At 37.0% G+C, this 72089-nt stretch overlaps 3 protein-coding genes across 4 annotated transcripts; 2 read left to right on the top strand and 1 right to left on the bottom strand.

The window, feature by feature from the left end:
* Positions 1-23928: 23928 nt before the first annotated feature.
* LOC149846933 (gamma-tubulin complex component 3-like) lies at positions 23929-27561 on the top strand. Its single transcript, XM_089998215.1, has 3 exons — positions 23929-26344; positions 26477-26931; positions 27304-27561. The coding sequence occupies exons 1-2, from the start codon at positions 23985-23987 to the stop codon at positions 26757-26759; spliced, it is 2643 nt and encodes an 880-aa protein (XP_089854341.1). The 5' UTR covers positions 23929-23984; the 3' UTR covers positions 26760-26931; positions 27304-27561.
* Positions 27562-51225: 23664 nt separating this feature from the next.
* ATG10 (autophagocytosis-associated family protein) lies at positions 51226-60093 on the bottom strand. 2 transcript variants are annotated; one of them, XM_089998217.1, is made up of 9 exons: positions 59777-60093; positions 59413-59665; positions 58498-58740; positions 58176-58363; positions 58015-58068; positions 57836-57892; positions 53283-53382; positions 52919-53016; positions 51226-51500 (listed from the first exon to the last, which is right to left on the bottom strand). In XM_089998217.1, the coding sequence occupies exons 4-9, from the start codon at positions 58326-58328 to the stop codon at positions 51300-51302; spliced, it is 663 nt and encodes a 220-aa protein (XP_089854343.1). In that variant the 5' UTR covers positions 58329-58363; positions 58498-58740; positions 59413-59665; positions 59777-60093; the 3' UTR covers positions 51226-51299. The 2 variants fall into 2 exon arrangements, with proteins under 2 accessions (XP_089854343.1, XP_089854342.1); XM_089998216.1 differs by lacking the exon at positions 58498-58740.
* Positions 60094-64412: 4319 nt separating this feature from the next.
* LOC149846935 (uncharacterized) lies at positions 64413-66404 on the top strand. Its single transcript, XM_089996669.1, has 3 exons — positions 64413-65367; positions 65472-65551; positions 66077-66404. Exons 1-3 carry the CDS (start codon positions 64504-64506, stop codon positions 66168-66170), a joined length of 1038 nt encoding a protein of 345 aa, XP_089852795.1. The 5' UTR covers positions 64413-64503; the 3' UTR covers positions 66171-66404.
* The last annotated feature ends 5685 nt before the right edge of the window (positions 66405-72089 follow it).

A 72089-nucleotide genomic window follows, 5' to 3' on the forward strand; every position in this document is an offset into this window, starting at 1 on the left:
GAACAATTTATTGTTTAAAACTTGTAAATAAGTTTTATATGTTTCCCAATTAATTTAATTAATTTCATGGATGTTGTTCTGATATCGGATTCCTATGTTAAAATTGAATCATGAGTTGAAGTTGGAGTTGGATCCAAGTCCAATATGAGAATTGGATCTAGACCCATGTTGAATTGTCTTATTTATAATCTGCTCAAAATTTATAACCAAAAACAAATAATTGTCTTTCGCTGTGTATTAAAAAAAACTCATATTTTTTGAGTTCAAATTTTTGGGTGTTACAATATATACATGTAATTTTGCATGCTAAAACATAATCTTGCATTGCTTAAAAACGACAATATGCAAAAGTCTGTGAATTCTGCAAACTTTTCATGAATTCTGCATCGAAAGTAGACTTTTGCAACAACTTACGTGAAACTCTAGACTAAATTTGCACTTTAATCGCCTATATATACACATAAATTTGTACACTAAAACAGAACTTTGCATGCAAAATTTCATGAATTCCATAAAAGATGAATTTTGCATCGACAGGCAGACTTTCACAACCATCAATGTGAAACTCTAAACAAAATTCACATGGGATGTTTATAAGTGTCACAATTTCGTACTATTTATGCAAAATACGTGATTTCTGCAAAAATATTATGCAAATTTTGTTTTACTGAGATTTAGCAAGATCGGGAGAGCGTTGCGATGTAACACACCAAAATTAGGGAGTTCTACAAGTGCTAAGGGTTAAAAGGTTCTAAAAAGTCGAGAACCTGTGAAATTGATCCTCGGGAGGATTTTGGCAAATTATGAGGTTTTTGGGAAACATATCAAATTTGTCATACAGTACAATCATTTTCTATAAAAATACATATATTCCATGTATACATAACATGGAATGTTCTTACACAAGCCAGCTCGTGTTCAGCTCATCTCAATCAAAGATGAGTTGAGATTGAGCTTGGCTTGACTAAACACTAGCACAAGCCAAGTCATGCGCTAAATCTACTAGTTAATGAGTTGAGCCCAAACATGCCTTGTTTTGTTTGTTCGGCTTGCTTACCAGCCCTAATGTTGATTGTAACCTTATTTTAGTGCCCATGATGTAGACCTCTACAAGTACTCTCTCTACCCACTAGAGATATTTTCTTATTGGCTTTATCCTAAAACAAAAGATGTGTGCCCCAAGTATTGAACTCTCCCTATCTTTCAACTTGAATGCCATAAAAAGGCCCACCTAGTCAGGTGAACAAAGCCCTTGTGAGCAAGTCACTTTAGTGAAGATATTCATAAAAACAAAAAGAGCATAGTCATAGAGAGATTGCAAAAAGTCTTCATCATAAACCGTATTTTAGGCCCTAATGGAGTTTGGCATAGTGGGATACAGCCTAGGCCGCTAGTCAGGCAATTTAGGTTTAAATCCCATGGGCATCACCCCTTATGCAAGCTAAAGCTTGGTGACTCCTTGGGGGCACGGGGTAAGCCCACGAAGTTTTACGCTCCTAAAACAATGATCGTAAGTACGGTAGGCAGAGCCACCGCAACTAGGTCTCTGATATTGGGGGTGGTTTCTTTGTGTAAATATTTAAAAAAATATTATAGATTTGCATATAAAATTATTAGCTTACTATATTTTATTGAGACGGTCATGGTTCATTATGATGTTGGCATTGGTTACTTTCTCTCTAGTTGCACAACCCTCCTCTCAAAACTATAGGTAGAGGGTAGAGGGTGTCAGAAACAAAAGTTGATGTATGTTTTTGACACAAGCTAATTGGCGGTGTTACACTAAGAAAACCTAGCAATGTCCCAGACTCTAAGGACTATGCAACTACAAAGGTGGGGTGACCCTCTAGAAGAATAAGTAGAAATACTGCAACTATTATATTTAATTTTTTTATTAGCACCAAATCCTTTGTGGCTGTCCCGAATATGTGTTGTGAGAAGAACACCCTTGATCATGCATCGACCTCTGTGGAAGGTCTGTGTATGTGCTAAGAACCAGTGGAAGGACACCATTCTGGGTTGGCCAGCCCCCATGCCGAAGCTATCAGATTTGGTATCCTTTTCCCATTTTTTTTTTTTCTTGATTGAATGTTACACACTGTCTTAATCATATTTGTGTGTAAAAGTGGGCTGACTTATATGTTTTGAATGATATGAATACCTGTTGAGTGAATATATTCTCTATATTGTGTTGCAATTTTAAACAGGTTTTATAAAGAGGATAGCGTGATTTGAGTTAGATCCTCAGACGTCAAACTGAACTTCCCAAATTTCGTTTGATGTCCTCTTGCTGAGAAAGGTCAAATCTTTTGTAATTTGTTCTGAATCATATTTTATCTATTGAAATTTGTTGAAATGATCTGCAAAATGAAATATATTATGTTGTTCCTGTTTGAGATTAAGTCGATCAAGGTTATAATAGAGAGAGGGAGGGGCTTCACCATGCTCTTAGGGTTTTCTTCTTCTTCTTTTCTCAAAAACAAAACTTGCTTTCCTTTTGGTTTAGGGTTTCCTTTTGAGGAGACCCTAATATTTCTCAAGGGAGAGGGGGTCTAGGGTTGCCGCCCTTAGACCCAATGGGTAGGATCCACCGTCCATTCACCTAATAGCAGGACACTAGACCCAGCCACCTCCATTTTGGGTCAATGTGTCTCCTTGGTTCCCAACGACCACATTTGAGAACCCAAAGAGATTCAGATTTTTAAATTTAAAAGCTTCAAACCTAAATTTAAAGGATCTGGACCCAAAAAACTCCTTACACCCTCTAATAGCCCTAAAGAGATCCTAACGGGCTATCAAATCTAGATCCAGATCAGATTATTTAATTAGATTAGAAAAATCCTAAAAAATAAAAATAATTCTTACATTCTAATGAATCACATTTCCTGATAAAAAATAATACAAAAGAAAATTGGAAGCTCAAAAATACCAAAATTATCCATGTGAGATATGAGATGGATGGCGTGTTCGGGTTCGATGAAATATTTTTTTTTCAAACACATCCTCTAGATGTGTTGCATCAGTGTTGCTTCAAATTAATAAGTTTCAAGACAGTTTTAAATTTATTATCATGTTTGTCATTTGAATTGGCATAGAAAACAATTGATCGTCATTTGTCAATTGATTGCCTAAAATGATCCATCAGAAAGTATTTGAAAAATCTAGGCATGAAAAATGGAGATTATTAAAATTAAATTGTTTTTAAAATAATTGAAAATATTTGTCAACATGATGTTATAATTTGTCACAAAACAATGCTTCTAACTGTAAAGTTGCATGAATGTTGATAGAGATGAACATTCTCATGTGTGCAACCTATGGAATCCATTTGGTTCAAAAGATCATGTTAAATTTGTAGATGAAAAGGATTCCATATGTATTTTGAGCCAACCATGTAGCTCATGCAAATGCCATTAAAACACTGCAAACAAGAAAAATGAGTATAAGTAGCAAGAATTGGAAAATCCATTCACCCATTTCCTCTCCTCTTAAGAAAAACATTATTTTTCTTTTTATTGCCAACAAACACATTAAGCTTGAATAACTTGGTTTGACAATTTTTAGGATCAAGAAAAGGCATTGACTTTAAGAATGGTATCAATATTAGCTTTGGAAAATATCCAAACTTTATATAAATTGATCTAGTTAAGTTTCCCTTTCTCCATCTATGGCTGCAAACAAATCTAATACATGCCAAATCCAGCTTGATCTGAATCTAAATCCAAAATCTGTATAGTGGATCCAGATCTGATGATGTAAGGTAGATTTGGATCCAAAAATATGTGGAATAAAGATGTGTGACATAGAAAGAGGTAAGTTTAAAATAGGTCAACTCGGGTAGACACAATGGTTTGGTTCAAATAGGGTACGGGGGAAAAATGATTCTTGCAATTGGTACAACAAAAAAAAACCAAATTTAGTGGGATGGTTTCAAACACCTTAAAATTTCAAGGTCAAAGGACACAAGAATAGGGAGTGATAGTTTTTTAAAGTTGCTAAAAAGTTTAGGATAGGACAGGGGCAAGTAGGTTAAGATTGAGGCAGTCCATATTGTAAAATTTGGTTCTCGATAATGAAAAATTAATAAATCTTAAAACTTGGAGGGTTGACTAAGGATATTATGAAGCACTTTAGGTCCAAAAATTAGAGCTAGACTCTCTGCGGTTTGGTCTAGAAGATTTTTTAAAGCCTGGTGGGTTTTATAGGGACTGCAGGGTTTTGGTAGGCTGAATTTGGTTATCATGGCTTTAGACTAGGTTTGGGGGATTAGAGAAGGGGAGTCAGACTTATACAAACCATTGTGAAGGGTTTTCTAAAAGGTTTGAACCATTGAAAGGGGTCCACAACACGAGAAAAGACTTGAGATGCCTAGAACACACTTGCATTATGAACTTAGGGTGCACGGACTTGGCTCAACCTTGGATATCACCCGAAGACTAACACAAAGCTGCAAATGGCCTACAAGTGGTCAAGTAAACAGAGAGAAAGAAGAGGAGGGTGAGACTTAGAGAGAAAGAGGAAGACATGAGATTGAGAGAGAGAAATTTTCATTTCATGCTCAACAAGGGAAATACAAGTTATTTTTATAGGCATAGAAGGCCCTCATTAAACCCATACACAAATTCTATAAAATATTAAAAATAACCTAATTTTGGTTAAACCTCCTTTGACTCCAAGTTGACTAGGCTATTTATGAAATCCTGACCGCCAAAAATAGCTTAGCCTCATATCCTTTCATTCTCATTCTTAGCACCCGCTTAATCATACCTTCAAGAGGTCTTGATGCCCATCAAGTATCACCAAAAATAGGGTAAGTTACCCCCTAGGTAGGCCCCAACAAGCTCAGTTGCTCAGCTTACTGGGTTTCTGGACCAGAGTCAACCCAATTCATTTCATCCCCTCTCCTTTGAGCTTTCAATAGTCCACTAGTTAAGAATCTGGAATAATGCTTTTGGAGGTTATAGTCAAACTCCCAAGTTGGTGCTATCTCATTATCCCATTCCACAAGGTACTTCTTGACTCTCCACTCATTGATTCACAACTTCCTTGTTTTGAGGACTTTAATTGTCTTCTTGGGTTTCACCTTGTTTGGGGGAGCCGCTACTCCTTCAGAAAGGTTCTCATGATATGCCTTGAGCCTTGATACATAGAACACGTGATGGATTGGGATGGATGGTGATAACTTAAGTTTATATGCAACTGGTCCAATCTGCTCCAGGATTTGGTACAGGTCATAGTAATGGGAAGTAAGCTTGTGAATGGCATGTTCTTGCTTCGGTACTTGCCTTTAAGATCTTCTTTCTAACCAAACCCAATCATCAGTTTGAAATTCTCTATTAGGTTGGTTCTTGTCATGAATTTGTGGCATCCAATTTTGTGCCTTTGCCAAGCTATCCTTGAGATCTCATAGAAGTTCATCTCTTGTCCTCAGTTATCGATCCACTTTAAGGGATTTAACACTTTTCTCCTCATAGGTCAAGGTTTTAAGTGGAGGTTGGTCATAAATAGCTTTATAGGAGGTCATTTGGGTAGAGAAATGGAAGGAGTTGTTGTAGGACCATTCGACCTATGGTAGATAGTCCGTTCAGAACATTTTTTTGCTGGCAAAGCAATGAAGGTAGGTTTCTATGGTTTGGTTGACAACTTTGCTTTGACCATCAATTTAGGAGTGGTATGTTGTTCTATACTTCATCTTAATTCCTAAAAAATTGAGGTATTCTTTTCAAAATCGGTTGGTGAAAAGAGAATCTCAGTCACACACTATAGCTTTTGGAATTCCATAGAGTTTTTTTACATTTTGATAGAAAGCTTTAACAACGATTTGAGTTGAGTATTTTTTGGGTAAGGCCATGAAGTAAAAAAATTTGGTGCGCCTGTCAACTATGACATATATGACTTATTTTTTATTGGAGAGAGGTAGGCCTTCAATAAAATCTATGAAAATATCAGACCAAGCTTGATCCAGTACGGTCAAGGGGTGGAGGTAGCTAGCAAGCTTGATAGCCTCATATTTATCGGCTTGGCAAGCAATGCACTCTTTAATGAACTTATTCATGTGCTCTTTCATTTTGGGCTAGTAGAACTCGCCCTTGATCATTTGTTTGGTTTTAAAGACCTCTTCATGATCACTTAAAGGGGACGGGTAGTAATGAAGGAAGAGATCAAGAATGATCTCGGTATCATTGGGAAGTAAGAACCTTCTCTTGTAGAAGACCTCTTCACCCTTCACTTGGTAGTGGGGTGGCTACTTAGATCCTCCTCGATGGTCCTCTTCAACTTCTGCATTTTTTTCACTATCCTTTTATATCTTACATGCCTTCCTCTATATTTTACAAGCTAAAATAGAAAGAACATTCAATCATGTCTCCTTCAATTGCCTAGATAAGGCATCGATGGCATGATTCTTCAGACCCTCTATATATTAGAGTTCAAAATTGTACTTTGTTTGACCCTTTGCCTTGATCGTGCAAAGGAAGGTCTCTTGAGTAGCTCTATAAATTTTAAGAGCTTCGTTCGAGCCATTTTCATCTCCTGCCTTAGGTCTATGGTCCTTTAGACATATCATTTTTTCATTCTTGTCAAAACACATCTTTATTTTTGCAAAAATTTCACTTAACATTTCCATGGTACCAGATTTCACTCATTCCTAGCACCACATCATTGCCTTTCATGGCAACACATAAAGATCCATTTTAAATTTGGATCCATGAAGATCCAACTCCACACCAGGGCACATGCTATCTCATTTGAAATGGCTATCATCCCCAACCATAACATCAAAGAGTGGTTGCTCCATAGCTTGCACGAGATCTTCCTGTACAAAGTTATGGGTTGACCCGGTGCCTACGAGCACTTCCACTTGTTGTTTATGTAAACGCCCTTTAACCCTCATGGAGACGGAGACACCAGCAAGGGCAATGTAAGATATTTCATGTCCTTGTTTGTCTTCCTTGTATGTTTCACCATTGTTAGACTCTTATTCCTCTTCGCTCTCTTCCTTGCTTTCACACATCACATACATTCTTAGTAATTTATATTTGTGCTCAGGAGCTCATTTTTTTGTCACAATGAAAGTATAGACCCTTGTTGCACCTATTTGTCATTTGGATCTTATGAATTTGGTCTTCACCTTGGAACCAAATTTCATTTTGGTTTTGCCTTCCTTGTTATGTTTGTGGTTTTCTGGCCCATCAGGTGGTCGACTAGGTCTTTTTACAATGGATGACTTCTTTAATTATTCTTCCACCACCCTAGCCTTTATGAAATATTCATCTAGGGTCTTGGGGTCTAGAGTCATAAGCTCAACCTGTATGTCTTTCCATGAATGCTCCTATCAAGGTGGCTTCAAACCAATTCTCTCGCATAGTACATATGTCCTCAAATTTCACTTGATATTATTGGACAAACCCTTTTTGCGTGATGTTTTTCATTTCTATATCATAGTTCACATAGGGCAAAGGTGCAAAGCTCCTTAGAAGTTCTTTTCAAACTCGAACAAGGTAAGTATCCTATGGTGTTGCTCACGCCACCAGAACCACATTAAAGCTTCACCATCGAGGTGAGCTATGGTACAACCTAATTGTTATTTGAGGGGCACGGTTTGGCTTACAAAATATCGTTTGGCCTTATATATCTAGTCCTATGGGTTCTTTTCTGTGAAAGTGGAAAATGAAATTTTTATCGGCCGCAAAAGGGAAACGCCAAAATTTTGCATTATAGGGACCACTTTTCGCACTCGGAGGTGCGGTCCAAGAATGGATTCTTTGTGCATCCTCTTCTTCTGATTCGACATTCTCCACGTAAAAACCTACTCCATAATTATCGGATATGAATTGCTGATGCACGACTTGGAAGCTTCCTTGGAGTTGTTGTAATAATTGTAATTTTTAAATGTTAAATAAATTCATTATATGAAATTGAACCCTATGAATTTTGAACTGGATTTGGACATAACCGAAGTCTAGAAGCTCGATCCAAATAATATTCAAATCTGAATCTTTTATCAGATATGGATATTGATCCAAACTCATATCCAAAAATAAAATAGATCTTTTAACAAATCTAGATATTATCCAAATAGATAATTTTAACAGATCTAAATATTATCTAAATGGATAATTTAACAGATCTGGATATTATTTAAATAGATATTTTTTAGCAAATCTGAATATTTATCTAACTCCATATTTTAGAGGAATACTTGTAAATATTTAAATTGACCATAGGTAAAATGGTAAATTTTTATATGCTTAATATGAAATACTAAAAAATATAAAGTTAACTTTCGAAAATTGTATAAAGAAATAATAAAAAATAAAAAATAGCATGCATTAATCAATGCCTGACAACCTCCACTTAACCTCCTTATATGGAGGTGACACCCAGTGGGAGGCGACACCCCTGGGCCTATAAATACCCCCCCCCCCCCCACAAGGGTTGTTTCTCTCACTTTAACTTATCCTCCCTTAGAGCTTTTCTCCTCTTTCTTTATCAGGTTTTAATACACCAACCATGTTCCCTTTCCTATTTCTCCATCTATTTGACTTCAGAAGCCAACCTGCCTACCTAGGATACCTGCTAACCATGAAAAATTTGATCATTTATGGATCGACAGTGGAAGCGTTGTCTTTTTCAAGGCAAATTTAAGACCCTACCACAAAAGCGCTGCCAAAATCTTCGCTCACCATCGAAGGTTTTGAGAAAGCATAGCCTGCCAAAATTGCCACATTCAAAGGCAAACTTTAGAATGCATTGTGCAAGCATTGAATTATGTTGATACAAATGTTGCATTATTTTTATAATCATTTATGTTTAAATGATTTAAAATGCATATTGTGATGCATAAATGTGTGATAAAGTAAATGTATACGTCAATTATAAATTCATGTTATTCATATTACAAACATGGTTATTTTTTAAAATGCATATTGATGCATATTTCATAGCATGAAAATTTTATAGTTATTGACCCAAAAAAGTTCAACTTATTGTAAATTTTGGGCATGTTGCATTTATTATAAAAATGGCATGCATTGACAAAATATTCTCAGAAAGATAAGAAAAGTTGCACTAATGATTTGGATCTTATCACAATTAAAAAATTATGGATGAGCGAGTCGGTCAAATGTGAACGGGCATCAACACCAATCCCATGGATTTTTTTGTAATCCATGTGAGGATGAACATCCAAGATCAAGATTTCTGTTGAAGATAAAAATCTAAGATCAAGAAATCTAAAGAACAATGAATATTTTTTATCAACCACGATGGATTAAGGGGATTTTTTATCTCAAATGAAAGAACTGGTAGTCCAACTACAACTGTGTGTTTAGCAGTTGCATTGTGATCATAGCCAGTCGTGGGAATCCTTGATGAAGATTCATTGACATTGGTGTCGGCATCTCTACTAGCTAGAGGTAAAATTTAAAATGAAACATGTGAATGAACACCCCCTAAAGGTACGAACGCTCACAGCATACTGAGTTAGTAGTGCCTCAGCTATTGAATCAGGATAGTCATTTAATTTTGTGAAATGTTTGCTAGCATAACATTGAAATCAAAAGCAATTTTATTTGAAAGATAATAATATGGTTCATGCATATAAGATAAGCAAGCAAATACATAATTATCTGTTTAATTAATTATTTAGATTAAATTATTTTGGTTATAAACATAAATCATAAGGGATTGTGACATGCAAGCAATTTCTTATGATCATTCAATTAATCATAAATAATTAGATTTAGTTCAATTAAAGATATTGCGATATGAAATTAAATAAGAATATGTATTCAATTGTGATTGTGGAAAAACACATAAAGGAGATGTATCTTATGCATGTATATTGTCACATATAAGAGGTATGATATATTTTTTGTACATAATTTTGTACACACTAGAGACCCGATAAAGGTCTACTAGTATATACTTTGACATTAAGTTGTCTCACTTGTTTTATTTAAACAATTTCAGGTTTACAGAGACAAACTGATGGATGCTACAATACACGAGGATTCAACTGAAATTTTGGTATAGACTAGGTTGATTTGAATTGTCTTTGTGTTTTTGGCTTGTATAAAATCTGATATTCATTCAATAGAATGAAATATATTTTAAAATAAGTATTGTGTTTTAATTCTTGTTACTTTTTAACCTGTGACAAACCTGAACACCAGGGCAGATTTCTATTTTAAAATGACTTTCATTGTATTTTAGAAAAATATTTTATAAAAATTTTAGGTCTGAATTGTTTGGGTGTTATAGAATTGGTATCAGAGCAAGTCGAATTTAGTTCAAATTTTGTTCATATAGTAAAAGAGTCTAAGAAATCATGTTTCTGTAGGCATACCATATAATATGAAATTAAGTTCATACAAAATTTAAAAACTTTTGATGTTTTATATACAAATATAGTGTATGATTCTGTACTCCTCGTTTTGCTTGGTAGTATGCAGCATGCACATAGAAAAGTGGATGTTTGAAATAGGAATAGTGCCTTATTTTGTGATTCTAGCATGACTATGAAAATCTGTGAATTCCTACATAAATATGAGGTTGTAGCATGTTAAACCATGTTTAGATTATTTTGACCTTCTTGATTATGGCTTGTTTTGAATGAGTTCATGTTTAGATATCTGAGTACAATATGTTTATAATTGTTCTATGCTTAGAATTTACATTGGTTCGAGTGATGGCATGTGATAGATGAATGTATGCTTTGATATTTTGGTTTTTAGCATGATCTTTTATGTTATGAAGTTATATGTGATGTTGAATCCATGAAAATTTGGAAAACTTTATGTAGATTAGTTTGGGATACCCCTAAAAATGTTGGGGAGGATTTTTGGATGCTTTGGACGAGTAGTTTTCTCATATTTTGGTCTTTAAGAGGTGGAAAAAACTGGATTCTGTGTTATGAGGAATCAACTCCTGGGATTCAAGAGTCGACCCCTGCAAGTTGCTAGTCTACTCCCATTTGAGAGAGTTGACACCTGCAGGTGGTAGGTCAACCTTTGCAGTGGTTGAATTAACTCCTGCTAAGTGTGGGTTGACTCTTGAAGTGGGTAAGTTGACATCTATTTTACTGGGGTTGACTCCTGTAGAGTGAAGGTTAAATCTGTAGGGGGGGGGGGGCAACTCCTAGGCTCAGAAGGGTCGACTCTTGAATAGTCTGTGTGTGTTTCTATAGTGATTTTGGTTCGGATATGGACTGTTAATCAAGAGATCCGATAGAACTAGCTTAGGAAAGAGGTGTGGATGAACAATGAGATCAATCATTGCTGAGATATGTGGTTTTCGAGCTAAGTGGAACTAAATTGAGATATGTTGGAACAAGAGGAACTCGGTTTGTGCAAGAGAGCACTATCTACATAATACATGAAAGATTATTAGTATTGATAATTATGAGCTCATTTTGTTGGGTGTTGACCCGTATATATATGATCTATGTTGGATGTTGATATGTGGTACTAAGCGGGTATCTTGAATTGGCCATTCTGTTGATTGTTATTATGTGTGTCGCGTCTTGGCCCAGACCCAAGTACCAAGATAAAACTTTGTAATGTTTGTTGTCCATACTTGAGCGTATATGGACGTGTTGTTCTTGTGGCTCATACCAGAGGAGTACTATGAGCTTTGGCCTTGGGTGTCAATACCTAAATGGTACAATGTTCTATTGGTTGTATGTCATTTTCGTGATAGTAGTTGTGTCTTGGCCAAGATACGGGTACCATGATGGTATGATACATGAAACATTAACTTGGGTTGCCCTAACCATAAGAATATGATGTATGGATACATGTTATGCTACAATTGTGAGCTTATGGTGATTAAATTACACCATCAGATATAATGAGCCTTTGTGAGTTTATTTTTTCCTAGATTGGTATGAGTTGTACTCGCCTTTATGGCTTGAGTTCAGAAGTTTGAGGTATTTTTTATAATAAAAGCCTTAAATATGTATTCTCTCAAAAAGAGTTAAATTTGAGGTAGAGAAGATTTTTGAAATTTTTTAAAGATTAAGATTTCTCTATCACGTCATCTAGGAAAAGCAAACATTGTTGCATATGCTTTAAGTACAAAAACTCTAGTCTTATGTTTAATTGGTCAACATTGAAAATTATTGGAGGATTTTATAGCATGGCAACCATCCTTGAAGGAATCAAGGTGAATTCTATGCACAAGCATGAGTGCACGATCCAAATTTTTTTATAAAATCACTGTGATCATCGCAAAATTTTTCCTCTCTTGTAGTTTCTCTCTCTTCCTTCTCTTTTCCTTTTCTAACCTCTATTTTCCTCCTTTTTGAAGGGAGTAAAATAAAAAAAAAGAAAAGAAAGAGAGAAGAGAAAAGAAAGAAAGAGAAAGAGAAGAGGAACTATTTTGCGCGGTCTCACTTGACCTTGATTTGAAAAATATTTAGAAATTTAACTCGCCTCCGTTTTGAAGATTTGAGGGAAAAATGGAGAGACGGGGTTCGCTCGTCGGTACGAGGTTCGACCGTTCCTGGCGCCTTTACCAGGGGTAATCGAACCAAGAATCGAATCTATGCCTTTTGCTTTGCCTAAATATAATCTAAGAATTTATTCTAACTCTAAATGCACAAAGAATCATACTTGTACAATGATGTATGCTTCTTTTGAAAAAAGAATATTTTGAAAATTTCCAAGTATTCTGAGATGAACTTGGTAAGAGAGTGAACAAATGTTTGAATCTAACTTTAGAACTTGAGATAGATCAGAGAAGTTCTAAGTCCTCGGAGTAAATCAGGATTGGAAGAATAAATCTTGATTTTGAGAATGACTTGAAGCTTTTGAAAATGAAAGGAAATGAAATTTCAAAGTTGGAAATGAACTTTGAATTTGAACTTGAATTTAAGAAAGGAAATGAATACTTGAGATGGAATTGAATTTAGATTTTTGAAATCGGAAATCTTAAATTTAGAATGGATTTGAGAAATCTAAATGGTGTAGAAATGAATTTAAGAAATTCAGATATGATCTGTAAGTGGATTTAGATTTGGAATCTGGAAATGAAATGGAATTGGATCTTTAAACTAGATCTAAAATAGATGTGGATTTATGGAATTCAGATGAGCTTTGAAAAGGGAATTGGACTCGAAATCTAGAATTGGGAATGAAATTGGATCTAAAAATGGATTTAAGATCTGAGATCTGCGATCCGATATAAAATTGGGTTCTGGATCCTAAGATGGATTTGGATCTGAAGCCTGAGATCCAAATGCAGAATTGGGTTCTGGATCCTAGAATGGATTTGGATCTGAAGTCTAAGATCCAAGGTGGAAGTTGAATTCTGGATCCTAAAATAGATTTGGATCTGAAGTCTGAGATCCAATGTAGAGTTGGACTTTGGATCCTAAGATGGATTTGGATCTGAAGTCTGAGATCCAAGGTGAAATTGGATTCTGGATCCTATAAGGAAATTGGATCTGAAGTCTAAGATCCAAAGTGAAATTGGAGTCTGGATCCTAAAGAGGGATCGGATCTGAAGTCTGAGATCCAATTTGAGTGTTGAATCCTGGATCCTAAAAATGGATTTGGAGTTAAATTCAGATGATAAATCAAGAACTTTTAAATTGAACTTGAAATTTAGAATTTAAATATACAAACGAATTTCAAAGTCAAACTAGACCTTGAATTGGGAATTTAAAAGATGAATCAAGAGTCTCAAAATTAAAATTGAACTTTGAGTTTGATTTAGAGTTTTGAATATAAAATGAATTTGGAATTTCAAAGTCGAATTGAACTTTGAAATCTGATTTGGATTTGAATTTGAACTTTGAGATTGAAAATGAAATTGAATTTGAAAATGAAAGGATGAATTGGATTTTATAAGAATTGAAGATAGATTGAGGAAGATATTTACATCACTTGGAGTTTTTGAAAAAGGAAATTTCGGAAATATGATGCAATTATATCCTAAATGATGAATGGATTTGAAGAATTTTGAAATTGGTTTTTGAAAAGCTATTTCATTCTTTAAATGAGTTAAAATAAGATTGAAAATATAATACATCCTTGACTATGGTCATTGAATGTATTATATAATAATCTATATTTAAATTCAGATGAAGAATGAAACACATTTGGTGCTTTTATAGAATTTAAAATGAAATTAACTCTCAATATACCCTGACTATGGCCATTGGTATATATTTTGAGTTAATTTTAAATTAAATTCTGATAAAAGGAGAAAATATTAAAGGAAAATATGATGAATTTTGAAAATGGATCCAGTGTTATTTCGCAAAAGATAAAATCCTAAGTTTTGTCCACACCCTGACTATGGCCATTGATGTGGATCATCAACTTAGGATCAATTACCTCTTACGAAAATGGTGCACGTGCCATTCGTGTTTCACCATTCGTGAGATTTTTAGAAAACAAAGGAGAAAATATGAGAACATGTAACTCATGATATTTATGATGCTCATTCATTCTATCTAAAATAGAAAATATAAATTTTCATTAAGATCTAACTGTTACAACCATATAAAGTTGAATGTACAATTCCAAGTAATGAGGTTTTCCACATATTCCCTGCAAAATTAAATTAGCACAAGATAAAAGATGCACATAGAAAGAAATGTCATATTTGAATTTAAAATGTAAATGATGGAATGTTCAGGCCTGATGAGAAATGTAATGTGGATGACAAATTTCATACTGGAACCCTGTATTTAAATGAGTATATACATGTAGTATCTAGAACAATGATGAACCTAAAGTAAGTTTTTGTCATGAATGACCTGTTTGGGATACCCTCTAAATGTAAATGAAATGTTGGAATGATGCCTCTGAGCTAACAGAAAATTCATGCCTAATGGGTGGTATGTATCAATGGGGCTTATACAGAAATGATGTACATACAACAAGGAACACGCAAATTGCAACTTGAGTGTTACAACAGTGAAAGCAGGAAGGTGGAAATGCAAGTGATGTGGGCATGGGCTGTGAAGAGGTGTAGTTGTTGTAAGTGAAGTGATGAAAAGCCTATAGTGTGGCTACAGTGAGTGTATTTGGAGATTTTGAAAGAGGTACGGTTTTATGAAGGGTGTCAGCCAATAGAGAATGGATACTAATGATATAATGCATGCTAAAATTGACTTATCAAAGGACTGGACGAGCCTGTTGCTAAAAAATCATGATGCTCATATGATGAGATATCATCTTATCTTATGCCTGTGCCATTATGAGATTTAAGGAAGAGCCTCCAGCCATATTATAATCCAAGTTGTAACTGTAACTTGGGTGACATTAGATAATGTGTGGCTATTGATGGAGTATGATTGCTATGAATGTGGCAACAACAAACATAAGAATTGTGTTAAGTACAAGTGGTGACAGATAAAAGGGGGGGCTGCATGGTGCTGGAAATGCTGGTCCATGAGGAATCCGATTTCCAGAAATGCCGAAATGCTACAGCAATCCAAATATTGCATCTTCAAACTCTTCCTTTAGATTATTGCAAACATCCATAAGATCGTCTCACTAATCTTTATATGAACAGTGACTATTTAATAACCTGATAAAATTTGATGGCCTTGACCAACAAGAGAAAATACAAGGCTGTGTATATTGATGATGGAAAAAGATGTACAGGTATCAAGAGACCAAGATTTAGAGTATTACAGGAAGTATGAACACAAATTGGGAGAGAGGTAAAAATGTATTACCTTACATCGATGATTGCTTGCTCCAAGTGCAAGATTCTAGAATTTTGCAGGGATGAGCTGTTGTACCCATCTTTGAACATTTTTCCTTTCACCCTTTTTATGCCCATCTAGCTTTTTGCTTTACCCAGATCTCAGCATTGACTGCAACCTCCTTTCCACTGTAACAGGATAGCGTCCTGTAACGAGGGCGGTCAGGTACTGGATGTGAATGGCAGGTTAGCTTCTGCTGCCGGCATTATTAGTGACCACAGGTCATTTTCAGCTTCTGCAAACAAACAGCCATGAACTTGGCATTGAAAGTCAGTAGAGCAAGGCAATGCATGGGTTAACTGATAACAAATGGATTAGCTAGAGAAACAGTAAGCTACAGATTCACCATGTGGTTGGTTTTTTTTTACCCTATTTCTTATAGGATAAGATTTGTCAAAATCCGTTGGCTTCTCTTCCTCCTCCAACCATGAGACAGGTCTTGAATTTATCCCACATCTCCACAATACATCAACTTGAGTAACAATTTTTCCTGATGATGGCTCCCAAAGAAAGATCAAACCTGCTGTGTTCAGGCGAAGGAGGAGATTTATTTTGAAAATTGAAGATCCACCCCTTTAAACTTTGGCTTCAGTCTATGACAGTGAACCAGAAATTTCACTGAGCATACCCACTTTATCAATCACTACAGAACCCTTGTTTTCACTTTTTGTACCGAATTAAGTTTTAATAAGAGATAAATAACCTTGTCCGAGCATGGCTTGCCAACCGCAGCCAAAGCTATTATTATTTCAGACTTTTCCAACAGCATCATAAAGAAAGGACTTGCGCAACACATTTTACAGAGACAAAAAGGAATAAAAAAGAAAGAGCATAATATGGCAAATCAACAAACAGATGGAAGATTACCAAAATATTCAAGAAGATGACAATATGTTGATTCTGCAGGGAATGAGAAATGCAACAGATAAAAAAAATGGTGTTAAGAATCAACGTACCTGATAAAATTGACCCAGACCAGGTATATTTGCTAGCCTTCCGAAATGAATTAAATCCATTGTCATAACAGATCCATTCTTACTTTTGCAACGAATCTCCCCCCACCGTTTGAGTTTATCTTGATAAGAACCATATGCTGAAGCTAAAATGTGGAGAATATGAGACTACATTCAGATTAAATAAGCTAAACAAAACCATTGCGGATTCCTATGATTTCTGCAGTAAAACCAGAAATCAAAGGTGATGTTAGGACATGGCACATTGCCTTCCATGGTCTGTTTGAGTCATTCCTGATTTCTCACGTTGGATCATTGGAGCCATTCTTTACAATATATCCAATTGAAATGGGTAATTTTAAACCCAACGTCCAACAACAAGGGCAATGATTCAGCAACTTGGAAGAAGGAGGTCTGTCATTCAATATGTGCATAAGGCATCTTTGGTTTAAACTTATACTGATGAGGGTGTCTAAGTGATCAGACAACGATTTTTGTGTGTTGATACCCAAGAATGACACCAAGTTGCTCACAGAATTCTATCACACGCAGGCTGTTTAGAGGGGATGGTCTGGACCTCGATCAAAATCACAGAAGACAAACCATATCGGTGTAGAGGAGTATATACATGGATACCTAATCTGAAGCCACATCGCGGATGATCAAAAGAATTCTTCTTGGCAAATTATGATCCGATTACAAAAAAAAAAAAAATGAGATCAAATGTTAATTCACCTAGTGGTTTTATAGTCAAGCTGGATTGAGATCCCCCATCTTCAACCAAGGGCATGGGTAAAACAGAACAAACCTAACCAGCCAGATGTAATGATGAATCTTTAGGAAACGAATTGTAGAGAATCAGGAATAGAAAGGGATGCTCCTAACGGGAAACGTAAATGGCGATATTAAGCAAAGAAACGATAATAAAAATCAATCGATGAAAACCCAAAAGATCGACAATGTTGAGCCTCATGTGATTCACTGGCAAATGTGCGTACGATACCCTGATTTGCCTCATCGGAACCCCAACAACAAGATACGACCATGGCGGTTTATATATAATTTTGTTGGAATTGTAAAATTCCATTTTTCTGTTGCAAGGGATGAGTCGATCCTGTTATATACAGGTCGACCACACCATTTTGCTTAAAAGAAAAGGGAAAAAGATACATAAAGATGAAATTTAGAAGAAGACAGGGAAAAAAAAAAAGGAAAACAAAACAAGGAAAATCCTGATGTGAAAAAAAAGAGGGAGGTTGGATGCTTACCTGTAGTTCTGCAGGGGAGGAGGGAACGGGAAGTCAAAGGGGAGTCACTTACCTCCTTTGCAGAGATTCTGAAGAAAAGGGAAGGAGATTTCTTCTGTGGTCTTTGAGAGGAAGATTTTCAAAGGAAAGGGGGATTGGAGAAGAAGGGAAGCGTGGAAAGGATGTAATGAAGAGGTGAGGAATGGATCCTCGTGAAGGAGAAGAAGAAGAAGAAGAGGCTATGTACAGGAAAGGGGAAGGGTGAAGACGATTGTGAAGGAGAAGAGGGGTGCTGGGGTGATAACGGGTGGATTGAAGAAGAAGATGCCAATGGGGAGGTGAAGAAGCGGTGGGTGGAAATCCCCTGTGGGCTTCTCTTAAAGGGAGAGAAGGAGGATGCGGTTGGGGGGGATGAACGGGAGATGGAGGATTCGTTGGTGATGAGGGGTTGAGAATCGGTTGTTGGAGGGAGTTTGCACATGGCGATGGGAGGTTCAGGCGAGAGAGGTCGAGAGAGAGGCGGCTGAGGTCAAGGAAGGAAGATGGCGAGAGTTTAGGGTTTTCAAAACCCTAACTCAACTTTTTAAACGAAAATAAGGTTTTTCCACGGAAGGGCTTCTTTAAAAAGTTTTCTCTAAAACGGGTTTTTAAAAACCATTTTGCAATTTTCTTCATTTATTTTTGATTTTTTTGTTCTTTTCTGAGTACTTTTTATATTTTTTTTTGTATTTTGGAATGAAAATCTGAGAAACAAAGACTAAAACCCTAATTTTTTTGTATTTTTCTACAAAGAATATTTACAAAAGTATTTTCCTGAGAATTTTAATTCATTTTGAGAGAATTTCTTCAGACAAGGAGTTTTGACCCAGGTTTTGAGAAAATGTTCGAGTTTTGACACTCGAATTGAGAAATACAATGTGATGGATCCAAACGGATGTCGAATGGACTATCCGAGCTATTTAAAGGCTATTTTTGGTATTTTCTATAATTTTTAATTTAAAATTTGAACAAGGAGATTCAGATTTGAATCTTGATAATGGATCCAGATCCAAAATCAATTTAAACATATGAAATGAATTTAATTCAAAAAAACTAGAGAAATGAACTGGAATTTAGATTTGAAATGACTCATTTGCTCAAAAAATGAATTTAGGGGCAAAAATAGAATATTTAAAAGATTTTGAAAATTTTGGGGTGTTCACAATCACCCAACTACAAAAATTATATCTAAAATTTGAAAAAATTATAATCACCACCTGACAATTCAATTCCCAACTTATTTATGATAAGGATGTAACTTTTAAATGTATGGGTAGATGGTGGATTCTGAATGATCAAGCTTTGTGAGAAAAGCTACTGGCAGAGAAGTACCAAGATGTTCAAGGATATGTAATAAACTTTTTGATGGATCAAAATAAAGTGGGACATTGCAAAATTCGTATCAAGATGTCTTATCTGCCATAAAGTAAAAATAGAACATAAAAAAACCAAGTAGTTTATTACAACCTTTAGAGATTTCAGAGTGAAAGTGGGATGACATTACCATGAATTTTATAGTTAGGTTACCTCGAACCTGTAGACAATATGATTCAATTTGGGTAATCGTAGACTGTCTCACTAAGTCGTCATACTTCTTGTCTATTAGAATAAATTAAATTCTAGAAAGTATGGCAAATTTGTATGTCAAAAAGATTGTTCGACTACATAGAATACCATTATCCATCATATTTGATTGTGATCCACAATTCACATTAAGATTCTGGCAACAATTACAGAAGGCTTTAAGAATAAAGTTATAATTTAGCACAACCATCTACAAACTGATGGACAATTAGAAAGGACCATTCAAACCCTAGAAGATATGTTAAGGGCTTGTACCTTGGATTGGCCTGATGAATGGGATCAACATATAAAACTGACAGAGTTTACTTACAATAACAGTTATCATGACAACATTAAGATGGCGCCCTATAAGGCATTATATGACAGGCTTTATCGATCGCCAACATGTTGGAGTGATGTTGAAAATAGAACTCTTTAATTCGTAATAGTCATCCAACACCTTTCGGATTAGGTGCAGATGATCCGACAACATTAACTTATAGCTCAAAGTAGACAAAAGAGCTATATAAATCATATATATCATGAACTAAAATTCGATGTTGGAGACCATGTATTTATAAAAATATCACCAACCCAAAGTGTTTTCAGGTTTGGTAAGAAGGGCAAACTTAGCTCTAAATACATTGGTCCTTTTGAGATACTTGAAAAGATTGGCGGATATTATCCAAATGAATATTTTTAACGAACTTGGATATTATCTAAATGAATATTTTAGTAGATCAAGATATTTATCAAGATCCATAAAATGGTAAATTTTTAGGTGTTTAATATGAAATACTGAAAATATAAAGTTAACTTTTAAAATTTACATAAAAAATAATAAAATAAAAAATATCATGCATTAACCAATGCTTGACAGCCTCCATTTAACCTCCTTATTTGGAGGTGACACTCAGTGGGAGGTGACACCCTCAGGCCTATAAATACCGCTTGGGGGTGGTTTCTCTCACTTCAACTCATCCTCCTTCAGAGTTTCTCTCTCTCTTCTCTCTCCTATTTCTCTATTCTTATACCTTATCTCTCCTATTTTAATACCCCAATCATATTACCTTTCTTATTTCACTGTTTATTTGACCTTAAAATCCAACTTGCCTAGCTAGGATACCTGCTAACCGTAAAAAATCTTGTCATTTACGAATCAATGATAGAATCTCTATCTTTTTTAAGGCAGATTTGTAACCCTATCGCAGAATCGCTGCCAACATTTTCACTCACCATCAGAGGTTTTGAGAAATCATAGCAAAAGTGCTGCCCAAATTGTCATGTTCAAAGGCGAACTTTGGAACGCACTGCAGAAGCACGGCCCAAATTTTTATTTCTAACAAATAAATAAGGTATGTACCTATAGAATTCATTTGGGCTTTCGTATGGATTTATAGAATCTCCTAGCTCTCACCTGAAACCTTAGAATTTCTTTTATAGACCAAAATATGATAATTATGTCAAATCTTTTGTCTAATTGTACTCTTATAGAGGGTGGGGTTATGTCAAAAAATTTAAAATAACTTTTAGATTTTTTCATACTAAAATAAGGAAGGTTATGTCAAAATTTCCAAAATAATTTATGAATTTTTTAAATTAAAATAAGCTAGATATTGTTCAAATTCCAGTAAATTTGCATGCATTATTGCTCAAAAATAGAGCAAATGTTGTCCACGTTTTTAAAATAATTTTTGAAACTACAATATGAAATAAGGCAAGTACTTTCTGATATTTCAAAAAATTCTAAAATGGGGAGAAAATCTTAGAATGATTTGTATGAATTAATGTTGACCGACTCGCTTGTTTATAATTTTTTAATTGTGATAAGCTCCAAATCATTAGTACGAATTTTCTTATCTTTTTAAGAATATTTTCTCAATGCATGTTATTTTCATAATAAATGCAGCATGCCCAAAATTTACAATAAGTTGTACTTTTTGGGTTAATACCCATAAATTTTTTCATGCTATTCAATATGGATCAATATGCATTTAAAAAAATAACCATGTTTGTAATATAAATAACATGAATTTATAATTGAATTGTACATTTACTCTATCACACATTTATGCATCACAATATACATTTCAAATCATTTAAACATAAATGTTTATAAAAAATAATGCAACATTTGTATCAACACAAATTAACGCATCATAGTATACTTTTTCATTCATGAATAAATCTCAAAAGAATTTTAGAGTTCTAGATTAGCACTCATGGTTCAACCATAAATATGCATTGTCAAGGAACCTTCATAAAGGATTATCATGACTTGCTATGATCGACACATGTACATGGTTGGACTACCAGCTCTTTCAATCGAGCTCAAAAATCTCCCTAAATCACTATGGTTGAGGGAAATGATACATCAACCTTTAGATTTCTTGATCTTGGATTTTCATGCTCACAGAAATCTTGATCTTGGATTTTCATCCTCACAGGGATTACAAAAAAATCCATGGGATTGATACTGACGTTGATTTACATTTAACCGACTCGCTCTCCAAAGCATTAGTGCAACTTTTCTTATCTTTCTAGAACATTTTCTCAATGCATGTCATCTCAACTGAAATTTTGGTAAAGACTATGTTGATTTGAATTGTCTCTAAGTTTTTGTGTTTTTGGTTTATATAAACTCTGATATTCATTTAATATAATGAAATATTTTTTGAAATAAATATTATGTTATTTTTTTTTACTTTTCAACCTATGACGAGCTCGAAGATAAGAGTAGATTCCTATTTTAAAATGACTTCTACTATGTTTAAAAAAAATTATGAAAATTTTAAGTCTCTGTTAGAGTGGTACAGTTACAGCATGTTCGGTTTTCAACATTACCGAACTTGGTGTTCATCTCCTCGACAAACTTATTGATAAACTTGAGATTCATCTCTAGTGTTTGGTCTTAGTTTTTCTTAGGTAACATGGGGGTTTGCTCTGATATCAGTTGATGCATACTTGAGTCGAATGGTTCAAAGAGTTTAAGACACGAAAAGGAGTAAGTCTAAAATAAGTTAACTCGAGTAGACATAGTGGCTAGGTTCAAATAAAGTCTAAGAGAAAAATCAAATTTTTTAATTGGTGCAAAAGAAAAATCTCAAAGTTGGTGGGATGGTTTTAGACACCTTAAAGTAAGTTCAGTTCAAATTTCAATGTCAGAGAACATAAGAATAGAGAGTTATGAATTTTTAAAGTTGCTGAAAAGTTCAAGACAAGACATAGGCAAGTAGGTTAAGGTTTAAGTAGTTTGAATTGTAAAATTTGGGGTTCTCGACACTAGGGACTCAATAAATCTTGAAACTTGAAGGGTTAACTTAGAATACTATGGAGCACCTTAGATCAAAAAATCAAGACCAAACTCTCTACGATTTTGTTAGAGAATTTTTTGAAGTCAGATTTTATAAAGACTGTAAGGTTTAGGTAAGCTGGATTTGGTTACCATGGGTTTATACTAGGTTTGGGGAATTAGGGAAGGGAACTCAGACCTACACAGACTATTGGGACCACATGAAGGGCTTCCCAAAAGGTTTGAACTGAATGCTTGGGATGACAGGAACACTGTCATTATGAGCTTGGAGTACACCAACTTGGCTAGACCTTGGGCAGCATGAAGCTCAAACAACCTACAAGAGGTCAAGTAACCAGAGAAAGAAGAGGAGGGCAAGAGAGAGAGAGAGAGAATATTTTTCATTTCATTCTCAACAAAGAAAATATAAAGCCTTTTTATAGGCATAAGCTGCCTTCATTAAACCCATACACAAATTATGTAAACTATTAAAAATATCCTAATTCTGATTAAACCTTTTTAAACTCTAAGTTGACTAGGCTATTTCTGAAATCCTAACCTCCAAAATAGCGCCTCATATCGACCCTGTTAGCCCCAGCTTCAATAGGGCTTCACGCTCTTCAAGTATCACAAAAAATAGAGAATGACACACCCTCTAGGTGGGTCCCATGTGTTGGCCGCACCATGCTCAGCTGCTCAGCTTATTGGGTTTCTGGATCTGGGTCAACCTGATTCTTATAAGGTAATATTGGATCCTGTAAAAGAATACCAAAAGCAAGGGCTTTACACGTAAAATATGCAAATTGATCTTGAAGTGGATATGAATCTGAATGCAGATCAGATTTTAAAATGTTGATCCGAGTTAGATCTGACTCCGAAACTAATCCCAATGGGTAAATCCGAATCAGAGCATCCAGAAATATATTGTTGGATGCGGATCGGAGGTCCGATCAGACCCGGTCCATTTGCACTCCCAAGTCCCACCACCCAGTACTGGGTCGGTCCGAAATGTAATACTTCACTCTTCTCTGATAGGATCTGACCCGACCCGCAGATAAAAGCCCCACACAACACGACTCACAATTTCCGCCTTCACCTCGCTCTCTTACTGTTTTTGAATCTCTTTGACAGTGTAAGAGACTAGTGAACGCTCACTCTCACTGGGAATGGAGGAGCAGAAGATCGCGGACCAGGTGATGGAGCTCGTCCTCCGGATGCTCCCGCCGGACGCCGCCGCCGCCGGGATAACCCGCAGCCACCACCCGCCGGACTCCGTCGCTGACCGCTCCTTCCGGTACGCGATGCGGATCATCGGCAGCCGGCTAACCCCCTCCGTCTCCGCCGACGAGTCCGCCATGGCCGAGTCCATCAAGCGCCAGCTCGTCAACGATGGCCGCTCCTCCGACGCCCTCGCCTTCGCCGACCTCTACGCCAAGTTCTCTCTCAAGTCCGGCCCAGGCTGCATCCGCAACAAGTGGGCCCTCATCTACCTCCTTAAGGTCATCTCCGACGACCGCCGGGCCGATGCCGTCCGCGACAAGGACCTCGCCGCGGGGAGCTTCGCTGCCACCACCGTCTCCGGCGGCCTCCCGGCGCTGCTGGCCGACGACCCCGCCGCGAGGGCCACTAGGGTTAGGGATCTCGTCGATAGGTCCGCTAGGGCTTCTTCTTCTACCAGGAGCAGCATTCTGAGAAGATCCCTAGGGCAGGATTCCGGCGGGGGCATCCTCCTTGTGTCGAAGGATCCGGAGAACCTCCGCCAGGCGGCGCTCAGGGAGTTCGCTGATCTCTCCAGGGAGGAGTCGGAGGTCTCCGAGAGCGCTCTGGTGAAGGACGTGATCTACGCCTGCCAGGGGATCGACGGTCGCTTCGTGAGGTTCGATCGGGAGGCGGATGCCTACGTCTTTCCGGCGGCCCTCCGCGTGCCAAGATCAACGAGAATCGCCGTGAGGAAGCTCTGTGAGCTCGGGTGGCTGTTCAGGAAGGTGAAGGGCTACATCTCGGCGAGCATGGAGCGGTTCCCCTCCGAAGAGGTGGGGACGATCGGCCAGGCATTCTGCTCCGCTCTTCAGGAAGAGCTCTCCGTGTACTACAAGTTGCTGGCCGTCCTCGAAGCGCAGGCTCTCAATCCGATCCCTTTGGTGTCGGAGGCAGCGTCCGACGGCAACTCCTGCGGGAATTATCTTTCCTTGAGGCGGCTGGCCGTCTGGTTGGCGGAGCCGCTGGTGAGGATGAGGTTGATGGCAGTCTTGGTCGACGACTGTACGGTCTCCAGAGGCGGGGCAATGGCTGGGGCGATCCACTCGCGGGCGCAGCACGGGGATCCGTTGGTTCAAGAGTTCATGAGACGGCTGCTGCAGAGGGTGTGTTCGCCGCTGTTTGAGATGGTGAGGAGTTGGGTTCTGGAAGGTGAATTGAACGACATCTTCACGGAGTTCTTCATATTGGGGCAGCCGGTGAAGGCAGATTCCCTTTGGAGAGAAGGTTACAGGCTGCATTCTGTCATGTTACCGGCTTTCATCCCGGAATCATTGGCGCAGAGGATACTGAGGACGGGAAAGTCGATCAACTTTCTCCGCGTTTGTTGCGAGGATCAGGGATGCGCAGAAGCAGCTGCAGAAGCGGCTGCAGTAGTTGGGACATCTACTCGTAGAGGTGGGCTAGGTTATGGTGAAACTGAGGCACTGGAAGCACTGGTTGTAGAAGCGGCAAAGCGAATCGACCGACATTTGCTCGAAGTAATGTATAAGAGGTACAAATTCAAGGACCATTGTCTCGCCATAAAAAGATACTTGCTACTTGGGCAAGGAGATTTTGTACAGTATTTGATGGACATCGTCGGTCCTGAACTCTCTGAGCCTGCAAATACGATTAGCTCGTTCAAATTAGCTGGGCTTCTGGAGAGCGCTATCCGATCCTCCAATGCGCAGTATGATGAACCTAATATACTAGAAAGGTTGAGGGTGAAGATGATGCCCCATGGCAGCGGTGACAGAGGATGGGATGTTTTCTCACTTGACTATGATTCCAGAGTTCCACTTAATACCATTTTTACAGAGTCTGTAATGGAGAGGTACCTTCGAATTTTTAATTTCCTTTGGAAGTTGAGGCGAGTGGAACATGCATTGATCGGGGCATGGAAGAATATGAAGCCAAATTGCACGATATCTCAAATCTTGCAGATGCAGGAAGGAGCAACCAAGCTGCAGTTCGTGACTATATTGAGAAAATGTCAAGTTCTTTGGAATGAGATGAATCATTTTGTTACTAATCTTCAGTACTATATTATGTTTGAAGTTCTGGAGGAATCATGGTCTTCCTTTTTGGAGGAGATGGATGAAGCTCATGATTTGGATGACCTGCTTGCGGCCCATGAAAAATATTTGAACTCGATTGTGGAAAAGTCACTTCTTGGAGAGAGATCCAAGCACATTTTCAAGGTTCTATTTGTTTTGTTTGATCTCATACTGCAATTCAGAAGTCATGTTGAACGATTATATGAAGGTATCTGTGATTTCCAATCTAGGTATACTCCTTTCCTCACCATCGTCCAATTGTTCTTCTTTTCTTCACATTTTCTTTATGTTAATCTTTTCATTTTTTCTCTGTTAAGCTTGTTTAATAAATTTTAATGAGTCCTCAACTGGTTGGCTCTCAGGGAAAGAAGCAGATCAAGGTCAAAATCAAAGAATGAGCTATCCAAGTCGAGCACTTACATTGGTGGGAGCAGGAAGGCTTTTTCACAGTTCACTGGAGAGTTTTTAAAGAGAATGGGTGAAGATTTGGATAAAATTGTGAAAGAATATTGCTCTGTACTTGAAGGATTCATTTCACAATTGACTGTGCAACAACATGTTGATCTGAAGTTCCTATTTTTCCGATTAGACTTCACTGAATTTTATTGTCGGTTGAGAGCAAATGCTTCTTTGAAATCCATTTAAGATGAAAACGAGATTCTTTTGCCAATTATTCATCCAATGGTGGTGATCTGTTTTGAAACATGACCTGCTGTTGTAAGTCAATTGTGCTTGTTTGTGAGCAAGTTGATCATGCAGTTCTCTTGAGGAATGAATTAGTTGGCTGAACTTTCCAGTCTGGCATTGTACCATTGTGGTAATTCATCTTCAACTTTTTCCTTCTTATTTTTTGCTATTTAGGCTCTGTTTGGGAGCCGGAGATGGGAGGAGATGAGATGAGAGTGTTAATGGTATTTAATGAGGGTGTAATAAATATCACCTATCCTCACAGGTGTTTGGGAATAGTGTTTTGGGAGATGAGAATGGTGTTGGGAGTGGAGATGGACCATTTTCAACTCCATCCTCACAAGGATGTTGTTGACAACTCCAGCCTCATCTCTCATTTTCATCTCCACTCCCATCACCCCTCCAGCACTGGCTCCCAAACAGAGCCTTATTTTTATGTCTTGGGAGCTCTCTTGAATTCTTGGTTGTATCCCTGACATACTCAACGGTCATCTACCTGCAGGTTGTCTTCTTTGTTTGTGGCAGATCATGTGGTATTGTTGGGTCTGGACTTAGTGGCAGATCAACTAATTTACCGAAAGTTGAATATCAAGAAACCAACTTTTTTAAGGTATCCATGTATTATTGCAGTCAAACCCTTGGAATTTGTAACATTGGTGTTCATTTTGTATGTCAGAAAGAAAGTGCTTGTCTAGATTGTATATCTGTATTGTAATTTTCTCCTTACAAGTGTCCAATTAAGTGATAAGTCGTTTGCACATGGTTGGCAATGTTTTTATTCATGTGTTCTTTTTTAGATCTCATAGATGCATATGTGCACGTGCGCACGGGCAAACACACAAACAGGTGTACCAACTTGACTTGACTCGATCTAACCTGTTCAGTCCAGCAAGGTCGGGTATATAAACCATGGTTGCCAGTTGAGGAAGCGGGAGCGGGAAGCGATACGGGAAGCGGGAGCGGGAAGCGAGGCACTTTCAAAATTTTAGGAAGCGGGGAAGCGTGGGACCACTTAGGAGCGATTCGGGAAGTGTCTCGGAAGCGACCTAGGAAGCGTCTCGGAAGCGACCTAGGAAGCGTCTCGGAAGCGAGGGGGAAGCGAAAAAAATAAAAATAAAAAATAAAAAATACAAAAAATTTAAAAAAAAAAACAGGGGAAGCGAGGGGGAAGCGTGGGGGAAGCGAGGGGGAAGCGTGATGGGAAGCGCGCTTCCCATTAAAGGGAAGCGCGTCCCCCATTAAATGGAAACGCGTCCCCCATTAAAGGGAAACGCGCTTCCCAAAAAAGGGGGACGCTTCCCCCCACGCTTCGGAAGCGCGACGTTCCGCGCTTCCGAAGCGCGCTTCGGGGAAGCGCGCTTCCCCTTTTAGCTAGGCGCTTCCGGTAACCCTGATATAAACCCACTTTCACTCTTAGATACAGACGTGTATGACTGAGCAAATAAAATCTATGAAAGACATGAAGATGAAGAACTTGCATTATAATTTCCAAGCCTAGAACATCCAATATGAAGGTGTGGAATTTGTCGTGCGAACATAATGTAATAATCTGTGTTATGTACACCAAACCTATAAATCAGACAAAGACATGAAATTTTTACAAACATATGGATAAAGATCCAATTATTGGTGATCTCAAAGTTCCATAGATAGATTCAACTTATTAGTAGTGTTAGAACTTAGGACCAATCTTGGCCCAAGACAGGGTCAGCCTGGTGAAATTAGGATCTAGAAGTGAGATTTTATTTGAACTTTTGTTATTTCTTTAATTAAACCTACTGGGTGGATTTCTTGACTAAGACAAAAACATGTAGGCATTAGAGTGGACTATTAGTGTTAGGGAAGCTTATTTTCTGTATGAACAGGTGTAGTAGTGATATAATGATGGTTGTGTTTGAGAAAAGATTTTGTGATGTTATCATTACAATTTTTTTTCTTTAAGCTTGAGCGTTCTTTGGATGTTAAATGTATTCATATCCTAGCCTCAGGATAAGGCCCCTGGTGGTTTGCTGCTTGAAGACTTAGGCCATTATTGGAAAATGACCGTGTTTGCACAGTGCGCTTCTAATTATTGGAAAGCTAATTTACTTGGCAAAGAGAAGATTCTTAAACAACTAGGAAAAAAAGACCGTGACAAATTTGGAGCGGAATGTTGTGTGAGGGAAATGAATGTTAGAATCAATAAAGAAAATCTAATGGTAGTAGTAGAAGAGAAGCACCTGCAAAGAGAGGATAAAAGCGATATCGGCGTAGCATATTGATGTGTGCCATAAGCAAAAGAGGTATACTTTATCCAACTTGAATCTTGTTCCAATCACATGGCCATCCCGTGCATGCCTTTAAAAGAGATTGTGAACGGAAATCTGAATCGTTACATGTTGACCTTTCTTAGGTAGGGATGGCAGTGGACCGGGGCAGGGGACAAGGTCTCCACCCCCGCCCCGTTTCAAAATCCGAACCTCCATCCCCGCCTCCATTCCCGCACGGGGATGGATTTTAACCACCACCCCTGCCTCCATCCCCGTTTCATGTCCTCCATCCCCGATCCAAACAGGGGCGAGGCGAGGCAGGGCGGGGAGGGCGTGGCCCCATTTCCCCTTGGTCTATAGACATCCCTTAAAGGATTAGGGACAGGGCAAGGCGGGGATTGAGACGGGGATGGGGCAGGGCGGGGGAAAGCGTAAGTCCATCCCCGCCTCCACCCCCACACGAGGAAAGATTTTAACCTTCATCCCCACCTACATCCCTGGTTCATGCCCTTCATCCCCGGTCCAAACGGGGCGGGGCTCCGTTGTCCTTCGGTCCACTGCCATCCCTATTCTTAGGCAAATTAACTCTAAGGGCATGTTTGTTTTGATCACGGGTTATTCATCTTTGAAAGTTTTGTCCCTGAGAAAGTGATTTATGTGATTTACATGATCAGATATTAACTCTCTCATGTATGCTTTTAGGTTGTGAATTTAACTTGTGTGAAAATCTGTCATATGAGAATGTGACATGTCATTGCTTTAGCACATTCACAACTAAGCATCTAATGCTTGTTAAAGTTATTCATAGGGTTAGACTTGTGTAAAACTTTCACAAGTTTTGAGGCTTCAACATTCACAGATAGAATCACGTTCACATGTTTTAATTTTGCATGTTTGCAATGCCCTTGTGAAAGTTTTAAAATGTGATTTAGAATCACAAGAAACCTATGAAAATTACAAAATCATAGGCATTGCAAACATGCTTTAATAGTCACGACATGATAAATCCAAAGTAATGTAAGTTGGAAAATTATGCCATCAAAAAAATTGAAGAAATTAATAAGAGTTTGGGGGGACTATTGATAATTTGATATAGTGGTGGTGCTCAAAAAGCTTATGTGAGAGTAAAATGTGTTTAATATATTTATACATACGTGTGTATATGTATGTAGATTTATTGTATGTTGAGTATATACATTTTCATAAATGTATATACTTTTTCTATTTCTTAGAATGTATTTTTAGGTTCCATGTAATTTCTATTTTTTATTTTTTTGTTATTTTTATAATTTTATGCTTTTGTATTTTTGTGCCCTTTTGAGGGCATTCTTCTAGCCCTTGGATAGTTGAGCTCTCTCATCTCTGTTGTGTTATGTATATATAGAGGGCTTCTTCCCCTCTTTTGATTATGCTTCTCTTAAGCATTTGAGATTAATAAAATTAATATTTTTCTATTGTGTGCCCTTAGTGGCCCATGTGCTTTGCTCTTAGTGGCTTTTGTATTATTGTGTTCCTTTTGTATTTTCCCTTAGTAGCGTGTGCTCTTTGCCCATAATGGCCTTCGTATTTGTGTGCTCTTGATTCCATTTTATGCTATCAGAGTCAGGTAGATTTTTTTTATCCTATTTATTTTGAGGAAAATCCTCTCTTGGTATTTGCTCTTGCCTTCATCTTCTCGGTTTGCATAAAAATTTTCTTGTGTCCTCGTCACTATGGCCAAAGGAGAATAAAAGATCGAGCTCTCATTCAAGTTGAATGGCTCAAACTACTTGATGTGGGCCGCGGCAATGAAGAACCATTTCAAGGGCAAAAAAATTTATGGGGATATGTAAGTGGATCTATTTCCGAACCCCAACTTAAGCTCACAAAAGTGAAAGGTGATCTAGTGAAGGCTCTTGTTGGTGATGAAAGAGAGAAGGTGATTCAATAATATCTAACAAAGATGAAAGATTGGGAAAGTGAGCATGCTAAGATGTTAGCATGGTTCATGAACAATGTAGAATTGAAAACTTGTGCTTAACATTGTCAAATTTAAGAAGGCAAGTGAAGCATTGATTTTCTTGAAGGAGGCCTATACACAAAGGGGCCTTGCTTGCCAATATTTCTTACAAGGCAAGGTTCATTGTACGAAGCAAGGAGATGAGTATGCATGATTATTATTGTGCTTTCTTCCCTTTGTGAGATGAACTTGCAATCCTTGAGCCCATATGAGATGGACCCACCATTAAACTTAGATAAAAACAAATGAAAAATGAACACTTTTTCTATTTCTCCATAGTCTTTGCCCAAAATTTAAACAAGTTTGGGCTTCTCTTGCACATCGATCTTCTCCACCACTTTTAAATAAAGCTAGGGAGGAAATATGCCAAGAGGAGACACGTCTTGGCATGTATTAAGAAGGAGATGAGGTTTACGTCATGTCAAGATTAAGAAGCAATATAAACACTTATAAGCCTTTGTATTTCAAGAAGCAAAACTATGGAGGATCGAGGAAAGTCATTTGGCACTTTTGCAACGAACAGGGAAACATCAAGCCTGATTGTCCAAAGCTAAAGAAGAAGTGGCTTTCGTTGGAGAAAAATCCACCAAAATGAGCAATGGTGTGAACAAGATAGGTGGTGACCTCAAAGATCTATCTATTGCTCAATTGGCAGAGGATCTTCAACAATTTTTAAAATCAAGCACCTTAACAACATTAACCACCGGTATCGCGGTTTCATCCTCTTTCCCTTCGGGTATGTCTTCTTGGATACTTAACTTGGATGTTTCTTTTCACATGACTCCTAAGACATCTCTACTATTTGAAAAATGCACAAATTCTTATTCTTATTGTGTTTTATAACTGCCAATGAAACCTCTTTAAAGATTGGACTCTGTCAGTTTGAGGGGGGGTGTTATATATATATATATATATATATATATATATATATATATATATATATATATATATATATATATATATATATATATATATATATATATATATATATATATATATATTGAGTGTATACATTTTCATAAATGTATTTTTAGGATCCATGTAATTTTTATTTTTTTATGCTTTTGTATTTTTCTGCCCTTTTGAGGGCATTCTTCTAGCCATTGGGGCTATCCCTGCAACTAGTTGAGCCCTCTCCTCTCTCTCATGTTATGTATATTTTGAGGGGGTTTTACCCTCTTTTGATTATGCTTCTCTTAAGCATTTGAGATTAATAAAATTAATATTTTTATATTGTGTGCCCTTAGTGGCCCATGTCCTTTGCCCTTAGTGGCTTTTGTATTATTGTGTTCCTTTTGCATTTGCCCTTAGTGGCTTGTGTTCTTTGCTCGCAGTGGCCTTTGTATTTGTGTGCTCTTGATTCCATTACAAAATGGTGCCACAAAGTGATAGCACATAGTTAAGCATTCAATTCCTCTGTGTAGAGTAATTTTGTAAAACTTTCATTTTCTGCAATAAGAATGGCTCTCTTAATATGCTAATGTTTGTAATTTTCTGACAAGAGCAAACAACTGCAACTGTGGCTGCACTTGTAGAATGGTGCTCAATCATTGTCACCGATATCGCGGATATTTTGAAAATATTGCCGTAATATTGGTGATTTAAGGTCAGCCGATATTGTCGGCAATATATCATGATATTTTCAAAATATTGCAATAATATCACAATATTTTTAGGAAAAAACTACTTTTTATATTTTAAGGCTACATTTTCTAATTTTTGTTTCTTTTATATTTTAAAATCTTTTAAAACTTGTTTCTTTATATTTTGCAGGAAAAACAATGCAGGACTACTATTTTCTTATCTTTTTTTATCATCTATATTTTTTCAAATTTTTAAACTCTTGAGATTTTCCCAAGAAAAAACAACTTTTGAAAATCTCTTGGAGAAAAAACATCAGGCGAGAAATTGCTGAGATTGATACAGGTAACTATATGCTCAATATTGGCAAAGCTTTTGCTTAGTCGTGTATGAAAGAAAAAATTTGTGAATCAATTGATGATTTACTCATTTCAGAAAGATGGACTAATGATATATCATGATCATAATTAATATTTGTAAATGCAGATTTTGGAAAACTAAGAAATCTCAATGTTGGCAAGAGCCATGATAATATATTCATCATAAACAGTAGAATTAGAAAACTATCATGTCTTTTTTCATCCAATGGATAACAGCCTCCAAGAAAGGCACAATAGTCAGAACATGATATCATCCACAAACACTAATTTTTGTGACGAAGATGATGTTGGGAATGAAGAAAACTTGCCAAATAGATCCATGAATGTTCCAAATGGTGTGATATATAAATATTTAGTGAAAACAAGCAACAGAGTAAGTCAAGCATGTAATTACTATGAAGTGCAACCAAGCAATAAAGTAATATCGCCTTCATGATTTTACTAGTTGGTTCTTCACTTTGAATCATGTCCAGAACGCAAACACTCTAATGTGCTTCATATTATATGGGAGTTTTCCCTGATAAACTGTACCCTTTAGAAGTTAGGACTATATCTTACAACATAAGCCCACAAATCTGAAGATTATATGTATATATATTCAAAAGTAAGAGTCAGATGTAAATTTTTTCATGATCAAGTAATATTTCATATCTGAATGAAACTATAGCAGAGTTTCAGATAAAAATGCAAGAAAAAAATCATGAGAAATTCAGTTGGAAAATTTTGTTTTAAAACTTGTCATTATGTCCCATTTACCTGCTCCAAGTGACTGTACAATGAATGGTAAAAGCATTTCTAACCTAGAAGGAATAAAATAGATGAGTCTGCCAACAGTTAACAATAACAGGTGGGATCATCTGTTTGTGGATTTTTAGTTTGTTATGTATTATGCAGCTACATATAGCTGTTTGTATATAGATGTGATGTGTATGTAGTTATGTGAATTCAGTATTCAGCCTCAAAGAATAAAGCATAAACATCATCTTAAAATTGAAAACTGTTGAAACAATAGTCCTTAGCAATTAAAGGGAGGACTACCTAGCGGACTGGGGAGGAGGTACCTTGAGCAATGTTGTATGTATCATACCGTATTAGAATTTTAATTTATTTTCAAAATTTATGATTTTTTACGATAGGATACATATCTTATTTTGGGCCCAACCGCAGAGCCGGACCTGTAAAGAGGCCAATGAGGCTTGGGCCTCAGGGCCCCTGGGCCCAAAAAAAATTTAGGGGCCCATTTTTAAGGCCAATGAGTATTGTTGAGGTAGTTTATATAAATATTTTATACATTTTTATTTAATATAATATAAAATATTTGGAATATTATATTTGTTTAATGTGAATGCAAATTTTATTGTTATTTTGATTCTTTAAAAAAAATTGAGAGGCGCTGCCCCCGAACTCCTACTATTAATAGGGGGCTCATTTTTTCCCTCCGCCCCCGAACTCCTACTATTAATAGGGGGCCCATTTTTTCCCTCCACCTCAGGCCCCATAAAACACAGGTACGGCTCTGCCCAACCGATATGGGTTACGATACGTACAACCTTGACCTTGAGCATTTTTACACTGGATGATCCTGGAAAGGAGTCGGTAGGCAACAAATTCCTCCCGACAATCCTAAAAAATCAATGGTTTCCACTGTCATCCAAAAAATAAAAGTAATAAATCCAAGTCAAATTTTGAATAGATGTAATTAATGACAAAAAAAAAAATTAGATGAAGTTATGGACATGGATGATGACCCTTTTTCGCACATGTTTGATTGTGTGAAGTGTCATGGCTTGTTCAATGTCATATCATATCAATGCAGGACACGCGCTAAATGGTATCCATGTGACATAGCCACAATTTCTCTCATATTTCTGATACACCCAGTATATTAAACTCCTAAATATATTAGTTGCTCATGTTACTGCCTTAGTAACCTTAGCTACAGTAATGACATCATCTAATAAATCAAGCAGCTTTAAGTGGGAAACCTCAATATCTAGGAAGCAGTGATGTTCAAGAATTGTCATTGCAAATGGTTATTATCGCTGTCATGTGACATCTGGGCAACCATAAGCCATTGGTACAATAATAATGTCAATGACGTTAACCAGTAGGACAACCTGCACACAAAGACGAGCTACACTTGTGTTGACTCTGGTGACAGGAGAAGCCAGGAACAAAGGTTTTAACCACAAACAAATATGAGGTATTTGTTTGAGACAAATGGAAAGCAAAAAAAGAAAAAAAAAAAAACTGGTTGCATGGGAATTGCTGGAGGGATTAACATAATCCTTTGCACGACATTCTCATGCCCAGGATATGGAGGCATATAGTGATAACCTTTGAAATGAGTCATTGTTGGGAGAGGAGAGAATATCTCATCATACTGTTGCATGACAACTTTGATGGCCAACCTAGGCTTACACCTCCCAGTAATACTATGCCATCTGATTTATTCGACCCGGTAATACTATGTCATCTGGTTTATTCGACCTTGGAGATCCATTCAAGGCAATGATTGTTTTAGATGTTCTGAATATAGGGCTGAACAAGCTAAGCTGTTTGTGAAAAGGTTATCCTCACTTTGTTGAGGATCAGCTGGAGTTTGCTTATGTACTTAAATGAGCCAAGCCTTAGTCTCACTTGGTTAAAAAAGCCTAGCTCAAACGCAATGTTGAGCTTGTTTAAAGCTCATTTTATAAAGTAAAAATTAGATATTCATGAGGCTCTTTAACACAACAAAACTTGTTGCAACAGTGTCTGTCTCTTAGTAGGTGGCAGGTACAAATCCTGCTCCTCTTTCTTTCATTTAAAGCTTTTTTAAAAACAAATCTTGTTAAAATAGCTTGACTTAAGCTTAACGAAGCCGAGCTTGAACTTGCTCAATTTTGACTGAACCAAACTTGAATTGGGGTGCTCAAGCTAGGCTCGAGCTTTAGCAGAGCTCAAGCCTAATTTACATGAGGTACTGACATGAGCTCAAACATCCTAGGCTTTGGCTTTGCTCAAATTGTCTAAAACCCTGTTTGCATGGTTCTCAAGTTAAAATGAGCATGCTTAGGGGATGTTTGGACACAGACCACTTGTTCACAAAAGCAGAATAAGTTGGAAAATTGAATAATGCAGTATAGTCTAACTGCCTTACCTCACATTTCTAGATAACCAGTACATCTGAACACACACTTAGAGGCTTTATTGCAGCTTTAAAGCTTGTGATACTAGTGAACATTCATAATTCATTAAGGATGGTTTTGCTAAGTGAAAATTTGTGGGAAACATGGAGAATAGGAATAGGAAGAGATTCTTCTGGAAAATTGGGCAAGGAACAATTAATTGGGGGCAGTTAGTTTATTGAAGATGTCCATATGATAGAACCTGCCCAAGAAGCCTGTGGTTTCTGAATGGCAGAGCATACACCAGAATGCTTATACCATTTATCATTTTGTCTTTTGGATGTTAGTCTAAAATAAGGGAAATTGAAGGGAAGGTGTAACCCTCTCCAAAAAAGGAAGAGGGGAGGAGCTGCAGAGAGGGGGATGAGTCTTTTAGAGCAGTTGCCTTCATAGAGGAAGAAATTCCAAAGAAAAATGCAATGATTGTTAATACCAGCCTATGTCACAGAGATTCGGCCAACTGGGTGTCGCACCTGCGTCGACGCAATGCGGGTGCGCGTGCGGATGCGGTCAACCTGACCTTGAGTGCATTGACCGCACCCATGGTCATTTATGTCCAACTTTTGGACTTTATATATATATATATATATATATATATATATATATATATATATATATATATATATATATATATATATTTTGCTGCACCCCCGCACCTAAGTTTTTTGAACGCACCCCCACACCCATGTGACATAGATACCAGCACTTAAGTCACTTGGTCCAGGTTGCACAGGCTGCATGGTGATAATTAGGGGTGGCAATCAGGTCGGGTTGGCGGGTCAGCATACCTCAACACGAACCCGACCCGTTTATTAAACGGGTTGGCTGTGACAAACACGAACCCAACCCATTTATTAAACGGGTAATCCGACACGACACGGTTAACCCGTTTAATAAATGGGTCGGATCGGGTAAACGGGTTGACAGGTTAGCGGGCGGGTTGGCGGGTCGGGTTCAGGGTTTTACATTGAAAAGTTTACGGATTGACGGGTTAGTGGGCGGGTTGGAGGGTTGATGTGAACACCCCAAATTTTTCAAAATTTTGTAAATATTCCTTTTTTGCCCCTGGCCCCATTTTTTGAGTAATTGAGTCAGTTTCAATCTAAATTCCAGTTATTTCTCGGATTCACTGGAGTCAGAATCCATTTTCTATATCTAACTCGATTTTGGATCTGGATCCAATGTCAAAATTCGGATCTAAAACCCATTTTCTGAGGAAATTTTCAAGGCTTAACCCCGAATTTTAAAAAAAACCCTCTTTTGTAAATATTTCTCAAAAAATACAAAAATAGTTTTAAAATTCTTTATTTTTTCATGGTTTTTAGAGTTTTTTTCAAAAACACAAAAAAAATAGAAAATATAAAGAAAAAGAACAAAAAATAGAAAAAGAAAAGAAAATTCAAAAAGATACAGCTTAGGACCCTCGTTTAAACATTTTTTTTGTAAATTAGAACCCCCTTTTAGAAAAAAAATCACAAAAGAACGACTCTTTTGAAAATTTTCAAAACAGGGGGGATCAAATTTGTAAAAGGCCTAACGGCCTCTAGTTATAAAGAGAGGCCGCAGGGGAAGGGGTCCTCCATCCGTTTCCACCCCGTCATTGCTTCACACATCTTCTGCCTTTCTCTCAGATCACCTTCTTCACGCCTTCTTCAACCTCTCTGATTTTCTCTTTCCCCATTGTCTTCTTTTCCTATGTTTCCCCTTTTCTCCATTGGGGAGGAAGATCGGTCCAGTCCTCGGCGCACAAAAGGAACACCACTTTATCTCTTTCCAAGCAAGTCCTGACGAGAATAACTTCCTCTCTCTATTCGCTTTTCTATTAATTTTAGACATCTTCTTCCTCTTTTTGCATAAGCATCATATGCAATATCGGTTCACCTATAGTGATACCGATTTGCATCTTGCAACAGAAATTTGGCCCTCTGCTAGGTCACATCTTCTTTCGTTCTTATTTTACATATTTCTTGATTTTTTGTATCTCCATTATATATGTATCGCAAGTCATTTAAATTTCCTGTTTTATTTCGATTTTAATTTGTGTTTTAATTTCCGATTTGCATTCATTTCTTGTTTTTAATTAGTTTTATTCTTATTTTACTTCGATTTCAATCTTAATTCATTTTGAATTTTTGTTCCTGTTTTCTTTTCCTATTTTTGATTTGTTTCTAATTTTGATCCATGTTCGATTCATTTTCTTTTTAGTTTAGCATCATTATATTCTATTTTATAGCCTCATTCTGACATCTATTCATACGCATATGAAGTTTTACATTCATCATCTAGCCTCTAATCTGTCGTGAAGGTAGATATGAGCATTTGCTCTAGTCTAGCAGGGTTTCATCTGCTCTGATTTGCCACAAGATATCATCCGATCCGAATTGCTATGGAATTCTCATTAGGTTCATTATGAAATCCTCATCAGCATCGCAGATGATCTTCACAATGAACCTGATTTCATGCAATGTCTGATCAGGTGTTATTTACTCGTTTGCTGTATTGAAACCCCTTCCTCATCGCATATGCATTGTCTTGTATTTCCTGCATCCTTTTTATTTTAATAAGCATAGCAGCATCTGCCATTTCATCTCATCACATAGTATTTTCCCTACATCATTTTGAGACTACTGGTCATCATTGTCATCTGTTTCATTTGATTTCATTGTATAAACTGTCTTGATTTCTTATTTATCCTTGGGTCAATCCGCGGATGGCCGTGTCTAAGCCCCTACTATATGAAGTTGACCCACAGTCAATATTGTCAATGGGAAATCGATCTACTTCATGGGTGGATGCAGTATCTGATGATCTAAGATCAGATCACACAAGTAATTATGGTTTCTTTGGTTGGTCGTGAGACTTGGGGGATTTCGTCTTGAAGCTCTGTGGTAGCAAGTGTATTCGATCTATGACAAAAAGATGGGATGTTTGTTGTAAAGGAAACCCTCAGGTGAGTCGTGTGTGTGTGCTCTGTACATGATCATCTTGTATTATGTGATTTATTTCATCAATTAGCTCATTTGTTTATCATCATCGTTCTTGTATCTTCATTACACATTAGTCAATCTTATGTGTTTTTTTTGTTGTCTTACATTATTACACATCATCTTGTCTTGCACTTCATCTCATCATGCAACATCTATGCATCATCATACCACAGTCACCATTTCATCTACCCCCATTCCTTTCAGATGGAAACATAGATTCCATAAGCACTAGCAGGTCCACTCCATATCTGGAGGCAGTTCGATCCATCTTATTTCAAGAACTGGTCACACAAGCCAATCATTGTCTTGCTTAATGATCCAAGCTTGTGGGCTATCATTAGCCCAACTCCCATCAGATCCCTTAGATTTGATATTTCTTCTTGAGTTGAAGAATTCACCTGACCCCAATTTGAATTGTTGCCTATCCATTCTGATCTGCTAAAGCATGAATCTAGGCCTCTGCGATATGAATGCGAATTATAATTGATTATACTATATAAATTCAAACTCGTTGGATTTGATTATTGCAATCAATTTCTAAAATTGACCTGTTTATATGAGTCTCAATTTGAAAAAGTCTGATATATTGAAGCTAATTGACTATATGAAATCAATTTGAAAGAGACCTGTTGTATAGATTCAATCTGGATTTTCAGTAATTTCCCAATGTTATGAGATGGGCACATGTGTATGGCTCAAACTGAGTAACGTACCACATTCAGATGTTTGATATCAGTTGCAGGATTTGTATTTTGTAGCCCTTGATTATTGCAGGAATTGATAGCTGGCCTAATGACATTTGGCGTTGCTGGATCATGAAGGCAGCAACCAACACCTATTTAGTTGTGAGATCATTGCAGTGAAACCATATATATCTCATGTTCATCGCACATATTAACTCTCAGCATCATCACTATGTTCTTATCACTCGTTGTTGAGTATGGTCTGAAAGCCCCTGATTAGATTAGGCATTAATCTATGTACCTATCTGGTTAGATAAGAATCTGCATTATATTATTTGCCAGGCATGGATTTGAGCATTCAAGACGGTTGTTGTAATCTAATTTTAGAGCTTGATAAAGTCTGTTACGTTCTTGTGTTTATTGCCTCTTTTGAATATTACACTAGAATCATAGATGCACCTGAATCACATCATCCGTTGCTCCACCATACCTTGCATTCAAGCTTATTCTTCATTCATTGGTCATGATGTCTGATTATCCATTCCAGCATATGTACCTATTCCTGGATATGCTTCTCACCCTGCTCCTCTGCGGCTTCCAACCCCTGCACCTTCATTGTAGCTTCCCCTATGTTAGATCCCATATCAACTAAAACACCATTTTCTGTGTATATATTTTTTTTACAAATATCCTTTCACAACATTTACATTTCACTGCATTTGCTTCACCTTATACTTATGCCTATTACACTTGTTTGTTGTACCTTAATATTGTATATCACTTGACATGCCCACTGCACGTCATTTGATATACCCACAGCACATCTTGCAGAACTAGCACAACATTCACCCACAACACTTCATATTTTTGCAGGCTAACAATACATTCAACTGTGCGCATATTTCAGTGCATACATCATTACATTTTGCCTAGCACCATCCCCTTTACCCCTGCACTACATCACTTCTTGTTTCAAATAAGCGCAGAGACTTATTTCGATGATCAACTGTTGGAGAACCATATCAAGAGTGAACTTATTGGGAAAGGTCATCTGGTTCATGCAGTGCCCTGTTGTGATGGAGCAAAGCCATTTTTGTGTGATCCCCTGTACATCCATTATCCAGCCATACAATCTTCTGTTCTAATTCCCATGATTTTAGTCTAGGCTCCCTACATCGAATTCATTCTATATTTACTATTGTAATTTGAATTTTGTTCTCTTTATTCGTTCCATCTCTCGTTGGTTTCATTATATTAGTTATTTTTTTTTATTTTGCATGTTTTGTGTTATCAACACTTCTGGAATTTTGTTCTATCAGTTTTGAGCATATGGATTTTCTGTATTATTATAACACATCTCCAGCTCAGCCCATAGTCGGGGTTGTGATTTCTCTGTTCCCAGTAGTGCTTCTGAAGTACCAATTCAAGGGTGTAAATGAACAGAAGATTCTTATATCAAGAGACCATGTTGCTCTTGCAGCTAAATGCTCAGATTCCCTTCTCTATGGACAAATCCTCTAGAAGAGATATAGGTTTCACTGTAATGGACTTTGATGAGTTGACAGAGTGTTTGGACTTGATCAAGATGCTTTCAATATTTCTCATTATAGTTTTCAAACTACTAAGATAGCTAGGCTAACAAGATGAAGAAGTAGTGGAATCAAATCAGTATGATTTGGTGCTGATATATGTTAAACATTCTGGTAAAGGATTTACAAATCAGTGAACTGACTCTACTCACAACCTACAGCATGCTTCAGCCACCCCAGTTCATCACAGTACAGTGGCATCCCCTTTTGTGTAAGTATGACAATCACAAAGGTTAGCAGTAATTAAAATTGTCTTGGTTTACTGTAAAAGCACACTGCTGGCTGATATTGCATTCAAATTTGTGTTATGTACATCTTTTTATCTTAATTTGTGCATCTGTCTGCATTAATTTATGGTTGCAGGCTGAATAGAGATTGAATCAGATCTTTGTCATCAGCTGACTATCATCGGTAGCATTGATTTCTGCTAAAATCAATATGAGTGGCACCTCATCAATTACAATAATTTCCTTCTTTGGCGTCAAATTACATTAATCAATGCCTATGTGTGCATTCACATATTCGAGCCAGGGCCTTGCTGCCCTTGAAACAATTACTGTGTGTTCTGATTAGCCGAGTTATTCCAATTGTTTTGCAACCTCAGTGGCAGTTGCTTCAGTTAAACCTACTGTGACATTGGCATAGTAACACAAAATTACATTTTGTTAAGGGAGTGAGAATGAGTTATTGTAAAATATTTTGATTCATCAGTTTAGGATCCACCTGTTAATACCATTCGCAGTTCACTTTGCCAATACTGTGGCAAATCGGTTCATAAGTGATTAAAAGTGATTCACAGGTTCGTTAAGATGTGGTAAATTGATTTAATCACAAATTGATCATGCCGTAGCATATGTAATTTATGTTATATGGTCATTGCTTTTTTTTTCATTTTCCATGAACGCGATTAATAGGGATTTGCTCTTTATATTTTATATCTCATCTCTAGCATAGTATCATATTACATGATAGCATGGCATCTCATTCTTCTACATACCTATGCAACACCTTCACGACATGCATTTCATTCATTAGCTTAGGTATTACATCTTCATGTGTATTTCCACTATAGTTTAGGCCTAATCATGTGTGATTTAGTTTAAATGTGATATTTTCACTTTATATTTTGTATTTTTGCTATCTTATGCTAACCCATTCCTTTACAAGGAAGTCATTACCTTTCTAGAATAGGGAACTTCCAATTCAATTCAAAATTTGTAATAGCTAGATGGTAATGAGAACTCTTTACACTTCCAGCATTAGCATAGAATGTATGAGCATATATTTTTTTTCTAGAAATACTTGTTTCATATCATTTTCTCTTTTATTTCAAAATTTCACGAATGAGAACACGAATGGCACGTGCACCATTCTAATAAGAGGTAATTAATCTTAAGCAAATGACTCACATTTATGGCCATAGTAAAAATATGGGCAATGCTTAGGATTCTTATCTTTTATGGAATAACACTGGATCCACACTGGATCTCTTTTCAAAAATCATCATATCTTTTTAAATATTTTCTTCATTTATCAGAGTTTAACTTGAAATTAACTCAAAATATATATCAATGGTCATAGTTAGGATATATTGAGAGTTAATTTCATTTCAAATTTTATAAAGGCACCAAAATGTGTTTTATTCTTTATCTGAATTTAAATATAGATTATCTTATAATACATTTTATGACCATAGTCAGAGATGTATTATATTTTCAATCTTATTTCAATTCTTTTAAAGAATGAAATATGCTTTTCAATATCCAATTTCCGAAATTCTCTAATTCATTCATCATTTGGGATAGAATTACATCATTTTTTAAAGCATTCCAAGTTTTCTTCAAAATCCAAGTGATTTTGAGATAATTCTTCAAATATCTTCTCATTTCTCAGATCAATTCTTATTTATAAAATTCAAATTCATCTTCCTATTCTCAATTCTATCTTATTTTTCAAAATTCAAATATTCAAACTTCAAAGTTCAATTTAACTTTGAAAATTCAAATTCATCTCTACATTCAAAATTCAATTTCAAAGTTCAATTCAACTTTGAAAATTCAAATTTATTTCCATTTTCAGGATTCGATTTTAAATTCAATTCAATATCCCTGATCGCATTTCAAAGTTCAAGTTAAACTTTGGAATTTTCAGATTCATCTCCTGATTTCAAAATTCAAGTTTAAAATCGAGTTTATTCTTTATTTTTCAAAATCTCCAAAGTTTTATCTAAAGATTGAGTCTTGATTTTCAATTCAAATCATTTTTAAGGTTTTGAGATTGATTCTGAATCTCAAAATTTGATTTTCCCTAAATTCAAATCCATCTTCAAGTTCTATCTGGATTTCTTGAATCAAAATCCAAATTTCATCTGGGTTCTTAGATCCACCTTCTAATTCCATATTGGATCCCAGATATCCAAATTCGATTCCATCTTGGATTCAGATTCCAAATCCAATTCCATCTAGGATTTCATATTTTAAATCCAATTCCATCTAGGATTTCATATTTCAAAAACCAATTCCATCTTGGATTCCATATTTCGGATCCAATTCCATTTTGGATTCCATATTTTGGATCCAACTCCATCTAGGATTCCAGATTTCAAATCCGAATTCCAATTCCAACTCTATTTTCAAAAATCACTTTTTTCCAAGTCTAAATTTAACTTCCAAATTCAGTTCCTGTTTCAGGTTCTGAATCTAAACTCAAGATCAAAGATCCCTTCTCAAATTCGATTTTTGAGAAATCAAATTCAAAATCAAAGTTCATTTTAACTTTGAAATCTCATTCTTGATTTCAAAAATTCTATCTCAACTTCAAATCTCTCTTTCTCTTCATTTCTCCAATCCAAGATTTATTTTTCAAAACTCTGATTATTCCAAGACTTAGAATATCAAAGTCTCTTCTTTCAGATTCATTGTTCAAGTTCTGAGTTAGATTCAAAATCTAACTTTTTCAAAACCAACTTTAAGCCTTTGAATCATTTCTTCAAGTATCTTCAAATGCATTTCAAAATCACTTGGGAAAATCAAAATTCTAAAAACTTCTTTTTAAAAGCAAATATCTTTGCATTTACATTGCACAAGCATTATTCTTTGCGTATTTTGAACTTAGAATAAATTCTTAGACGATATTTAGGCAAAGCAAAAGGCATAAGTTCGATCATTGGTTCGATTACCTCTGGTAAAGGCGCCAGGAACAGTCGAACCTCGTACCGACGAGCGAATCTCGACTCTTTATTTTTTCGCAAATTTTCAAAAACGGAGACGAGTAATTTCAAAATATTTTCAAAATTAAGGTCAAGTGAGACCTTTGCAAAAGAGTTTATCTTTCTTCTTTCTTTTCTTTTCTTTTCTCTCTTCTTTTCTATCTTTTATTTCCCCTTCAAAAAGGGAATAGAGGCTAGAAAGGCAAAAAAAGAAAAAAGAGAATACAAGAGGAAAAATTTTACAATGATCACAGTCATGTTCAGGTAAACGGGTTGACCCGCCCGCCTAACCCGTTTATTAAACGGGTTGGCATACCCCTAACACGAACCCGACCCGTTTAATAAATGGGTTAGGCGGGTCGACCCGTTTACGACACGAGCTTGTTTAAGCCAAACCCGAACCCGGCTAAGAAGCGGGTTGGCGGGTCAGGTTGGTGGGTCGTGTCAGAAATTGCCACCCTTAGTGATAATCACATGCCCTAGGCATGGACAAGCTAGATGCCATGATCTAACAGTCGTTCTAAACTAGCACCTAGACACTAGGCACACTCTAACCCAGTGCACATCTATGGACAAAAATCATTGTTTTCAAATTGGGAGCTCTAGTAATTTCCCATTGGATTGAAAATAAATAAGGGCATTTTCCCTTTATAATATACCGTAATACTGTAGATCTTCAATTCTGTTAGGTTGTCTACATAAGTTTATTTCTCTTTCTTGTGAACTTTTGTACATCTAATACACAAATAGGGGTTGTTATGTGTGCAGTTATGTGGATTTTGTCTTGTTACTGTGATGCATTTGTGTCTTGCATGTACTGTGAATGTAGGACTATTTGTATTATCATCGTACTTATATTTTGTCATGTCCTACGGCAACAAAGCAGTTCCATATATGCATTTGGTGTTTATATACTGTTCATAGGTGCTTACTGCACCAGCATGAGATTTGGTGTCCATGAGAACTGGAGGAGGATCCCAAGAAAAAAAAATTGCCATGGAACGAGCCTCTATACCATTTGAATGTCTTAATTGTGATATAGGCGTGAGCATGGTAGAAATTTGGTATGTTGATTGTAAGTAGACCCACGCGTATTTGGAACATTATTAGGGCAAGTTGGCTGCAGTATTCACTTCAGAATTCAGAGTACATGAACCATGGGTGTCTTTATCCCAGCTTTAAAGTTTCCTTGGAAGAGTCCCTGCTTATTTCAACATTGACAAATCACAGTGACTTCACGTATGGGAGATTTCGTCCTCTTTGGGACCGGGTTGCAAATAGGTTGGATACTCCTATATCTCTGATCCAAATCTGACTCATTGTTATCAATTATGGATCTTAAAACATGAGCCGAATTCACATTCGGATTGTATTCGAACTTACGTGATCCGATTTTTCTGGGTTCATATTGGAATAGCCTGGTAGCTTTAATCGTATCTATGGTCATATCTTGATCGGATCCAATTAGTTCACACTTTTTACATGCCAAACACTTGTTTTCAATGTTTCTGAATCAGATCCAGAATTATTGTTTAAAATCTTGGTCAGAACTTAACTCTATCATATCGGGTATGGAGAATTGAATTCAAGACCACTCTCAATACCTGAATTTAGATTCAGAAACGCTTTCATCTCCCTCCCCCTTCCCTTTTTATAACACAGCTTCCTTGACCAGGTTTGGACAAGTTTAAACCTGGTCAATGAAGGTTTTGGAGTTTGGATAGGTCCAAACTCAAACTCTTTATATATATATATATATATATATATATATATATATATATATAAAGTCGTGTCATGTACCCACATTTTTTAGAATTACCATGTGGTACCCATACCCCAGTGACATAGGGTTAAAGTAGTAGGTTGCTATTATGTAACTTTCATTATACAAAAACAGACTCATATTAAGTTATGATCTTTTTATGATCAAGATTTATGCTTGTATATATATACCTTAATCTGTGTTTTCTGTTCTTGAATTGGGTTCATGTTGGATATAGTTTGAATGACTTGATCGATGCTTATAAAATTGATTTTTTTTTAGGCACAGTTAAGATCAATGCTTAGGTGGTGATTAGGTTTGCAAAATTGTTTTTAAGTTCATTGACTCAGCAAATTGCATATGGCTATATACAGATTCTCATATGAAAAGCGTTCATGTTATCTCCTGATTTACATGTGTTAAAGATTTAGTTTTTCTTTCTATGCATGTGAATGTATGAACATGTGCATGTATTGAAAACATGGATCATGAAAGTTTATTGATATTGCACTCGCATGCTTATATACTTATATGTATATTTTGCTAGAGGTGAATCAAGGAAAGAATGATATTTCTCTTGTGCTTAGAATCGCCATGTTATGCTTAATTAAGACATCAGTGTAAGGTTACTTGCATATGCATGTGCATACATGGAATTGATGTATTTTAGCACGTACCTTCTGGCGTGTGTGTTCACATATTTTAATTGAAATTGGTTCATGAATAAAAGTATGCATTTGACTTTAGTATGCATCTGAATTGAACAAAGACATGCTTATGAATATTTTTCTGGCATACACATGATACATGTTTGCATTTATGAATGTGCATATAAATTTTTAAAAGGTGTGGTGTGCATGTATTTTGGTTCTCGAGACATGTCAATATTTAAAATTATTTATATGTTTTGACTTGATGTGTCGTGCTTAAGCATCATACTATATGAAGTTTGTTTCAAATGCATGTGCATACATGCATTGATGTGTGTTTTGCATGTACATAAATGCATGAGTTGTTCACTTGTCCCAATTGAGATGATTCATGAGTGAATGCATGTATATGGAATGATTTTGTAAAGGCACATGCACATGAATAGTGAACACATGCATATGAATGTAATATATCATGCACATGGTTAAATTGACATATATAAATATGCATTTGGAAGCGTATTAACCTCATTGCATACATTGCAGGTTGTTATGGTTTTTACGTACGATGCATCGATGGTCTAAATGAATCATCACAGGCCTGGAGAGTCTTAAGTTGTGGTTGCACTTTTTTTAATTGTTTAAATGCATCGCAAAAATTACATTTATATTATGGTTTTAATTGTGTTGTTTTATTGTTGTCATGGGTGGTAGACCGTGAAAAGTTGCACATGCTGATTTACAAGCTTATGGTTGCATGTTGATTTGCAAACTTATGTTATTAATTTCGCATGTTGATTTACAAATGTAAAAGAGATAAATTGATAACAAGATAAAAAGAAAGTAAAGAACAGTGTAATTTATGTTTTCTTGATGTTCCTTCTTTAATGTGAGAATCTTGAATATTGTGGTTTTGGAAAAACTGTGAGGATACAAAAACTCTGTGTGCGTTGTTGTTGCCCTTAAATCCAATATTGAGGTTCTTCTCTTGGTCACGGTTTTAGGGAGAGTTCATCACTTTACCTAAGAGTGGTGTGTAGACACAGTTGTTGTTTTGGTATACCAAGAAAAATGACACTTGTGGATGCTGATATTCTAGGTGTCCCCGACATTAGATGTTGTTTTCTAATATTTTGATGGATGGTGTTGTTTCCTGATATCGGTCGAGGGCTAAGTTTAAAACCCAGTAATAAAATACAAATTATGTGTTAAGCTACCCTGAGAACCTAACTTGACCTCGAAGATTTTACCGGTTTGGTGTATCCACATGCAACGATAATTAAAAAGAGAAACTTGAATTGTATGCATTTAATAAGACATGCATATGGAAAGGAAAACTTTAATGAAAGATAATGAAATGTTCATGCATTGTATATAAATCATGCATATTTCTGCTAAGCATTAAAACATGCATATTTTACATGTTCCCTTAATCGTTACATGATGATGAATCCATGAGGTTTAATTTCTAATGCATGCTAAATGTTCTGCTTATTTAAATTGTGATTCATGCTATCGCTTATTGATTTTTAATGCTTAGAAATTATTTCAAGTTGCACGAATGCTTAATTGAAATTATGAAGTTGTCACAATTGCTTTCCTCTAAATGATTGCATGAAATCTTATTTGTATTCGTTATACTCACTTATTTCATTAGAAGTACATGTGCTCTAGATTTCGGTTCTAACACCCTACTTCTATAATTTTTTGTAGCCGCAGGTGATCAGTGAAACGACTGATTTCTGAGGAAGTACGAGTATCATATTCTTGCTGGACGGTTCACAGAGGCACAATGTAGCTCAATTTTTTGTTATTTACTTTTATGTTATTTAAATAACTCTAATATGTCTCTTGCAATTATTGTTTAAACATTATTTCTTTCAAATAAATGAATAATGGTTTGGTTTGGTTTGGTTTGGTATGAATGATAAGTGTAAGCTCTATTGTAGTGTGTGTGGTTATCCAATTGAGAGTGGAACTGTAAAGGCCCCGGATCTATGAAAATATTTCTGCATTTGTTTAAAAAAAAATCTGCATTTTCAAGGGTATGAATTAGGGTCGTTACACTACTACAACATTCCATATAATGATATGTACTCACATCTTTAAATGCATAGAGATGATTGTCGTCTTTTTCTTATGAAGTATGTTCATTTTCAACTTAAATCATGCACTATTTTGGTATCAAGTAGTGATAAGGTGACTACACTTGGATTCATGATTGTGGTGCTGCCACGTGTATAATGTCAGAGGTATTCAAAAAACCAACGAAAAGATGTAAAAAAATTTAGAAAGAAATATCAAAAACTTTATGAGGAATTTTTGAGATAGAAATAACAAAAACTCCCTCTTCCTGCACCTGGTAGCATAAGGCTCCTTCCCAAACGTCATGTTTGGAACAGGTTTTTCCTCCCACTTAAAACTTCTTTTTGAGGAAATGGTGAAAGCACTAGGAGACATTCAGAAGGGCTTGAATTCTAGTGTGGAGGTACTAGCGTTTTCTCACCGGACCTCAATCCTAGTGTTGTCTTTTGAATCAAGCAGCTTATTTTCCTTTGTTGAGAGAGAGAGACTTTTTATTTCTTGGGCTCTTTCCAAGCAGATGAGAGCTCACCATTGGAGTGGAAGCATGCCCCTTGATGGTGAATGGAAAACTCCAACATTGTAAAACATGTAGAACCCTTTGGAAAGCTATACACCCTTAAGATACATGACTAAATCAGTTGCCCGTATTGAGTTACACACGTGCGTGCATGCAATCACTTGCTTATATTGTTTTTTTTTTCTTTTTTGAAAGAGAAATTGCTTATATTGTGTCATACAGACCAACACATAAGTACCAAATCACTCATAAAGGATGAAGCTGGCATGTGGCTGTAGAGCCGCACCATCTTCACTGACATTGAATCCCACTGGAGCCAAAACCTTTAGCCTAGCCAGGCAGGTTTAAAAAAACCTTAGCATGCTTATATGCATTTGCCGCCACTGCTGTTAATCTTATTTGGGGAGTTTTAGTTTTTGTTAAATGCCAAAATTACCAAAATACATGTTCATACAAGGGTACATTCTAGCGATAAGCCAAACCTTGTTGAGCATTGTTTTTTTTTTTTAATGATAAAAGCAAGGAAAACCCCGGGTATCCATTAACCAAGCCATAATAATATGCATTTATCTCATTTCGATATGTTCAAATATTATCTAAACCGGTTTAAATGCCCTTTAAGACCCAAACATTCTTAAATCCACCAGCCATATCCATATCCATATCCACGAACTTATTGATCATTAAGTTTTTACTCTATCAAGGTTGATCTTCAACTTTTCATGATCATTTTTGTTTAATTTTGGTGTCCTCAAGTTAGTCTTTGGCCAGTCATAACCTATAACCTTAATGGTTGGCTTGAGGCTAGGACCTATATAAACCCAACTCCTTGTCATCCTTCACTGCTCTCTCCTCTCTGTAGAGTTGAGAATTTTTCTCTCATTTTTGGTGATTCTCACTTGGGTTAGATCCAAATTCAAGTAGAAATCTAGAGGTCTAACCCAAAAATAATCATAATCCAAATCTAGTTGTGATCTAAATGCAGATCGAAGTATGGTTCAAATCTAAATCCAAATCCAATCTTAAAATCTAGATCAGTTATAATTTGAATATCTATCCAAAATTCAGATCTGATTAAAATTTAGATCTCTATCTAAAATTCAAATCCGTTTTAATTTAAATCCGCATCCAGGATCCAAAAATCTAGTTGCTCATCAGACTTATATTCATCAGTTGTAGTTTGGATCATGACCCAATATTCAGATCCAAACCTAAAATTCAATATCAAAGTTGTTAGGTTCACCCAATGCAGGGCGTAGTTCAATCATTCGCGAAGGTGAAAGCTCAATTGTATCCTAAAACCATAGTTGCATGAATACCACTGCACCTAAGACTTGATCATAAGTGAGGTATCTATTGCTTGAAAGAGAGGGCATTTACAAGTCTCCGATCTCACTGGTCCAATCTAAGTTGCCTGAGGTCAAATTTTCGACAATAAATAAAAGCTCAAGCGTGAATTCCTAAGATCCCTTTGTTGCTGGCTGAAGGAAAAAAAAAATCTAAAAAAATGAATAATTACGTTCTATTCTCTTTCCCTCTTCTTTGTAAGTACAAAATCTGGGTAGGGAGAAATGCCCACCAAAGCAAACTTTTGTCATTGCTGCATTGAAGAAATTAAGAATTCACAGTAGTTTCACGTTAAGTTAAAAGATCAAGTGGAACCTTGAGGCCAACTGCTTGTCCAACCATGCTAAGCCATGAAAACAGATACTTTGGGATGCAAGCTTCCTTTCCTGCAAACCTTGTTGAAGAAGTGTCGTCGAGAAACAGCAGTCTCATCCAATCACTAGTTCCACATGGATGCAGTGTGAACCAAGGCTGGTTCAAGCATGGGTGCTCCTATCATAGACAAAAATGACAGCCAACAATGTCAGCAATGGTTTCAAGGGTAACTCAAAACAAACAGCTCAAAGATTCACATCCACTCCCCGTTAGTGGGCCTTAGTTGCTGTCTTTCAACAATGAGCTACATATGTAAAAGGAAAATTAGGATCAAGTGCTACAGAAAATTCTGCTTAAGGAATAACCTATGTCACGATGATTCGTGGACTCGAGGATGCAGGATTCGGATTCTACTCGAAAGTTCAAAAAAAAAAAATCAAAAGTTGGGACATGAGGACATGGAATATTTTTAATTTTTAATCAATAAAAACTATCTTTGAATATTTTAACATTAAAAATGACTTTTTATTGAAATAAAATTAAAATATAAAAAATTATTATTTAAAATATTGAAATAATGTTGTGTGTGTCAGCGTCCATGTCGGTGTGTCTGCTCATGTTAATGAGGCAGGCAGCCAAAATGGTGTGTCCTGTGACAAAGGAAATAACTCTATCGAGAAAGAGGCACTTCGTTTGATTATTTCAGTTCTCAGTTATACACCAGCAAGACCTGGGACACAAATTATCCATCAATGGTATAAACCAAAGTAGGTTACTGAACTTAATCATATTTCAAAACGATTAAAAAAATCGGCCTAAATCAAATAGAATTGAATCATTTTAAATCAGCCTATTTAAAGTTTTTATTTTTCAAGAAAATTCAAAATATCATAAAAATAAAAATTCAGGAAAAATTATCCAAAAACAAGGAAAATAGACAAATAAGTGACGTATTTAATGCCCAAATAACATACTAGCCAATAAATATCATAATTGTCATAAAAATACAAATTAAAAGGAAAACCAATTCAGGATGGTTTTCAAGAAACTTAGTGAAAGGCTGATTCAATTCAGCCGATTCAGGCAGATTAGATCCGATTCTGGCAACACTGGTATAAACATTATTGCTGCATAATGACCAAGAAAAACAGTGAGAAAACCAGCAGAAACTAATAGCACAAAAAGAAAGAGAAGTGCTTCATCCCTTCTTTTTTGCACTGTTTATTCAATATGATTGGATCATTAGAAAGGCAGCATCTTAGCTAAGGGATTTCAGTTTCAAATTCCATCGAGACACATGAAAATTATTAAATGAGATTAGGTCATCTACTAGACACATGAGATAGGTCATTAAAAAAAACTCCCTAAGCAACAGACTAACTTCATGCATGAGCGATACAATGCTATTATGGAATGAAACATGGTCCTACGAAAAGAAAGACGTACAACTTACCTATTCCATGGGACTTTTAAAAATTAAAGGAATTGACGAGAAAACAAGAACTTGTTCATCAATTCACCCAAGCCCCAGACTTTTTAGCAATGCACTCTGCTTAGTGAATATAAAAATGGAAAAAGGCAGAACAGAAGCATACCTCCTGAGTAATAAATGTCCATCTGGATTCTTCAAGCATTTTAGTTGATGACAGAGGAAGGTCTTCCTTGATGGTGTTCAAATCTAAAGGCTGTCCATCTAGATAATAACAACCGCTTTTAGTGACCGGGTGAGTAAAAGTAGGGCCTCAAGTGAAGCCTGCAGCTTCATGCTGCCATTATATAAAATAGAGGTGCTTTTGAATTAATGCAGAGATGGAGAATTTAGAGAAAAAGGTGTTGCAACAGATAGCCACCAAGAATTCCTTTCCAAAATCATTTGTTTGGTACAAAATTGTATTTCCTTATGAAGATGTATTTATCACAATCAAAAGATTTTGCAGAGTTGGAGAGACATATACAGACCCATGCGGTACCCACGGAAGAAAAGCACAGGAACTCTGTAAGAAGCACTATATATTACGTGATAATTGTAAACATGTGTTTCCGTATCATAGTCTTGAACCTATAAAAAGATAATGCACATTCTGTGAGTAAACAAGAATACAGATGAGGTGCTCTCTCTCTCTCTCTCTCTCTCTCTCTCTCTCTCTCTCTATATATATATATATATATATATATATATATATATATATATATATATATATGGGTTAATATTGGCTACTAATAAAGGTACAAAACTAATGAGCTAGAAATCATAAGTGCAAGTTGTATTGACTCAATCTAACCACATAGATGTATTTAGCATAGTTTGTTTGCTAAGGATCAAGCATTGGCTCGTGCTTTTCTCATGTAATGTGATCTTTTGTTATGAAATTTTGGCACATTGAGGCCCGTTGATTTTTGGAACCCTTTAAAAACCTAATTACTTGTCATAATCACATGATTCAAAACAAGTTTCTTACTAAACAAACCATGTAGATCACATCTGTAACATTTGATCTACAAAAAAATAGAATTTTTTGAAGAAAAAAGTGATTTCTACTCATTAGTTCTGTACCTTCATTAGTAGCCAATATTAACCCTATATATATATATATATATATATATGTGTGTGTGTGTGGTGGTGGTAGTACTGTTACACACTTGATTTACATAGATCTAAGCTACAAATGCAAAATCTAACCTTTGGATCAGGTTTAACATGATATATCTAGTATTTCCATGCCTTAAAGCTGACTGAAATATGATGTTTTATACAATTTCTATACCACCCTTATTTTCATGAATTTTGAGCCATTGATTTTCACTATATTAAAAATAGGATCTTATGATGTATTAGACATGATAAAACCTGCTAACACGGTAAATAAACCATGCTAGTTTGATCTACCATTTGGTGGCTACATCCATACAGACAAGACTGTGTACCACGGTATCATGGTACAGAACCACCTTAGATTTTTTCATATATATGGTTAACATTTAGTAATGACACCATTAAGTACAAACACCTCTGGATCTCTATGGCATGGATTGTTTTGATCCAATCCGACCTCATAAATGGATTTGGCATGTTCTAAGTAGTGGAAAGTGTTGGATCATGTGTGCATGACCTGGGAAAGTATCACACATTGTAAGCCACTGATTTTTGAAGCCTTATAAAAACCTATCTGTGTCAGAATTGGACAATCTAAGAACAGATTCCCACTAAGAAAAACATGTGCATCACATCCGTAAGGTTAGTTTCATGAAAAACAACCAAAAAATGAAAATAAAATAGGTGTTTGTGCCTCATGTCACTACCAAATGTTATATATATATATAGAGAGAGAGAGAGAGAGTAGGTGCTCAATGATAGGTGCTTAATGGGTTTTTCAGGTCTTTTCATTTTATTTTTAAATTCTGACAATATAGATGTGATCTATGTACTTGATTTTATAGGGATCAGCTCTTGAAGTGTTTGATTCCAACACATGGGTGGGTTTTTATAAGGTTTGAGAAATCAACAGTCCAAAATTTTTGTACATTTTCGAGGCTCCAAATATCATTTTTTTCATCGAAAACACATGATCCAGGTGTGGATTCCTCGTAAATCATCCATGCCCAACACATTTAAGGGGTCGAAACTGTGGAAAAAACAGCAGGAGAGCAGAAAAACCCATTAAACACCTATCATTAAGCACCTCTCTCTCTCTCTCTACATATATATATATATATAACATATATATGGGTTAATATTTGGTGCTATTGAAGGCACGGAACTATTGAGATGTAAATGATAGGTTCACGTTTTATCAACTCAATCTAATCACATAGATGTGTTCACATGTTTTTTGCTAAGGATCAAACTTGGGATTGTGCTATTTCGATCTAAAAATATGATTTTTTCAGAAGTTTTATTTATAACGGCTTGTTGGTTTTTGAAGCTTTTGAAAAACATGCTTACATGTCAACGATCACATTATTCAAAACTCATTTTCTACTAAACTAATCTTGTAGATCACATCAATAAGGTCCAATCTACAAATAAAATAAAATAATAAAATATATAAAAAGAAGGTGCTTTATACTCAATAGTTTATTGCCTTCAATAGCACCAAATATTAATCTTATAAATGTGTGTGTGTGTGTGTGGTGGTGGTGGGGGGGGGGGGGGGGGGGACAAGGGTTTTCCCTAAAGACTCTTAAAATAAGTGGGGTTTCTTTAAAAAAGAAACAAAAAATTGGAATTTTTGGAAATAAACTTTTAATTTAGGTATTGGATTTGCAATTGTAGTAATAATTTAGAATTTTTCATAGTAAAAGGCTTTAAAATGCTAAATTAAAAAAGATGATATTTGTGTCCAATATATATGTATGTATGTCTGTATGTATATACATAACTAGTGAAGTTCCTATCTTATCTTAAATGATACATTAGCAAAACCATAGTTACCAGAAGCACCTAACAACGTTAGAAATCATGCATTGGAAGCAGAAAGCAACCAATCATGAGGAATCGCAATTCCTTTAGCTAGAAATTATGATTCCTAAAAACGTCAGGGAGCAACCATTGAGAAGAGTTGCAATTCCTGTAGCTAGAAATCATGGATCCTGAAAACAAGAATCTCAATTCATGGGTTACGAGAATCTTGACCCCTGTTCCTGAGAGTCTTGATTCCTGGAATATAAGAATCCTGATTCCTGGCATACAAAAAAATGCAATTATTAAATATTCAAAAACTGCAAATCCTAAATTGCTTGAAATGATTGATTCAAAGTATTAATGGTGTAACGAAGTCAATATTTCCATAGGTCGTTCCTCTTAATTCTATATAAACCATATAAAAAGAAGGGAATATATGTAAATTTGGTAAGAAGAAAAGAAAAGTGAAAAAGTAAAAAAGTGGTGATATTTCTTTTTTTGTGACAGGTATGAACTACGGGCATCTTTCTAACTTCACAATTATTTTTTTAATGTTTATCATAAAGTAGCTGACTTTTGTCACTGATGGAAATTTCTTCTATGTGTAATATATGTTAAAAATATGTCTATCATTGCAAATTCTTATTATTTCAATGCTTGGTGTCCAAAGTAAGCTTACTATTCATAAATATCATTTCCATTTGAAATGTTGCATAAAATATTTGTCATATATATTTTCATGCTATTCTTTTAAATTAAGTAATCTATAGATTTTCTAATAGACTAATATAGTCTAGTGACTATGATGTCGATTTGTTAAAAGTTATCTTCTTACTGCCATCATTTTAGCACTCCCAAAGAATCCCGTATATTGATTTCTAATACTGCTTCCTATCTGCTTCCCTCTACCAGAATCATCTTAAAATTTATGAACACCGATTCCCAATCTTTATTCCCATATTGTTTCCTGCTTTGGTTTCTTGCTCTGGCAGCTATGGGCTTAACCATGCAGCATTTGGATGATAGCACATTGTAAAAGCATTATTGGAATAAACAATTTTTTTTCATTTTTATTTTTTCTTGACATGCAAAAGGATTGGAATACCATTACCCCTAAATACCAAACCTGGAAACCTTTCAGAAAAAAATTGAAAAAAAAAAAGCAAAGGAGAAAATTATCATAGGCAAGTTCTTTGACATGACAAGGCCTAGCATGCTCTTTCATCAAGTTATGTATGTGGCCAGAGCCCTCATAATCCGAAATAGCAAAAAACAAAAACCCAAGTGTGTGTATCGGCAGCATATACACATTCAATGACTGTTTCCTGTCATAAAAGCAGCGGATAAAAAAGCTCACTTAAGGTGAAAATTCCAAATTCTTAACAAACAAATGACAGAACAAAAAAATCAATTGCCTGCAATTAACTTTATAGTTATTCCCGACTGGTGCCTATGACACTTCTTCTTATACAAATGGCTGTTAAAGAGCACAAGAGATTCAAGCACTAATTCATGAATCAGTTAGTATATTTGACATTTTTTCCCCTGGTTGTCAAACAACTAGAACGGTAAGGAATATTTGCATTTCAAGTGAACTACTTGAGAATTTAAAATACAAGGTAAAGTGGTCCACTGTATCATTTGCAACTAGGGTTGCAAGTTGTGAATGACCTGGAAGAGAATCCAGGTCGGATGGGTCGTTAAAGTGCAAGATAAACTGAGACGGTTCCTATGTTGATATGGTCAGTAACAATAGAGAAGAGAATATAAAGGGACAACTGGTTATCTCTAAAAGTCAGGCCATGGACTTGAGGAGGAATTCACCCAAAATCCTCCTATTTGAGATCCTCAAAAGGCCCAAATCTGAGCATGTTTAAGTCAGAACCCCATTCGTCCAGATTAAATTCAGATATTAGAACTGAATATTTCTTTTCCAAGGTTCCGGTTTCTCACTGAGTTGAGAGCTAAGTAAAATTCCCACAATGGTTCGTAGAAAACACAGAAAGATAAGTCATAGTTGATTTGGTCTACTGCAACTTGGCCAAGTCCACGGTAACCACAACTTGAAGTTCATAACCATCAGGAGCAAAACGAGGTCAAAAAGGTTTACCAGAGAGGCAACATCTGTGACTTCTTCCAAAGTTGAACTTTCTAGAGAATAACCTTCCTGTACAAGAAAATGGAGAATCACCCCATACGCCAATGGTCATACTATACCACATCGCTGCATACCTTTATGCATTATGAGTTCTTGACAAACCCGACACTAGTGAAAAAGCTGGAGCTTACCTCTTCTTTAGATGCATGACAATAAACACTTTCAAGTGATAGATAGCCTCCCTCCTACAAAAAGCGATAAAAAGAAATAAAGTCTCATTCAGAACTAATGGGGAACAAGTGTAGGTGAATCGAAGAAGAAAAAACATTTTTCAGCGTGTTTTGGTATCAACATCATGTGACAATGTGTAAGGTAATCTCGTGAAAGGTTTCCATGTCCATGCTGGTAGTGATCTGCAGCTCTCCCACTTCTCCACGAAGGCCTTTGCGGCTACTTGAAATTCATTTGGAGTCAGAGTTCCGTCCCAGGTCAATTCCTTCCCCATTATGCAATCAATTCATCCACCTATGACCTCAATAGCTGCATGTCATTCAAGCAAGAAGCCCTCAAACCATGGCAGAAGAATGCATAAGACACTAAATGCTAGCAAAAATTGAGCCATGCTAGTAACAAGAACCGTCATCGGTTGGAGAAAACCATTGGAGAATAATAACTCATATTTAGATCAATGCAAACTCCCGTGTTGGAATCCTCTGTTGATTCTCGAATATGATGGGACTGTTTCTTTGAATCACTCGATCAAATAATTTGACGATGGTTCTGATAGGATCTTTCAACAAGTTTTGCTGAAATTTTAGGTGACACTGGATGGCACAAGACAGTGTCAGCTTCTTGACCCACACCTCCAGAGGATCAAGGACCAGCTCAGAGTGTCTTGTTCATAATTTGCTTTGATCCTACATTTTAGTATAAAGAACTCGATGTAAATATAATTGTTTGGACTCTTCGACTTAACAAATTTTTAGTGAATGTTTCTCGCCTGTGACCAGACCAGATCAGAGTTTGCTTAAGCTGAAGACTAAAATAATCTTTTTCCGCTGCTTAAAGGTTAAAAAGAAAAAATTTCAAAATTTTTGGTAAATTTTTTCGGGTTAAAAATTCCGAGTCACATAGGGTCTCCGGGAACCTTTGAAAAGGAGCTCGGGGGTGGCTATGCTCGCCCGACATAAATCACCACAGGTTGGTGATGGCTGTGGGTCAAAAGAAAAGGAAGAGTCGGCTGGTAACATGGGCAGTAGGTTGTCGGCAGCTCAGTGGCGGTGGCGCTCAGAAAACCAGCACCGGCAAGTGTACATTTGCCGGTAAAATCCGATAGGAAGGAGGACAGGAAAACCTGCAGTCTGGCGACCGGAGTTAGCATCAAACAGGCGAGAAATCCAAAGGAGAAGTTGTCGAGATACGGGCAGTGGCGGGTGGCGCTCAACCACCCGTGCTTGCAGCAAAACGAAAAGGAGACTGGCGACCTGGTGGTCGCCGGTGAAATCAGAAAAAGAAAAAGGGGATGTGGTCTGTCGACAGAAACTGAAGAAGAAAATAGAAGGAACGAAGGTGGTGGGGGCGATGATTACCATCGTCCAACAGAGGAAGCAGCTTGAGGGGCGTCCGGCCACTCGGGCATGTGGTCGGTGGCGTTTGCAGAAGAGCAGCAACAGGGGAGCGGCTGGGCTGCCGATTGCTTAGGGAGGGGAGCAGGGCCACCAGGGTTCAGCGAAGATGGACAGGTGCCTCCGACAGGACTTCACGGCGGTGTCAGGGTACGGGCAGTGGCGGGTGGCGTTCAGACACCCGTGCTTGCAGCAAAACGAAAAGGAGACCTGCGACCTGGTGGTCACCAGTGAAATCAGAAAAAGAAAAAGGGGCTGTGGTCTGTCGATAGAAACTGGAGAAGAAAAAGAAAATAGGAGGAATGAAGGTGGTGGTGGCGATGATTACCATCGTCCAGCAGAGGAAGCAGCACAAGCGGCATCCGACCACTCGGGCAGGTGGTCGGTGGCGTCTGCAGAAGAGCTGCAACAGAGTAGCTGCTAGCCTGCCGGTTGCTCAGGGAGGGGAGCAAGGCCGCCAGGGTTCAGCAGAGACGGGCAGGGGCCTCCGGCAGGACTTCATGGCGGTGACAGGGCCCCTGGATGGGGCATCAAGGTGATGGTGTGAAGATGGTAATGATGGTGCTGTGCGCACCAGGAAACAAGGAAGAAGAGATTACGGTGGTGGTGGTGCCACCGTGAAACCAAGAACACAAAGAAAGAGAAAGAGGGAGAGAGAGAGAGAGAGGAAACGAAAGGGAGAGGTCTTGTACGAGAGCTTAAATGGTAGGCTAGAGGTTTAAATAGGGGTGAGCGGGGGCAAGTTGGTAAAATGAGTGGAAGAGTAAATAGGTTATTGAGTGCTTTTGATTTTAAAAGACTGATGAGATGAGATTGGGGTTGGTAGGGTTACTATCACGTTTATTAATTATATTGGGTTGGATTTAGATTTAGAGTCAAATTTAGGCCAATTTTTTATTTGTATTTAAAACTCTAAATGGATCAACTTTTATACCCAATTCAATCCGATTTGAATTTCCTCTAGGTTCAAACCTAATTCGATTTTGATCTGGATCCAATAGATCCAATCCAGATATCATTTTTAAATCCTCATATACCGTACCATTGAATCCAGATCTAGATCCTTGTTAAGATCCAAATGGTCCACACCCAAATAAAGAAAACAATAAGCTCTTGTATTACGGATCAAGCTGATCCCAATGAATCCGATCCAAATACCATTTTTCAAACTTATATATAATAATTTATTCCCTCCATACTCGAATTTTTCTCCATTTTTTCCCCGATTCGTGTTTAAATAATGCAATTAAATAACAGTCGCTAATTACCCTAATGTAAATCACCCTAATGTAAATCACGTAGACTGGTTTTTTAACAAAAAAAACTCTCATTATTTATTTTAAAATAAGCTAAAAATACAAAAAAATCTTGGATATTACATAATCAACTATAATTTATCCTTCTGTGTCTCCTACGAGCCATTATGAAAATTTTACATCGCCCTCAACTCAGTGATAAATTGAAGCCTTAGAGAAGAAATATACATATCTAATATATGAATTTAGTATGAATGAATGAGTTTCTGACTTAAACATGCTCAGATTTGGGCCTTTTGAGGATCTCAAATACGTGTAAAAAGTTTGGAAGGGCCCGCCTGGGTATTGACGTGGCACCTCGGGAATAAGTAACTCGTTTTAGTGTTTTAACTTAAGAACGTGTTTCCTACTTATGGTTAAGCGGAAGAATACTCGATTGTGGCACATGAATTCTGCATTAAAGGCTTGTGTTTGCAGACATGAAGTTGAGGCGGGTCACGTGTGGCATAACACCTCCAAAGTATAGCATATAGCCGCGACTGGCCAGAGAAACTCCATGAAACAGAGCATGGAGCTCAGCAGATGCACTTGAGATTTGTCGAGCACACTTGGGCTTGATTGCTGAGCTGCTAATAAGCAATGTATCGTTGCATCGTGTTCTTGCCGCATGCCATAGTCAACGCATGTGCTTTTCACTTAGCAACGCGCATGTCACCATAGGCCTCACTCCATTGCACACACATGCATCATTTTTTGCCGATGACGAATAAAGTTTGGCACATTTTCTTTCACTAAAATAAATCGACGTCCTCGTCGATACTTCTCCAATTGAAAGGTGACTGAAGCCAAACCGCATAGGATGGTGTAGTATAAGCATCCTTCAGAAGTCTATGCGCATGGCAGCAGAGTAGTTAGGCTCTGAGATATAGCTCAATGTCAATCCCTAAGGGTGTGGCATTCGTAAGTCACCAATAAAACATGAATGTGGGAATCACCACCCACTAAGATATGCAACGTAGAGAAGTTGCCTAAAGAGTTTCAAAGTTGGAGGTGGATTAGTCCTCATGAGTAGAGCGGATGTTTGGCACCCGAGGTGGTCCGTTGAACAGAGTAACGCAACTACGAGCAAATGTGACCCAATCAATGCAGTGGCATGTTACATTCTCTCTCACTATAACAAATTAACATACTCGTCGATACTTCACAAATTGAAAGGAGACTAAAGCTACCATGGAGTTTTTGATAATGACCAAGGTAGGGTCACTCTAGAGTGTTAGAATCATCACCTACGAAGATGTGTGGCATGGACAAGCTGCCATGAAATTCTGAAGGTTGGAGGTGGTATGGTGCTCCTAAGCAGAGCAGGTGTTTGGTACTCACGAGTGATCTGTTGAGCAGAGTAACATGACCACGAGCAAACATGACCCATGCAACATATTGAAGAGGGCAAAGAGAGCGAAATAATTTTCAGCAGAGATGAATTGGTCCTTTGGCAACTGATGGTCCTTCGAAGAGGGGTTGCAGAGCGTTGACTTCTCCTAATAAAGGACAACCAACAAGTTAAGCATAGAGTGTCTTTCACAAATTGCTCATATGCACCAAATAGCAAAGATTTGGCCTTCGAAGAGTGTAGCACAGAGTGTCTAGAATGTTTGCTCCATGAACAAGAGAGGAGTGGAGTGTGAGGGTCCTCGTATCATCCTAACGATGAATTTTCTTGAGACGACTGTTGAGGTGTGACACCAAGTCCCGCCGAAAGGACAAAGTGTCAGGCGCTAACAATCTTTATGATATCATTTGTGACCCGATACAAGGTAGATGAAGAAACATGTGATGTTGACGATAGGAAGCTTGCAAAACCCAATGGTTAATGAGAACGAGAGACACCAAGGTAAGGTGCCAAGTAGATTGATCAATGGAGGATTTTGGGTGAATTCCACCTTAAGTTCATGGACTGACTTTTATAGTTAACTAGTTGTATAATATTTTGTTCACGTAGGAACTCTCGAAGTTTATCTCACCTTTTAGGAACTGTTTGATGGCAACTCCAAAATTGGACTGAGTACTACATCTAGCGTTTGTTTTAATTGGACAAGAAGTTGTGCTCTTTATGTCTAATGTTTGACTTTTAGTTGTGGGATCAACTTTGATACATAAATAATGGGTCAAATAACTTCATTTTGGATCGTACAACTCGATTTGCCCAACCATATGAGTGTTTTAATATGTTTATTATATATTTTAGCTTCGGATATGGATCTTGAATTAAATATAAAAGTAAAAAAATTTAAAATTTAAGTAATTTAAGAAAAATAAGAATTGATATTTTTTCTGATATATATGCTTTAATTGGTGTCGAATTAGACCTAATTATGAAAGTTTGTCAAAAATTTTATGGATTTTAGCCCCAAATATGGATCTCAAACTCGATCAAAATACAAAAAAATATTAAAATTTGTAGTAGTTTAAGAAAAAATAAAAGTTTATATTTTTTTATATACAAACACAAAAACCATAAATAAATCATAAAACCTTGAAATGCAAGAAAACAAATCATAAATAAACTAAAAACCTAAACTACAATAAGAAAGCCTTAAAATCAAAGAAACCACAAAAAAATCATAAAATTAAATACAAAAGCCCTAATTCAAACCCTAATGAAAGAAGCTAAAAAACTCTATTCAAATACAAGAAAATTCATAATCAGACTAAGTATAAGAAACTATAACTAAGAAAATTTGATTCAAAACCTTAATCAAAGAAAAGAGCCTTAATCAAATTAAATATCTAAAACCCTAGTCATAGATATTTGATTCAAAACCTTAATAAAAAAAATAAAAGACTGTTTTTAATCAAATCAAAGGAAAACATTGATAAAATGAAATAACAGAAACCTTAATTTAAGATATTTGGTTCAAAGCCCTAATCAATGAAAATAAAAGAAAAAACTCCAATCAATAAAAAATGCTTGATTTTTGTTTTTAAATCATTGTTTCTCCCATCATGTTCTCTTCATAAGAGGGATGATAGAACGATGTTTCCACCATTCTACAGATGTGGTGGATGCGCGCTGAGCATTTGATCCCTTCGGCGTAAGTTCTCTGATTCGTTTGCAGCCCCAGTCTATCATATATAAGGGTGCCAATGGGTGGGGTTTGGTTCAAACTCAGGTGGAACCAGACTTGGACCCAATTTTTGAGTTTGTTATCAAGTTCAAACCCGATTCTAATCGGGTCCAGTATAAGAAAAGTCATACTGGACCTGATAAGAACTACATGAATCATACTCGGACCATATTTGGTAAAACAATATTTTTTATTATTTTTACATTGAAAATTTGCAGGTCTTAATCGGGTAGGGGTCTGGTATAAAATTTCACAAACTATACCCGGGTCCATTATTAATCGGACCTTCGAGTCCGGACCCGGGTCTTATTATTTATCATAATACCTGGACCCTGTAGTGTTTGGTTCAGGGCGGGTCCGGGTAAACCAGGCCCGTTGACAACCTTTAGTCATACGCCTTTCTCGGGGTCTTACAGTAATTTCGTAAAACGCCGGTTTACCAGATTCGGGCTCTCAAGAATATTCCTTACTTGTCATCAGGGTCACCTTCTGGACTCTTCGTGGGAGGAAGGATCCAGAAGAAAGTGCTTGGTCCGCTTCCCCCTCGTATTTTGATCTCTCACCCTGTTCGCCAGCTCTTCGCGAACTTTCATTCTCTGCCCAGGAGGCTTTTTCATTCCTTCGTAAGTCCTACCATTTCCCACTGCTTCTCTCTTCTTCCTTCTGACGAAAGAATGGCCAAGTACGGCGAGGGGGACAAGAGGTGGATCGTAGAGGAGCGCGCCGACGGCCAGAACGTCCACAACTGGCACTGGGCGGAGAAGGACTGCATGGACTGGTCCAGGTGCCTCCTCTCGAAGCTTCTCGAAGGCATCCCCATCCTCACCGGCGAGGGAAACCTCTGGGTCCGGACCAAGAAGGTCGAGAAGGTGGAAGGGGAGGCCTACGTCAACATCCGCAAGGGAAAGATCATTCCGGGCTACGAGCTCTCCGTCCAGCTCTCTTGGGAGGGCGAGGCCAAGGACTCCGACGGCAAGACCCTGCTCCAGGTCGACGGCCTCGTCGACTTCCCCTACATCGCCGACGAAAACGCCGACGAGGATCCAGAGATCAAGATCAGCATCAAGGACGAGGGCCAGATCGGGATGCGGATCAAGGAGGCGTTCGTCGCCGCCGGCAAGCTCATCTTGATCGATAAGGTGAGGCAGTATGTGAACGGGATGAGCGCCGGCGGGCCGGCGAAGGACGAGGTCGAGCTGAAGTCAAAGGCGGTGAAGGCAAGGGTACCGGCTGCATCAGCGAACCCGGCGGAGGAAACCGGAGAGAAGAATAAGCAGGCCGCGAAGAAAAAAGGGTTCAGGACGATTAGCTTGAGCGAGAGGTTCAATTGCAGGGCGAAGGATATCTACGAAATACTGATGGACGACAACAGATGGAAGGGGTTCACGCAGAGCAACGCGAGGATCAGTAGGGAGGTGGGAGGAGAATTCTCGTTGTTCGACGGCTCGATCACGGGCGTTAACGTGGAGTTGCGGGAGGGGAAGAGCATTGTTCAGAAATGGAGGTTTGGTAGTTGGGCCGATGGTCTGTACTCTATGGTAATAAGGCGTGTCGTTGCTCCGCATTCATTTGTCCTTATACTTTTCCACTGCTTTTTCGTTTGAATTCTGATGGTTTCGTTTTCTTTCTTTGCGTGTTTTAGGTGAGTTTGACGTTTGAAGAGCCAGAGCCTGGTTTAACGATCATTAAGCTTGTCCAGACTGACGTCCCCGAGGAAGACAGGTCACCCATTTTTTCTTTTCATCGTTTCTCCTTCTCCCTCTTGATTTTATTTTATTTGGCTTCTATGAGTTTTCTCGTGCTTCAATCATTAGGTAAGTGCTTTCGTTTTGGTCAATTCGTTCTAGTTCGATTGTTGTGGTGCTAATTTATGTTTTAGTCATAGTTTATAGTTGCAATGTTATGTTTTCTTTTGTCGTCTTTTTTTCTTCTTCTTTATTTCTTGTTTACGTTTCTTATTTGAAGATGGGCAATGGGTTTTTCCTTGTATCTCGAACGAAACTGATGCTTCGCCATTTATTTGACATCAATCTTTTATGATGGCATTTCAATGCGACTGAGATGAGATGAATCGGTAGTAGCTGCAATGGTTTTACTTTAATCTGGGATTTTTAAGTTATCTTTTGCTCATGCGGGGAGTTGAAAAGATTTGGATGGAATTCATGTTTAATTTCATTTGTTTTTCTCAAAGTTCTGATTACTTAAATTGTTGCATGCTCATCCTGTTCTATTATGCTCATTATGCAGATATGGAAATGCTACAGTTGTTGAGAATACTGAGAGAGGGTGGAGGGATCTTATCTTTCACAAGATACGTGCTCTTTTTGGCTTCGGAATCTGAAAATCAAATATGTGTGGATTAATGTTAACATGTTCAATGCTTTCAAGACTTTTTCCCCCACAATGACCAGAAACACGTAGTGATATGATATTTTTTGCATGAGGTATTGTTTGGATGCTGTTGAACATGAATTGGGTTGAATCACAGTAAGGCTGCTAATTACGCAAATTATCCTCACTGCCCATGTACTTGAATTTTGTGATGCAAAATTTTATAGATCACTTGATCAAGAAAGATTATGGTGGTGTATGGTTTCCTTTTCATGTTAGCTATGCTTTGTTTGACTATGCAGCACAAATGCAATTTCTTACTATAAGTCTGCTCAAGATGATGAAAAAAATAAAAGCACAGGGCATGTTTTGTCGATTGATGTTGCTGGGGGAAGTTACAAGAGTGTCGGTTTTCATTACCTTGATATTTAACTTTTTGTCATGGCTTATGGAAAGATTCTCCCTATTTGGTGGCTCATTTTTCAAAAACCTGTTTTGCAAGCTGGAAGCTGGTCACAATTTAGTTCCCTCATCATGGAAGGCATACTTCCAAGGACATTAGATTTTGAACGTGAGTTTTTTTTGTTCTTAAAAAACAACATATGAATTGTGCTCCTTATAAGAAGGGAATCATAGTTGATCTACTTTAATTAGATTGAAGAATAATTCTTAGATGATAAACATTTTATATAATTCTTTAGAAATGCAAAAAATTGTTTACTTTTGTTAAACTCAATGGCATTAAAAATTCAATCTTTTCTTTTCAACTTTAAGATTTGTATTTTGATATAAAGTCAAGCCAAAGGTGGCAAACGTTTCTTCTGTTAGATTGTTAGTATGGTATGTTAATATTCACCTATAATTCGCTACTTGCTAGTTTTTGTGTTAAGAAATAGCGATTTTTGTTTAGATATGTCCATACCAGATTTTGTCTTATATATGTACAGCAGACTAATTTTGTAATCATATAGTAAATATTAAGAAAATTATTTTGGGTCCCATGAGTATTCAAGGAACACACTCTATGCATGTAAAAGCAAAAAAAAAAAAAAATCTTAGATGTAATAGTAGTATCATATATTGTTAGGACCGCTTTCTTCTTTGAATTCTGAAGGAATTATATTCTTCTTATTTGTGTTTCCCGATTCACATGAACCTAAAAGATCCTTACTTCTTGATTCCACTTTATGTGTCACTTCTTGATTTCTCTTTCCTCTTTGGCGACAATGGACTCAGTGGGTCTTCATTGGAAACTTAGGTCAACGAATCTTCTTTAGCATGAGGCTAATAGCTCGTGAAAGTTATCTTAAAAATCCTCTTGGAATGGTGAGACTTGGCAGGTATAGGCTGACACATCTTCCTTTGTTTGAGGCGAATAGATGGTGAAAGTTGTCTAAAAATCCTCCTTGAAATGGTAAGAGTTGGAGGGGTATTCTGTCAAATGTACTGGCCCATATTAATATGTAACTGAAACATAGAAGAACACACTTCCCATCTAGCGTGTAAAAAGCAGGATATTTGAATAAAGAAATATCAAACATAACCCATCGAACATGAAGATACGTTGAAGCCAGCTAGCCGTATCTCTCTTACCAACTTGCTGCCATCACCTGCCTTTTATGTGTGATAGCGATCTTTTGTCTATGCTTGAATGTCTTGAATCTAGAAGTTATGGGTCCACAGATGTATTTCCTGGCTGTACCATAGCCACTTTTTTAATTTTGTTTTTTTGTCCGTGAAAGTTAAGGTGATGTATGTTGGCCAGTTCTGATTGTCTTTAATTTGGAGTTTAGTACATGCTCCCTGACTGAATTGCTATAAAAAATGAACTGTTGTTCAACTGCACAAGTGTTGTGCAACTGTTTACCTGTAATTTAGAATGACAAAATGGAGGTTGAAGATTTAGATAGTCATGGTTGGCTAATTTTTCTTTTCAAAGGTAGCTACAGCTTTGTTGCATGTGACAATTACTTTTATTTGCCACCTTTTATGCATGTGAGAACAGATTCTGTTTGGTGTCTTGGACTTAATTGTAGTATGTTAAGTATGTTCTGCAGTCCTCCTCATTGGTGATCATTGTTGAATATTTAAGTTGAGTCTCTAGCTTTGTTATCGTCAGTCATATCTGCATGTTATTGTTGTTTTTTGTAATGTCAGAGTTTACAGCTTTTTGCTAGAAAATAAAACATTTGGAATCTATGGAGATTTCTAGCTAAGGTTTTAAGTTCCAGACTGAAAGACTTTGTTTTTCTTTTAAGCGCCTTTAACATTTTGCATCAATTGGTTACTATTATTCTATTGTCTTCCCTTTTGGTTTTTGTTTATATGTGGTCCATATCTATTAAATTTTGTGTTGCGATTTCAAAGTTTCTCCTGTGGTTTATATGAGGAAGTTCTTATAATTATTGTTTAGGCCTTTTAAGTTTATTTCTTTGTCTGTCACCTCAATTACATTTCTCACATTTATTCTCATTTCTCTTGAAAAAAATTCTCACGTTTTATTTTATTTTGAGGTTCTTAACTTTTATGTGGAATATGTAATTCAAAAGTTAGTATATTAAGACAATTTTTTTTTTCTTTTATGAATTTATTTGGGATTTCTCAAAAAGCAAGTAAATGGATAAGAATTTGTAATGAAACAGGATGTGCACAATCACAATGCCAACGAAGGGCTACACAAGTGCACAGATACAATATGTTCTCTAATGGACCGATAACAATCTCATAAAAGAGATATACAAAAGCATGAATTCCACAAGAGCACAATGGCACAAATTCCATAAGAGCACAATGTAAAAAACTGATTTTTGTATAACAGCCAATATGCTTAGAAAAACATACTTTACATGGAGTGGTGAGGCTCTATTTATAGAGCCTCACATACATTGAAAGGGAGGCAGTCCAACAGTCGATGGACTGCCTAAAAATCATTACTAAGATCTCGGTGTGGAAAAGCTTGCAATTAAAGACACTTTTGAAAATCTCTGCAAAAAAATATGCATTTAAAAAATGTAACAAATTAAATAAAAATATAATCGAAAGCTACAAACATCTCATGAAACATCAATCATCCGCATGCCTTGCCCCATCCACATGGGGCAGCATCATAACTCTGTAATATAATACAGTCCAATAGGGACTGTAGAGTCTTTTTTTATTTTCTGTTTTTTATGTCAGTCAATATGACTGTTAGAGAGGCAGTCCAACTAGTCATTGAACTGTTAGGCTCTGCCTCTGAATGTCCAGGATCATTGAAAGACTGGCTGTCTGCTTTTCTCTGTTTATAAATGATAAAAAGGTATATAATCCTTTTAACCATTTTCCAGAAACCATTTTGAAGAATCTGCATATCTGTTACTTGGGTTGCTATTTAGATAACCTATTTAGAACAATTTTGCAAAATGTTACAAGGAAATGGAGAATTTCTAATTGGGTTTATATTTGGTACAATCAATTGTACCTACAATATAGTTTGAATCTCACTATGCGAGTTGTTTTGACACAATCTAACCTCATAGATGTGTCCAACATGCTTGATTTAGTAGGAATAGACTTTTGGATAATGTTTTATCGATGGCAAAATGTGTTTTTATGAGTCAGGAAAATTGATTTTTGGATCGTCGGAAAAACCTATATATGTAGATACCTCAATTTTAACCGAGTCATTTCATACAACCAAGATCTCATGTTTTTAACTAATTTCAAATTAATATTAACTTTAACCTTGTTTTTGTTAAGATTAAATGTATCTTTTTGCATATATATATATGTATATTGATTATTTGTATATATACATACTTATGTATATAGTATAGCATATACGTATACATTCACGTGTATGCGTATATATATTGGGGACTAAGTCAAAACAAGTTGACTTAGTCCCAATGGCTAGAAATTCTAGCCGTTGGGAGGCTTCTCCTTGATTGGCTAGTGAGAGGACTTCCTTTCCTTTCCTTTACTTTTCTCCTCCTCTATAAATAAAGGGTGTGTGTGAATGTGTAAGGTTAAGAGAGCGATGGGTAATATTAGGGTTGTGTATTATTTTTCTTTGAGTGCATTATAATAAAGCTTGAATGCAATTTTATTTTGTATTTCTTTTAATGTCCATTATGAATAAAATTATTTTACATTTTGATATGTTTCTTTTAATTTTTAAGTTTGTTATTTAAATGTATAATGTTACGAGTCTTGGAGATCATCATGGAGTGCATTGGAATCCGCACCATTTTGTGACATAGTATCAGAGCATGACATCAGTCTTGGAAACGATTCATATTAATAAATGAAATGGGTTCAAAGATTTCACATTCCGGTATGTATCTTTGGCTTCTTGTCTTTTATATGTATGGTATGTTTTAAAAAGGAGTTATGTTAAAAATAAATATTTTTGTGAAGTATGTGAAAATTGCGGTGTTTTGATATGTCTTAGATTATGGATATGTGTAGTGAAAAACTATATTTTGCATATGCTTTTACACACTCATTTCATTTGATCAAAAATATTTATTTTTATATTGTGCCTTATTGTGTATCCTCTTGTGGGGTTTGTGATTGTGTTCTTTTAGAACATTTCTTTTTGGTTCCCTTTGTGGGTATTGTGAGTGTGTTTCTTAGAGAACACCTTTGTAGTCATCCGCTTAAGTTGAATGTGTGACTTCTTATAATATTATGTGTTTTGAAAAATACTAAAATTTATATTTCTTGACATATGTATGGACTATCTTTGGATTTTTTTAATATATTATGATGTGATCTAAGTAACAGGGACTCGGCAAAGCAGGTGCTGCACCCACGTCGACGCGACGCGGGTGCGGCATCGGGTGCGGACAACACGACCCTGGGTGCGTACTGCACCCAGGGTCGTTTTCGTCTACATTTTGCACGTTAAAAAAAAACCCCGATGAAAAGGAGTGATTAGGGCAATTTGTTTTTTGCCCAAATTACTCCTCTTCTCTCCCGCGTAGCTCAGCTCGAGCCCTCTCCTCCCGACGCCCCAATGCCACCTCCTAAGCTCCTCCTTTCCCTCGTCGCAGGTACGTCCCTCTCGCTCTCTGCTTGTGTCGCCAGGGGAGGGGCTGAGCCCCCCCCCCTCTCCCTGCGCCCTCTCTTTCTCTTGTTGGGTCGACAGGGGAGGGGTCGAGCCCCCCCTGCGCCCTCTCGCTCTAAAGGTGGTTCGGCAGGGGAGGGGCCAAGCCCCCCCTGCTCCCTCTGATTTCGGCAGGGGAGGTGTTGAGCCCCTCTGCTCCCTCTGATTTCGGTAGGGGAGGCGCCGAGCCCCCCCCTCTCGCTCTCTTGTTGGGTCGGCAGGGGAGGGGCTGCGCCCTCCCTGCACCCTTTGTTTTCGGCAGGGGAGGGGCTGAGCTCTCCATGCTCCCTCTGTTTTTGGCAGGGGAGGGGCCGAGCCCCCCCTCTCGCTCTCTTGTTGGGTCGGCAGGGGAGGGGCCGATCCCCTCCCCCCTCTCGCTCTCTTGTTGGGTTGGCAGGGGAGGGGCTAAGCCCCCCCTTGCTCCCTCTGTTTTTGGCAGGGGAGGGGCTGAGCCCCCCCCCCCCCCCCCTCTCGCTCTCTTGTTGGGTCTGCATGGGAGGGGTTGAGCCCCTCCCTATTTTCGGCAGGGAAGGGGCCGAGCCCCCCACCTTGCTCCTTTTGATTTCAGGGGAGGGGCCGAGCCCCTCACCCCCCCTCTCGCTCTCTTGTTGGGTCGGCAGGGGAGGGGTTGAGCCCCCCTGCTCTCTTTGTTTTCGGCAGGGGAGGGGCTTGGGAGAGGAGAGGAGAGGAGCGGAGAGGAGTGATTTTCAAAATAAGATCGGCATTGACATCTCGCTCACCAACATCTCAGTAATGCCGAGTTGGGTGGCTTGGAAATCGCATATCTGAAGAAACCTCGCTGTTTCTTCACATGGAATTCACAGATTCTTACAAACAAAC

Source organism: Nuphar pumila, chromosome 2, assembly GCF_984573655.1.
Source record: "Nuphar pumila chromosome 2, dmNupPumi1.hap1.1, whole genome shotgun sequence".
In the NCBI taxonomy this organism is placed as follows: Eukaryota; Viridiplantae; Streptophyta; class Magnoliopsida; order Nymphaeales; family Nymphaeaceae; genus Nuphar; species Nuphar pumila.

Excerpts from the sequence above, each read along its gene's own strand:
- LOC149846933 (XM_089998215.1), top strand. The coding sequence starts at position 23,985 with ATGGAGGAGCAGAAGATCGCGGACCAGGTGATGGAGCTCGTCCTCCGG. Across the intron at positions 26,345-26,476 it reads ATCTGTGATTTCCAATCTAG|GGAAAGAAGCAGATCAAGGT; the intron begins GTATACTCCTTT and ends GTTGGCTCTCAG.
- ATG10 (XM_089998216.1), bottom strand. The coding sequence starts at position 58,328 with ATGGGGAAGGAATTGACCTGGGACGGAACTCTGACTCCAAATGAATTT. Across the intron at positions 57,893-58,014 it reads GTCATGCATCTAAAGAAGAG|GAAGGTTATTCTCTAGAAAG; the intron begins GTAAGCTCCAGC and ends TTTCTTGTACAG. Across the intron at positions 51,501-52,918 it reads GGACATTTATTACTCAGGAG|GAGCACCCATGCTTGAACCA; the intron begins GTATGCTTCTGT and ends TGTCTATGATAG.
- LOC149846935 (XM_089996669.1), top strand. The coding sequence starts at position 64,504 with ATGGCCAAGTACGGCGAGGGGGACAAGAGGTGGATCGTAGAGGAGCGC. Across the intron at positions 65,368-65,471 it reads CCGATGGTCTGTACTCTATG|GTGAGTTTGACGTTTGAAGA; the intron begins GTAATAAGGCGT and ends TGCGTGTTTTAG. Across the intron at positions 65,552-66,076 it reads GACGTCCCCGAGGAAGACAG|ATATGGAAATGCTACAGTTG; the intron begins GTCACCCATTTT and ends CTCATTATGCAG.